The sequence below is a fragment of the Salvelinus namaycush genome, chromosome 1, assembly GCF_016432855.1.
Source record: "Salvelinus namaycush isolate Seneca chromosome 1, SaNama_1.0, whole genome shotgun sequence".
Taxonomy (NCBI): domain Eukaryota; kingdom Metazoa; phylum Chordata; class Actinopteri; order Salmoniformes; family Salmonidae; genus Salvelinus; species Salvelinus namaycush.
In genome coordinates this window covers 65416478-65478979 of record NC_052307.1, presented here as the reverse complement: position 1 = coordinate 65478979, position 62502 = coordinate 65416478, and the positions used below count along the sequence as shown (strand labels likewise).

General features: G+C 44.6%; 3 protein-coding genes and 1 non-coding gene across 4 annotated transcripts; 1 reads left to right on the top strand and 3 right to left on the bottom strand.

Annotated features, from left to right (window-relative positions):
- Positions 1 to 7840: 7840 nt before the first annotated feature.
- LOC120057392 lies at positions 7841 to 7963 on the bottom strand. The gene has a single exon (XR_005477921.1). It is a non-coding gene; the product is annotated as a small nucleolar RNA SNORA76 (small nucleolar RNA).
- A 1445-nt stretch (positions 7964 to 9408) lies between these two features.
- LOC120056261 (lysosomal protective protein-like) lies at positions 9409 to 13621 on the top strand. The gene is made up of 11 exons (XM_039004514.1): positions 9409 to 9687; positions 10339 to 10450; positions 10617 to 10754; positions 10973 to 11131; positions 11346 to 11437; positions 11622 to 11706; positions 11848 to 11997; positions 12161 to 12315; positions 12442 to 12604; positions 12734 to 12823; positions 12959 to 13621. The coding sequence occupies exons 1-11, from the start codon at positions 9521 to 9523 to the stop codon at positions 13040 to 13042; spliced, it is 1395 nt and encodes a 464-aa protein (XP_038860442.1). The 5' UTR covers positions 9409 to 9520; the 3' UTR covers positions 13043 to 13621.
- A 2653-nt stretch (positions 13622 to 16274) lies between these two features.
- Positions 16275 to 26417, bottom strand: LOC120056250 (putative sodium-coupled neutral amino acid transporter 7). Its single transcript, XM_039004503.1, has 13 exons — positions 26354 to 26417; positions 25471 to 25530; positions 24020 to 24523; positions 23841 to 23894; positions 23596 to 23740; positions 20446 to 20590; positions 20178 to 20276; positions 18617 to 18674; positions 18371 to 18485; positions 17976 to 18123; positions 17691 to 17890; positions 17542 to 17593; positions 16275 to 17444 (listed from the first exon to the last, which is right to left on the bottom strand). The coding sequence occupies exons 3-13, from the start codon at positions 24272 to 24274 to the stop codon at positions 17327 to 17329; spliced, it is 1389 nt and encodes a 462-aa protein (XP_038860431.1). The 5' UTR covers positions 24275 to 24523; positions 25471 to 25530; positions 26354 to 26417; the 3' UTR covers positions 16275 to 17326.
- Positions 26418 to 36387: 9970 nt separating this feature from the next.
- On the bottom strand, positions 36388 to 43975 carry LOC120047598 (aspartate aminotransferase, mitochondrial-like). The gene is made up of 10 exons (XM_038993139.1): positions 43797 to 43975; positions 40946 to 41102; positions 40110 to 40238; positions 39953 to 40012; positions 39533 to 39694; positions 39241 to 39345; positions 38866 to 39016; positions 38586 to 38751; positions 38250 to 38400; positions 36388 to 38087 (listed from the first exon to the last, which is right to left on the bottom strand). Exons 1-10 carry the CDS (start codon positions 43877 to 43879, stop codon positions 37965 to 37967), a joined length of 1287 nt encoding a protein of 428 aa, XP_038849067.1. The 5' UTR covers positions 43880 to 43975; the 3' UTR covers positions 36388 to 37964.
- Between the last annotated feature and the right edge of the window lie 18527 nt (positions 43976 to 62502).

Here is a 62502-nt window from a genome sequence, read left to right as displayed (position 1 = left end):
AATAACATTGAGTGGAGATTTATTTTCAACAGTGCACATTCATGGGTAAGTATACTGAACAAAAATATAAACACAACATGCAACAATTTCAAAGATTTTACTGAGTTACAGTTCATATAAGGAAATCAGTCAATTTAAATAAATTCATTAGGCCCTAATCTATGGATTTCACATGACTGGGCAGGGGTTCAGCCATGGGTGGGCCTTGGAGGGCATAGGCACACCCACTTGGCAGTCAGGCCCACCCACTGGGGAGCCAGGCCCAGTCAATCAGAATTAGTTTTTCCCACAAAAGGGCTTTATTACAGACAGAAATACTCCTCAGAACCCCCCCTCCCCCCTCAGATGATCCCGCAGGTGAAAAAGCCGGATGTGGAGGTCCTGGGCTGGCGTGGTTACACGTGGTCTGCGGTTGTGAGACCAGTTGAACGTACTGCCAAATTCTCTAAAACGACATTGGAGGCAGCTTTTGGTAGAGAAATTAACATAACATTCTCTGGCAACAGCTCAGGTGGACATTCCTGCAGTCAACTTGCCAATTACACGCTCCCTCAAAACTTGAGACATCTGTGGCATTGTGTTGTGTGACAAAACTGCACATTTTAAAGCGGCCTTTTATTGTCCCCAACACAAGGTGCGCCTGTGTAATTATCATGCTGTTTAATCAGCTTCTTGATATGCCACACCTGTCAGGTAAATTGATTATCGTGGCTAAGGAGAAATTCTCACTAACAGGGATGTAAACAAATTTGTGCACAACATTTGAGAAAAATACGCTTTTTTTGTGCGTATAGAACATTTCTGGAATCTTTTTATTTCAGCTCATGAAACATGGGACCAGCACTTTACAGGTGGTGTTTATATTTTTGTTCAGTGTAATTAGAGCCTATTGAGCACAATCTCTCAGACACCCAGCGCATCCACGAGGGGTCACAACCTTTGTGACAGTTGTTGCTGAAGCAGATGAAGCTGAGAAGGATCAAAACACAAAGTTTGTGAATTTAGTTGAAACCTGCCCATTTGTAACAAGCATGGTAACAAGCATTCATTGTTACACTTTTGTAATTACAGACCACAATTACTACCAGTTACATGTTGTTATTACACTATTGTTTTTTACAGTGTAATTACACATGTAATTACAGTGTAATAAGGACCCCTTGAAATGAAGTGTTACTGATTCAACCACAAAGATCGGGGATGTTTTCCAATGATTTGCAAAAGGCACCTATTCAGATTTTTCTTTTTCCGCAAGTCCTGACTATCTTGCCCAACCTATTTTTCTGTGCAACCTTGATATTCCCAAACCAGCAGGTCAAGCAGTAGGACAAAATGCTCTAAAATAATGATTCATAAAAGAGAACCATGATGGTTAGGTCAATATTAAAAAAGTGAAATTTCCGTAGGAAATACAGTCTCTGTTGGCCTTTCTAAAAATAGCGTCAGTACACTGATCCCAGAACAGCTTGTTGTCAAATACTACCCCAAGGTATTTGTACTCCACTATTTTGATGGGCTCATCTTTTATCAGTGATGGTGTCAAATGGTAGTGTTCCTTCGAAAGTCAATCACCATATCCTTTGTTTTTAATGTATTTTAGATGGGATGACTCACACTAGACAGTAAAATCATTCAAAGCTGGTCCGTGCTCGGTCTCATCCCCTTCGATGAGACTGGCCAAAGCAGTGTCGTCAGCATATTTGATCAGGTGGCATCTGTGGATGGAATTTATATGTTTAAATGAATGATTAGAATATTCCACCCTGAAACTATATAATTGTATGTAATTGATTAGAATCATCAATGAAATACATTAGAATCATAAAATTATAATAAATTATGTGTGTAGTTTTAGTCAGAATTAGGGTAAAACAATATAACTGTAACAATGTCTATTATAGTATCTTAACATCAGACTGTCTGAGCAAGATTCGGTGCCGACCTTGGCTGGGGGGGCCACTGAGAGTACTTCCCAGGGTCTCCCTATTTTGAGGGAGGACGGAGAGTGATTCTCATGGACTCCCCTAATCTTTGTCGGCTGGGTAGTGTAACGGATGTGAAATGGCTAGCTAGTTAGCGGGTACGCGCTAATAGCGTTTCAATCGGTTACGTCACTTGTTCTGAGACTTGAAGTTGGGTTCCTGGTTCGCGCCCGTGTCGGGGCGAGGGAACGGTCTAAAGTTATACATTGATGCTGTTGACCCGGATCACTGGTTGCTGCGGAAAAGGAGGAGGTCGAAAGGGGGGTGAGTGTAACGGATGTGAAATGGCTAGCGGGTACGCGCTAATAGCGTTTCAATCGGTTACGTCACTTGCTCTGAGACTTGAAGTAGGGTTTCCCCTTGTGCCGCGACCTTTGTGGAGCGATGGGTGACGACGCTTCGTGGGTGACTGTTATTGATGTGTAAAGAAGGTCCCTGGTTCGCGCCCGTGTCGGGGCGAGGGGACGGTCTAAAGTTATAGGATACCTACTGTTTGTGTGCAAATGTATGTGCGTATAAATTATGTTTGTGTGCGTAAGGAGCTAGTATAAAATGAATGGTTTTGTACAACTAACCAGCGCGCCCGTGAATAAACATTTTGACTATCATAGCTGGGGCCTCTGTCTGTTTCATTCAACCAGTATCTTACAAATCCTGGGTTACAGACTGAGTAGTTAATTGAAGTTCAGTTTATGAACATCGAGAACATAATTCTCATGACAGCACCCTGGAAACTGGCTCCGGCAGTCGTCTGTATACAATATGTATAGTACTGGTGAAAGAACGCTGGTCTGTGGGGTTCCAACTGAAGCAGTGCGCATTTCAGAGAGTGTGTTGCCAACTCGTACCTGCTGAGACCTATCAGTTAGGAAGTTGGTGATCCATGTGATAAGCAGAATCAAGTCCGAAGTCTCATCTAAGTCTGTCCGCGAGGATAAACGGATTGATTGTGTTAAATGCAGTGTAACGTCCTGACCAGAGTTCTTATGTGTTTTGCTTGTTTAGTGTTGGTCAGGACGTGAGCTGGGTGGGAATTCTATGTTGTGTGTCTAGTTCGTCTGTTTCTATGTTCAGCCTGATATGGTTCTCAATCAGAGACAGCTGTCAATCGTTGTCCCTGATTGAGAATCATATATAGGTGGCTTGTTTTGTGTTGGGGATTGTGGGTGGTTGTTTCCTGTCTCTGTGTTTGTGTTCTGCACCAGCTAGGACTGTGACGGTATGTTCTTTTGTTATTTTGTATAGTGTATTATTTTGTTTTGATTAAATTCATTATGGAAAATTACCACGCTGCGTATTGGTCCTCTGATCCTTCTCGCCTCTCCTCGTCTGAGGAGGAGGACGACTTAGACTGCCGTTACAGAACCACCCACCAAACAAGGATCAAGCAGCGTGGCAACGGGCAGCAGCGACAGCAGCAGCGGTACCAGGAGGAATGGTCATGGGAGCAAATATTTAACGGAGAAGGACCCTGGGCTAAGGTTGGAGAATATCGCCGCTCTCGGGAAGAGATGGAGGCAGCTAAAGCCCAGGAGCGGTGGTCTGAGGAGGCAGCACGGAAGCGGGGCTGGAAGCCCGTGAAGAAACCCCAAAAATGTCTTGGGGGGGGGGGGGGGGCTAAAGGGTAGTGTGGCGAGGGCAGGTAGGAAACCTGCGCCCACTTCCCATGCTTACCGTGGAGAGCAGGAGTACGGGCAGACACCGTGTTATGCGGAAGAGCGCACGGTGTCTCCTGTACGGGTGCATAGCCCGGTGCGGGTTATTCCACCTCCCCGCACTGGGCGGGCATTGAGTGAGCATTGAGGCAAGTGCCATGAAGCCGGCTCTACATATCTGGCCTCCAGTACGTCTCCTCGGGCCGGTGTACATGGCACCAGCCTTACGCATGGTGTCCCCGGTTCGCCAACACAGCCCAGTGCGGGTTATTCCACCTCCCCGCACTGGACGGGCTACGGGGAGCATGCAACCAGGTAAGGTTGGGCAGGCTCAGTGCTCAAGGGAGCCAGTACGCCTGCACGGTCCGGTATATCCGGCGCTACCTTCCCGCCCCAACCCAGTACCACCAGTGCCAACACCACGCACCAGGCTTCCAGTGCGTCTCCAGAGCCCTGTTCCTCCTCCACGCACTCTCCCTGTGGTGCGTGTCTCCAGCCCGGTACCACCAGTTCCGGCACCAAGCCTCCTGTGCGTCTCCAGAGCCCTGTACGCACTGTTCCTTCTCCCCGCATTCGCCCTGAGGTGCGTGCCCTCAGTCCGGTACCACCAGTTCCGGCACCACGCACCAGGCCAATAGTGCGCTTTGAGAAACCAGTGTGCCCTGTTCCTGCTCCCCGCATTCGCCCTGAGGTGCGTGTCTCCAGTCCGGTACCACCAGTTCCGACACCACGCACCAGGCCTACTGTGCGCCTCAGCAGGTCAGAGTCGGCCGCCTGCCCAGCGCCGTCTGAACTGCCTGCACTGCTCGTCTGCTCAACGCCGCCTGCACTGCTCGTCTGCCCAGCGCCGTCTGAGCTGCCTGCACTGCTCGTCTGCCCAGCACCGTCTGAGCCATCCGTCTGCCCAGCGCCGTCTGAGCCATCCGTCTGCCCAGCGCCGTCTGAGCCATCCGTCTGCCCAGCGCCGTCTGAGCCATCCGTCTGCCCAGCGCCGTCTGAGCCATCCGTCTGCCCAGCGCCGTCTGAGCCATCCGTCTGCCCAGCGCCGTCTGAGCCATCCGTCTGCCCAGCGCCGTCTGAGCCATCCGTCTGCCCAGCGCCGTCTGAGCCATCCGTCTGCCCAGCGCCATTAGAGCCGCCCGTCTGTCCCGAGCCATTAGAGCCGCCAGCCAGTCAGGAGCTGCCAGAGCCGCCAGCCAGTCAGGAGCTGCCAGAGCCGCCAGCCAGTCAGGAGCTGCCAGAGCCGCCAGCCAGTCAGGAGCTGCCAGAGCCGCCAGCCAGTCAGGAGCTGCCAGAGCCGCCAGCCAGTCAGGAGCTGCCAGAGCCGCCAGCCAGTCAGGAGCTGCCAGAGCCGCCAGCCAGTCAGGAGCTGCCCTCCAGTCAGGAGCTGCCCTCCAGTCAGGAGCTGCCCTTCAGTCATGAGCTGCCCTCCAGTCATGAGCTGCCCTCCAGTCATGAGCTGCCCTCCAGTCATGAGCTGCCATTCTGTCATGAGCTGCCTCTCTGTCCTGAGCTACCTCTCTGTCCTGAGCTACCTCTCTGTCCTGAGCTACCTCTCTGTCCTGAGCTACCTCTCTGTCCTGAGCTACCTCCTAAATCATGTGGGGGCCTTGGGGAGGATTCTTAGGCCAAGGTCGTGGGCGAGGGTCGCCACTCAAAGGACACTAAGGAGGGGGACAAAGACAGTGGTGGAGTGGTGTCCTCGTCCACTGCCGGAGCCGCCACCGCGGACAGATGCCCACCCAGACCCTCCCCTTGAGTTTTAGGGGTGCGTTCGGAGTCCGCACCTCAGGGGGGGGGGGTACTGTAACGTCCTGACCAGAGTTCTTATGTGTTTTGCTTGTTTAGTGTTGGTCAGGACGTGAGCTGGGTGGGAATTCTATGTTGTGTGTCTAGTTCGTCTGTTTCTATGTTCAGCCTGATATGGTTCTCAATCAGAGACAGCTGTCAATCGTTGTCCCTGATTGAGAATCATATATAGGTGGCTTGTTTTGTGTTGGGGATTGTGGGTGGTTGTTTCCTGTCTCTGTGTTTGTGTTCTGCACCAGCTAGGACTGTGACGGTATGTTCTTTTGTTATTTTGTATAGTGTATTATTTTGTTTTGATTAAATTCATTATGGAAAATTACCACGCTGCGTATTGGTCCTCTGATCCTTCTCGCCTCTCCTCGTCTGAGGAGGAGGACGACTTAGACTGCCGTTACATGCAGAGGGGAAATCTTCAAACATGATACGCATGTTTTTGCTGCCCTTCAAATGCATGTAAATCTTTTCCTCTCACCGACCGGAATGCAAAATGGAGGAGGTCAAAGAAGTGTTGGTAGATGAGTAAAAATAAAGCAAACATTGAATATCCCTTTGCGCATGGTGCAGTTATTAATTACACTTTGGATGGTGCATCAATATACCCAGTCACTACAAAGATTCCTAACTCAGTCGCTGGAGAGGAAGGAAACTGCTCAGGGATTTCACCAAGAGGCCAATGGTGATTTTAAAACAGTTACAGAGTTTAATGGCTGTGATAGGAGAAAACTGAGGATGGATCAACAACATTGTAGTTACTCCACAATACTAACATAAATTAAAGAATACAAATATTCCAAAACAAGCATTCTACTTTTTGGGGTTACTGTATTGTTTGTAGACATTACTGCACTGTTGGAGCTAGATACATAAGTATTTCACTGCACCTACGATAACATCTGCAAATCTGTGCACACGACCTATAAACATTGATTTGATTTTGCCTTTCCTAACCACTGTTCTTCTGCACCTGGATTGCTTGCTCTGTTGGGTTTTAGGCTGGGTTTCTGTAAAGCAGTTTGTGACAACTATTGATGTAAAAATGCTGGCCTGAGGATGGAGTTGTCCCAGATTTCAGCCTCTTCTTTGGCAGGACAGTCTCAAAAGCCATACCACTTTGCATTTGGCATGAGGAGCGAGTGAGGGTGAACTACCCATAGTCTCCACAAGGGAGCACTAGTTCTGCCAGAGCTAGGGAGATCTTATTCTGTAATTCATTCAGCTTCAGCAGTTACTAGGTCAAGTTACTAGGTCATGAAAAATATAACTACAGCAGTAGTTTAACAATATTTTACCCACCATTTAATGCCTTATCATCTGTGTTACCTTCTGTAAAGATCAGATATGGGAATGATCATTCAAGAAGTAGATGATTCAGTATGCTTTACCATGTATTTTGTCTTTATGTCCTTCAATGTGATGTCTTAGAAGTATCTCCAACATTGATTTCAGGGGACAGTCTTGGGCCTTCCAGGTGAAGAATTTGTCGCAGGTCAGATCTATTGTTGATGCTTTGTATTTCCATTTTTAAAATCATTCAATTGGTATTTATCACATAAATCATTCTATACTATTTCAAAGTGTTTGTAAGGAAAATAACAATGGTTAAAAACGTGATTTAGATTTTTTGAAATGTGACCATTGATTTTATTTCCTCGGATCCCTTAGCATCTATAACGCGTTTGAGGACAGGAGTCCCTGCACCAGACAAAACATGTATATAAACCTCAATATGAGTTTACTCAAAAGTCTTGCAGACTGACATTCAGCGTAGAGATAGGGTGCACATGCAAAAAATCCAAGTTTGTTCTTACTTAGTATCTACATTTATTACATTCAATATATTTCTGGCCTCTATTTAACAAATAGAGAAACATCAGATGCAGACACAGGTGGAATTGAAACATTTAAGAGAATGGATTGAAAGGTAATTTAACAAGAAACTCATAAACATCTCCACTCATAAAACTTTATGTGTGTCCTTATCAGAGAAGAGTGACTTGTCCTCTGACATAAGCAGCAGTAATCATGTCTGGATCTTTTCTGGATTTCAGTCCCAGCCAGCAAGAATGGCTAACCACATGGGGTAATGAAAGCTAGAGGAGGCCCTGGCTTGTCCTCTTCTGACTGTGATGATTTTACTATTATTAAAGGGTGTGTAGAAAAGAACTGAAATCCTAGTGGCAAAGACACACCCCTTTACACCTTTGCCCTTTGTATCAATGAGACACTGATCGGAGTCACCTGAGAGGGAAAAGAGAGACGCAGGGCACTATTCAATCGCATATAAGTACATGATCTGTGTTACTATTCTGTCAGATACTGATACATACACACATACTCAAACATGGACACAGTAACACACAGAGGGAAGATAGTGGGATGGGGGTCAGTAACGGTCACTGTTTCTCAGTTCTCCGCAGGCTACAGAACAAACACAGCCTGGGAGAGAGAGAGAGATTCTGTAGCACTACAGCGTAACCCCAGAGGTCACACACAGACCCAGGGGCTTAATAATAGTGCACACGCACACTTTAATAAGACCAGAAAACACACTGAGGTATAACATTCAATAGTGAATGGACCATATTTAAACTTGTTCAATTTAGCCTAAGGGCTTAGGCTATGTATTGTTAGTGCTTGACTTGGACTGAAATAGGTGCTGGTAATCATTTTGGGTACCGGTACTGTTTATATTTAGTTGCAAGAGCTCCACAATACTTTTGAGCAAATATTCTATAAGATATTCTAAAATATTATATTTCGGGGCGGCAGGTGGTTAGAGCGGTAACCCGAAAAGGTTGCTGGATCAAATCCCTGAGCTGACAAGGTAAAAATCTGTAGTTCTACCCCTGAACAAGGCAATTAACCCACTGTTCCCTGGTAGGCTGTCATTGTAAATAAGAATTTGTTCTTAACTGACTTGCCAGGTTAAATAAAATAAATAAGAGGTGCAGAAGCTCAAGCAGTGAAACGTTGAGGTGCCAGTACTCAGCTCCAGTGAGCTCCTGCCCAAGTCAAGCACTGTGTATTCAAATCAAATAAAACACAGTGAAACGCATACTTACAAGCCCTTAACCAACAATGCTGTTAAGAACATACCTAAAAAAAAAGTAAGAGATAAGAAAAACAAATGATTAAAGAGCAGCAGTAAATAACAATAGCAGGGCTATATACAGGGTACAGAGTCAATGTGCGAGGGCACCGGTGTCGAGGTAATTGAGGTAATATGTACATGTAGGTAGAGTGATTAAAGTGACTATGCATAGATAACTGACTGTATTGTCTAACTGTTGATGTAAAAGGTATAACATTCAATAGTCAAGGGGCCAATACATAGCCTTGGGCCTAGGCTATGTATTGTCTAACTCTTGATAGCCTACCATGCATACATATGCATAGTGTACATGCATAGCGTCACCTTAATCATGCATTTTCAGGGGTCTTTTGCCAGCGACCCTTATAAAAACGCATGACCGATACTCACTTGTCTTTTTTTTTTTACCCTTTTACTGGCCTATTCAAAACTCAGGTCGACTATAGGCTACCATTTTCTCTGACACTCATCCACCTAATGCACATTGCCACCTAATTATACCACCCTCATATTCTTCACTGTCATGTTACATCAAACGTTGATATGTTAAATGTTACGCCACGATGGAACAATGTTGGTAAATGTAGCCAATTCTTGGTAGACCTAGTCATATTTTCAGCGTTATACTTTTCTCAATGATTCAGAGCTCGCCATAGTTGTTTTGCTGCCCGCTGGCATTTCGATTGATTAACATATTGAGTAATTAATACATCGAAATGCCCGTCCTTGATATAACCGAGACACCGGCAGTAATTATTAAAGCACAAATGTAGCCTATCAAATGAAACGCAATCCGGTGATGAACGCCAAAACAAAAGATCGACCACGTGACCAGAGAGCTCAGTTAGTAGTCATATGACCTGTAGTGCTTCTATATGCAGGGCATGGACACGGCAATTGTTGCGTGCACAGGACTTCGAGTCAAGCGTCTGAGGCCAACATTGTTGGCGCATTAGGCTAGTTTCGTCCTCGACACGACTAGCATGTATTTTGTTAGTTTGGTGGTGTATTTCCTTGCTGTTTCGTGTCTTACATGGGCTGACTACGCCCCTGACGAGGTAACCGAACTACCGGGAATGTCGTTTAAACCAAACTACCGGCAATGGTCAGGCTATTTGAAAGCCAGCCCAGGAAAGTTTCTCCATTACTGGTGAGTATCAGTAATGCCATACGTCGCCCCCTTGACTAACTAACAATTTAGTGTTTGTTCTGGTTGGGGATGTTTTCAGGAACTCCAGCTCGTGCACAGCATTAGTTTACTACAATATGTATCAGTGGGAATCGGTTTACTCCAAATGGGTGAAATAATAAATGAATCAACGCATGGCATAAGTAACCGTATTAGAGTGGCTATTGCTCAATAGTATATTAATACATACAGTAGTTATTACAGACAACTGAAGCATGTTTTAACAAAAGAGAACTTCAAATAGAAAGTCACAGGCAGAAGAGGAAACGCATCTGAAGCTGGACTAGATGATTGTTTATACTTGTTCTTTTGCTACTTCCTCCAGCATTGGTCATGCATGGTGTTGTAGCGTGTACCTTTCATTGAGAAGTTTAAGAGCTAGACCACCCTTTGCCATAAGCTATAAGAAGTTAATGACTGACAAAATAACACATGACAAACTTTTATTCTAGTGTTCTATAGGCCACATGTACACACACATAAACATAATCAGCAGACACTATTGTACCTGGGGTCTAGAATTAAGTGTGGAGTGCACAGGGTGCACCAAGTGTGTCTTTGGGTGCTCTCTATCTCATGTTAACCTGGCCCTCTACCTCCCTGCTTCCCCAGGTTTGTGACCTCACAGAGGGACCCACTGAAGGACCCTGTTGTGCTGTGGCTGAATGGAGGGCCAGGCTGCAGCTCGCTGGATGGCTTTCTGTCAGAGAACGGCCCCTTCCATGTGAGTTCTCCCACACGTTACCTTTTCAGCATGAGCTTAGCAGGACTTGTGATTTCAGTTTGCCTGTATGTCTCAGTGTAACCTTATTGTATGCAGTGATTCCCACAGAATAACAACATAATTCTGTGAGTCCCACAGAATAACAACATAATTTTGTCTCCCTCAGGTGAATGATGATGGGGCCACTCTGTATGAAAATAAGTTCAGCTGGAACAGGATCGCCAACGTTCTGTACCTAGAGTCCCCTGCAGGTGTGGGATACTCCTACTCTGACGACCAGAAGTACAAAACCGACGACGACGAGGTGAGATCATCAGGGTCTCATTCGGGAGAGTGAAATGCATTGAATAAATCATTCACAGTTATTTACCTCTTGTCAAAGGCATGTCTGTTATACACTGTATTCCTATCTGAACGTTCCAGTGTTGTTCCACTGACAGTGGCTCAGAAATCATGCACTTCAATCTTCCTTACTGAATACTAAAGTAATAGTAACTGATATATCTCCCCATTTACTATTAGGTGGCTGATGACAACTACCTAGCTCTGCAGAGTTTCTTTGCCAAGTTTCCAAACTTCACACAGAATGAGTTCTTCATCATCGGTGAGAGTTATGGTGGGATATATGCCCCGACACTCAGCCAGCGTGTGGCCACAGGAACCGCAAAGATTAACTTCAAGGTGAGTTGATTCACACACCGACTTAATTGTTTTGAGTGGTTTCCACTCTTACGCTCCCTGAAAATCTAAAGACTAAGCATAAGTTACAAGCAATGCAATGGAATTCCAGCCTATCCAACCACCTGTCAATGATTATGTAGAGAAGGCAAGGAGAGGATGATATGAATCCAATATGTATGACAGTTATAAAGAACTCCTTTAATGTGTTTTTCAGGGCTTTGCAGTGGGTAATGGCCTCAGTAGCTATGCCCTGAATGACCAGTCTCTGATATACTTTGGTTACTACCACGGCCTCTTCGGAGAACAGTAAGAACGTGCAATGTGGGCCCACTCATGTGGGCCCTGACTGTTTTGCTATGTTTACATGACTAGGATAACTATTTTCGAAAGCCCCACAACGTATGTATAGGCCCCCAATATGAATCCAAGCTTGTCTGATGCTTCTGTTACAAGACATTGCAATGTGTTTAAGTAAACTATCCTCTTGCAGACTGTGGACAGATCTGAACACAAACTGCTGTGATAAGGGAACATGTAACTTCTTCAACAACAGCAAGGAGGCCTGCAAGACACTGGTACACATGGAAACACTTTTACAATCGGATAAGAAGTATTATACATCAAATACAAAATACAAAAATTGGGCTATGACATGCATAGGTTTAACATAGAAATCTGTACTTGTACCTTTGTTTCTCATTCATTCTTGCCCTCAGTTGAGCCAGGCCTTTAGTATTGTGTATGATTCTGGGCTGAATGAGTATGCTCTTTACATGGACTGTGAGGGTGGAGTCAGGGCCAGAGCGTATGAGAGGAGCATGAGCCAGCTCTTCAGGAACTACAGGAAGCACTGGGACAACTTCCAGGTAAGTGCCTCTCCTATGGAGGAATACAGTGTTCAAGTCCATCCTGGCATTAGATATTGGTAGTCTTGTGTTCAGAAGGGTTGTTCTGGTTATTCTCAAATTATGTTTGAAGTGGTTATGATGGAAGAAATTGGTGTTATGTAAGTACTTTGTCTTGCTGTAGCTGCTGAAGGTGCCGTCCGTCACTGGCCAAACTCCTCCTGTGGGTGAGGTCCCTCCCTGCATTAACAGCACAGCTCAGATGAACTGGCTCAACCGGGGTGATGTGAGGAAAGCCCTACACATCCCTGATACACTTCCACCCTGGGACATCTGCAGGTATATTACACTAGTACCCACACATCCCTAATACTCAGTAAGTCTAGATTCAGCAAAGGGACTTCTAAAACGTGACAACAGTAAACTACCTACAAAAGGAGATCTTTACCATAACTTTCTATGTAGTGATGTGGTGGGAGGACAGTACACCAACATCTACCCGACAGTGAAGGATGTGTATCTGAAGTTGCTGTCTCTGGGTGTCCGGGCGCTGGTCTATAACGGAGACACTGACATGGCCTGCAACTTCCTGGGAGACAAGTGGTTTGTGGAACAGCTCAACCAGAAGGTAAAGCGCTTGAAGACTGGTATTTGAGTCATGTGGCATAGAGATTTGGATGCTGGGTTGCAGGGTATTTGGCATGTTTGTAACTCACAGGGCATGCAGTGTGAAGACTTTGTTTTCTTTCATTTCCAGACAACCACCAAGTACCAGAGCTGGATATCTGATGATCAGATTGCCGGCTTCTACGAGCAGTATGGAAACATCACCCTCCTGACTGTGAAGGTAAGCACTACTTAGTTAGCATATTAGCATTGATTCACTGTCTTCAGACTCATTAGCACACCAGACATGTTCATAAAGATTAGTGGATGCAACGGGGGTGAGGCTGCTGCGTTCTAATCCCATCCTCTGTTTCAGGGCGCTGGTCACATGGTGCCGCAGTGGGCTCCAGGCCCCGCCTTAGACATGTTCCAGTCCTTCCTGTCAAACAAACCCTACTGAGCATGCTCCTGGGGCTGCTTCCAGTGTCTGTAATGGAACTTGTTAGTGGGTCAGGATGATGACCCGTTTTTCTCAGGGAGGGTTGGATGGAAAAGGGGAAACAAATGTTTTGTTTTTGTATTGGGATGAAATGTTTCTGTTGCACTCCAAGTAAGCTCAGTAGATCAAAGCTCAACTCTGGAGGAACGCAAGTGTACACACTTATCAGTGTTGGGGTGACAGGAGTGTAATTGGACTATGCCATTTCTTAATTTCAGTAAATGTATAATTGTACTTTTCTTGAAGCAAAATACATATGAATAGCCTTAGAAATGTTTTGACATGTGATGCAGCTAAACAATCTTCCTTCAGTGATGCTGTGCAATCACTCTGGTTGGCTTTCTAACTGATTAGGAGCTTATTAGTCGCATCAGAACTGTCATTTGCCTTTTGTGAATTTCCTCATGCAATTTCTGAATCAGGGGGTTTCAATTGTCACCACTTGGGGGAGCTGAAATGCCATGGTTCTCAAATAGCCAGAAGGCCAATCAGCACTTTAAAAGAATCTAACTTTCTTTCTAATAAATGCTTTTTATGAAACCATTTGTATCTCATTAATTTTAAGAGCATTTTTTATTGAACATGATTGATTAATAACAGAATGTGTTAAAACATCCAAGTAATCTTAAGGGACTGTTCCATAGACATGTAAAGATGATGGTGGTGAATTCCAGGGATGGTGATTGAGCACCAGAAATGTACTTCTCAGCCACCATGCTGAAGATTCAGTACACAACAGGCCAATCAGTGTAGCAGTTTAACTGGACATGACTAGTGATTCCTGTGTTAACTGAAATTAAGCTATTTTTAGTTGCTTCAAGATATACAGGTAGGATTTGTTGCAAAAGTTATTATACATCAATGTCACCAGTGCTTCCTACATCTTCCGACATCTGCTGACATAAGGACTTTATAAATACATTTGACTAGTCCAGGCGTTTTCCAACTGGGGTACTGCAGGGGTCTGCAATGTAAAACATTTTTGGAGAGAAAAAATATTTGTATTTTAAATATAGATTTAATGCCATGTTTGAGAACTAACAAATATAAGCCAGACAAAAAAAGAAAACAGGCAATTGGCAAACATACTTATTGATTTGTTTGAGCAGAGGAGCATAGCATTAGTCATGGCAAAATTGTCTCACTGTAGAATTGCTGGAAATTAACTTCAAAACTGCTACATTTTCTCTGAGCTCAATGGAAAAATGTGTAGAATTGCAGATTTATTTTAAATTTTCTCTACACCACCAGTGGTGACCTGTAATTTGAGCCCCACTTTTGTGCAAAAAAAATATACAGAATTATTAAAGCCACCTACAAACATGGTATTTTTGTTTGTTTTCTTAAGGCAGCTCCAAAATGTAGGTGTTTCAGCCTAGCTCAGTGCTTTCTGTGGTGGAGGGGCAAGCCAGCAGAAAATACGGAGTGTTGCGCCGTGATTGGCTCAGTGTTCTGTCACTCGTGGGGACACTACGTCACCACCAAGTCTAAGGGTAGACCCTGAAAATTCTAGTCCCTTGGGTGCTGCCATAGAATTCCATAAGTGCCAATCAAAGAAGGCTCAAGGTCATTAGCCACAGATAAAAATGACATCAAATCACATATTTACAGTAGCTTTGATTGGACTGATCATGAAGTCATCATGAATCAAGTCGACAATCTACTGGCAAATCCTTTTTAATCCTTGTCATATGAAAATAAATAAAGAGAAATTATTAGATAAAACGTATCAGTGCTCATCAGCCATTGGACATAAACATTACACAAGTTGGAAATTGCAAATTCAACAATGAGTGGTTTGGAAGGAATCAGTGACAGTGGCTGTGTGGTCCCACTTCTGGGATTAAGGGGCTCTTTTCCAAGTTTAAAATGATAAACATTCAACATTGGCTATGCTGTCAATGACGCATGATTTGTGCAGCGCTCAAAACAACCGTTAACTCGGAACTGCAAAAACTTGACTTCCGTGAGCTCAAGACAACTGGGAAGTTGGGAATAAAACGAGCTCCGATTGGGAAAGTATGTTTTGAATGGTCATTCAACTCGGAATTGTAAATCCAGCCTCTTTCTAGAGCTATGACCTGAAGATCAATGACGTCATCATGATTTGACCTTGTATTTTTCCAAGTTCCCAGTTGTTTTGAAAGCACCATAAATTCAGAGAATGCCAGACTTTGAAGACAAAATTTGCACACAAAGGACTGCCACGCCACCTTCCTGTTCAAGTGAGCACAGCACAAGTGAGTCCAAAAATGTTTTGCTGCAGCATAAATGATGTAATATGCCAGGGAGATATGTATACTGTAGCTAAGAAAGTAATACTAAGTGTATGTTATGTAGTAAGATGTTAGTAGCCCATGTGCTTCACCCTAATAATTTGGTCTATTTACCCCTTAATTTCACCTACTGTTCTAACTTGGTGGTGCACATGTAGCCTATAACCTGTTTTAGAGAAATGTAATCATTGAATATTGTAAGAGCTTTCATTGTCTGCTTACATGCCCCCGTTATTTATCCTACGGTTCTGACTTGGTGTACAGGGAGAACACTGTAAGAACGGCCCATGTTCTGAATTCTGTCGCTGTACATTTCAGAAGTGCTAAACAAATAGTTATATTGACTAATGTTCCATCCGTCCTAGCTCGCTCATGTCTTATTCGAAATTACGGATTGCCTATTATCCGCTTGTCGTCCCCTTATGCCATAGTTTGTTCATCTCAATTGTCATTAGAAACCACATTTGTTTAAGCAAGTCAGCCATATTAGCTATGTTTTTTTAAAAGGCAGTTAATGAGGCTGAATTAACTGTTTCGCTGTCAAACAAGGCTCCGCTGATAGCCAGGTGTAGCAGTGGTAAGAATGTTGGGACTCTGTGTAGGCCCTAACAGTGTGTTGGCACCGTTTGTCACCGTTATAGTGCAATTAATGCATTGTTTAGTGTTGTGGATTTGCTGGCACGCATCCCACAATTTTGGGGATTTTTGCCCTACCAAGATACCCTTCTAGCTAATAGACTGTTCGAGTTTACACTTCCTCTTCCAATGAGCTGTGTGTGTGTGTATGTGTCTACCAAAACTGTCTACCAAATCTACTCATTTTTAAATGTTGATTATTTTTTACCTGCCATAATCATTCACCTGATAAGATGTTTTCACTAACATGAGGGTTTAGGACAAAACTATGACAATCTAAATTCAATGACAAAACCGTCATGTTTATTAAATTGTAGATTGATAACAGGAGAATACATGACAATATAAGACTGCTTATTGTTCAACCAGATTACTAAATTGGTTCAGTTCAGAAAAAAACTATTTCCCTTGGCTCCAATTATGGAATACAATAAAACAATAAAAAGTAATTGAATTTCAAGCATTTCCAATCTCATTCAAGTCATTGTAAAACAGTAATTGCTGCCCTGAGGAACAATCCCTTTGAACATGATAGATTTTTGTCCCTTACCTCTGTGTCTGTAGTCTACAGCGAATCTCTCTATCAGTAAAGCACATTTAAAATATCTGTCTGTTTAAAGCTAGGCCAAATACAATCATTTAACCACAGGAATCAGCCTGAGACCCCAGACTTCTGAAATCTCAAAGGCATTCAAAATCGCTTAATACACTTGCCACGTTACACAGATTTCAGAACTGCAGTTGCAGGATACGTCTTCAAACCACTTGATCATTGGAATTGTAAAATTACTATAAAAATGGATGGAAATGTTTGGCCACATTCTTAAAACAGTATGTTCATTACTCATCAGTAACAACACCAATTAGAGATAGGTACCCTCTCCCACTGCCCAGTTTCTTGAGGGATGGGATGCCACCTGTAGTGCAGTGGTGCATGCTGGCCAGCAGGGAAAGACATAGGGAGGGGCTGAGAATGTCAAGACGGATTTGGTACTGCAGCCCACAACGGGGCGAAAATAAATTAAAATCAAAAACATAACATTTGCATAATCTTTTTGAAAAGATAGGTCCCTTGTCAGAGGTTGCTCTCAGGACTCTCATCCAATCCTAGAGCATCACTCCATAGGTGACACGAGTCGTTGCTATGGAGCGGTTTCATCATCAGGGAGACAACGAGACGTGCGGCATGCAGGAGAGGTCACAAGAGGGAGTGTGTTTGCATGTATGTGTTGGATCCTCCACATCCTGATACAAGTCAATAAAGTTCAGAATAGCAGCATAGACCTGCATCCTCCTCCTCCTCATCCAGCAAAGAGTCTTCCTGGTCAGAATTCTATTGGCTGTCCGGATAGTGGATGGCGTCTTGATAGATGGCATTGGTGGTGGTCTGGCCAAAGATGAAAGTGCCGATGGTTACCATGAGGACACCGTAGACCACCATCCCATGCCAGCTATGGAGAGAGGAAATCAGCGTTCAGTAACAGTCACATAGGAGATTTCGTCATTTACATTTGTTCAATTACGTACAGGTAGTGAGTCTAGTTTTACCTAGCAGATCGGACCTCTGTTTCTGAGAGTTTTGCTTGAATCAGACACAGACCTGCAGGGAAGAGCAGACATTATATACAGGCATTATGCTTATTGCTGATATAAACACATTGTAAACACACACACAGAATCAGACACACTGGTCGTACCTGGGAAGACAAAGATGAAGCAGGCTGCCAGTCCTCCAATGAGGGAGATGACTCGGCCAATGTCGGGGATGAAGAGTGCGAGGACGAGTGTGATCGTGAACCACACAAGCGTCTGCAACACTCTGCGTCTCCGCTCACGCCTCACACACAATTCCACCTGCTCGCCGTGGCAACGGAGCCATAGCCCCTCCAGCACCGCCCTGAAGAAACAGGTTACACAACAATGTAGTATTGAAATGGCATGGGTGGCACACAGTACTTTGTAGGGTAAGGTTAGTGTCTCACCGGCCACAGAAGTGTAGAATGGGATAGGAGGTGATAACACAGATGACGACGAAGGCCCTTGCAATCGCCACAGCGATGTCATTAGGAGGATATGACATCAGCACATCCTGACTGACGTTAGACCCAAATGACAGAAAGCCACAGACACCTGAGACATGGAGTATGCACCATTACACATCAACGAATCACACAAGAAATGGGCCATGTCATTCAAAAGAAAACTGATGCTTTCAAAACTGACTATAGAGCCACACAGTGGACAAACACACACACACACACACACACACACACACACACACACACACACACACACACACACACACACACACACACACACACACACACACACACACACACACACACACACACACACACACACACACACACACACACACCTGTGCCAGTGTAGACAAAGAGGCAGATGATCATGCCGACGGTGACCACACCTCCCCAGGGCTTGAGTTCACTCCTTCTCATGCTGTTAAACACTGGCACACTGCTCACATGACACTGAGAGATAGAGAAAGAGAGAGATTGTGTGAGGATGTAGGTAACTTCAAGCATTTTCAATCAAATAATAGAAATAGCCATATGCACACCCTTGCACATTAATACACACACTCACAAACACAGACAGATACCTGGAAGCTAAAGCATATGGTGGGCAAGGCGTTCAACACTGCACTCCAGGAGGACGGGCTGTAACAGACACACTGGCTGATCAACACAAACAAAGCATGATGGGAACTGTAGTTTGATGTAGACTGTGCTCTAATGAAAGACGAGTGGGCTGAAATGCCGTTTCTGGACTCTCTCTCCCGTCTGGCACCATGGGTGCTTTGCAAACTCTTGGCATTCTCTCAACCAGCTTCATGAGGAATGATATTCCAACAGTCTTGAAGGAGTTCCCACATATGCTGAGCACTTGTTGGCTGCTTTTTCTTCACTCTGCGGTCCAACTCATCCCAAACCATCTCAATTGGGTTGAGGTCGGGTGATTGTGGAGGCCAGGTCATCTGCTGCAGCACTCCATCACTCTCCTTGGTCAAATAGCCCTTACACAGCCTGGAGGTGTGTTTTGGGTCATTGCCCTGTTGAAAAACAAAATTATAGTCCATCTAAGCGCAAACCAAATGGAATGGCGTATCGCTGCAGAATGCTGTGGTAGCATGCTGGGTAAGTGTGCCTCAAATTCTAAATAAATCACAGACAGTGTCACCAGCAAAGCTCCCCCACACCTCCTCCTCCACGCTTCATGGTGGGAACCACACATGCGGATATCATCCGTTCACCTACTCTGCGTATCAAAGACATTGCGCTTGGAACCAAAAATCTCAAATTTGGACTCATCAGACCAAAGGATAGATTTCCACAGGTCTAATGTCCATTGCTCGTGTTTCTTTCTTGCCCAAGCAAGTCTCTTCTTCTTATTGATGTCCTTATGTACTGGTTTCTTTGCAGCAATTCGACCGTGAAGGCCTGATTCACACAGTCTCCTCTGAACAGTTGATGTAGAGATGTGTCTGTTACTTGAACTCTGTGAAGCATTTATTTGGGCTGCAATCTGAGGTGCAGTTAACTCTAATGAACTTGTCCTCTGCAGCAAAAGTAACTCTGGGTCTTCCATTTCTGTGGCGGTCCTCATAAGAGTCAGTTTCATCATAGCGCTTGATGGTTTTTGCGACTGCACTTGAAGAAAGTTCTCTAAATGTTCTGGTTTGACTGACCTTCATGTCTTAAAGTAATGATGGACTGTCATTTCTCTTTGTTTATTTGAGCTGTTCTTGCCATAATATGGATTTGGTCTTTTACCAAATAGGGATACCTTCTGTTTACAAACCCTACCTTGTCAAAACAAAATGCATTAGCTCAAACGCATTAAGGAAAGAAATTCCACAAATTAACAAGGCACACCTGTTAATTGAAATGCATTCGAGGTGACTACCTCATGAAGCTGGTTGAGAGAATGCCAAAAGTGTGCAAAGCTGTCATCAAGGCAAAGGGTGGCTATTTGAAGAATCTCAAATATAAAATATATGTTGATTTGTTTAACACTTGTTTGGTTATTACATGATTCCATATGTGTTATTTCATAGTTTTGATGTCTTCACTATTATTCTACAACGTAGAAAATAAAGAAAAACCCTGGAATGAGTAGGTGTGTCCAAACTTTTGACTGGTACAGTAGTTCAGTTAGCTTACCTGGTTGGAATGTAGCCAGGGGTCATCTCTTTATCAGGCCAGATGTATTTCAGTATTACCACAATGGTGACATACCAGGTGCCAACAACACTCAGCGCACTACAAACAGGAGAACAGCAATATCAGACGGACCTGTGTTCCTGTAGCCTACTGATACAAAGCAGGCTTCAAATTCTAATTCAATCATCAGTTGTAGACTAAAGGGTGTTGTGGAAAGAAATACTTGGTTCAATTTGTAAAGTATATTCGTTGGATGCAGGAGGCATACCTGGCGTATTTCTGGAAGCCAATCTCTTTGGGGATGGAGAGAGGCAGAATGAACAGGACGGCGGTCACACAAATGGTGAACTTACGGTCAATGTACCAGTGACCACCGACCACACCGTCTGGCAAATGAGCTATTGCAGCTATCACTACAGAAAGACAGAGATAGTGAGAGAGATAGAGGAAAGGCAGCAGAGCAAACAAAACATTCCATTGACTAACGTCTTATTTAAAGAATTGTTGTAGTGCTGGCTATCTGATAGCAGGGTCATAGTCCATCTGAGGCTGACCTAAAGTGGCTTTCCAACTGGTCAGCACTTAAAGGCTTAATGGCCATTTCATTATGACGGCACATCTAAACAGCTGAGCTAGAGGATCTCATCACAGACTCCCTTGGCTCTTATCCACAGTGATAACAACTCTTAATTTACTGACGACACTAATACAACACATCAACTAACACACAGCTAGTGTGATGGTGCAATAACAGATGAGGATTACCTTTTTTCAAGGTACAAAGGAAATGGAAAACTGGTGAAAAAGGCTAGCCAATGCTACAATCTGCAACTTTGAGTGAAATGACCTTCTGTTTCGTCAACTGTGTGTGTGTGTGTGTGTGTGTGTGTGTGTGTGTGTGTGTGTGTGTGTGTGTGTGTGTGTGTAACCTAGCACTCTGGTACCCTGCAAACTATGATCTGTATTGCATTTTACACAAGTCAAACGTAATGGAGTCTGTGGCACGTTGTTAATGGTTGCGTTCATACAAGGACTTATACATAGCTAGACATGACCGCCTAATTGACCTGATAGCTAGTGATATGAGACAGACAGTAACAGACAGACAGTAACAGCATTCACAAACAGTCTCTTGTCAGAGGAGGCTGGTTTGATGTTGATGTGTTTTCTTATATACAGAGTATGCCAGATATTGTTGTTGTGGGGGAGGAGCTCATTTTAGAAGTGGGTTACTCTTGACTCCTACATGGAGCAGACCTTTGCTGACAAGTTGCTGAAATACCAGCCCCTTGTGTGTCAGCTGTCATGGGCAGCTTAGCGGTTTGGAGAAGAAGGTGGGCAATTCTATGGTAACAAGAGTGATGCGGAGACTTCGATTTTTCACTTTAAAATGTATGTCAAACAAAAAACAATGATTCCAAAGTTAAACAACCCAGACAACTCTATGCACAATGTCTACTTTTAACTAGAGGTCGACCGATTTATCGGAATGGCAGATTAATTAGGGCCGATTTCAAGTTTTCATTAAAAAAAAATTTTTTTTATTTAATCTTTATTTAACTAGGCAAGTCAGTTAAGAACACATTCTTATTTTCAATGACAGCCTAGGAACGGTGGGTTAACTGCCTCGTTCAGTGGCAGAACGACAGATTTTTACCATGTCAGCTCGGGGGATTCAATCTTGCAACCTTACAGTTAACTATTCCAACGCTCTAACCACCTGATTACATTGCACTCCACGAGGAGCCTGCCTGTTACGCGAATGCAGTAGAAGCCAAGTTAAGTTGCTAGCTAGCATTAAACTTATCTTATAAAAAACAATCAATCATAATCACTAGTTAACTACACATGGTTGATGATATTACTAGTTTATCTAGCGTGTCCTGCGTTGCATATAATCGATGCGGTGCGTATCGTTGCTCCAATGTGTACCTAACCATAAACTTCAATGCCTTTCTTAAAATCAATACACAGAAGTATATATTTTTTAAACCTGCATATTTAGCTAAAAGAAATCCAGGTTAGCAGGCAATATTAACCAGGTGAAATTGTGTCCCTTCTCTTGCGTTAATTGCACGCAGAGTCAGGGTATATGCAACAGTTTGGGCCGCCTAATTTGCCAGAATTTTACGTAATTATGACATAATATTGAAGGTTGTGCGATGTAACAGGGATATTTAAACTTATGGATGCCACCCACCCGTTACATAAAATACGGAACGGTTCCGTATTTCACTGAAAGAATAAACCTTTTGTTTTCGAGATGATAGTTTCCGGATACGACCATATTAATGACCTAAGGCTCGTATTTCTGTGTGTTATTATGTTATAATTAAGTCTATGATTTGATAGAGCAGTCTGACTGAGCGATGGTAGGCACCAGCAGGCTCGTAAGCATTCATTCAAACAGCACTTTCCTGCGTTTTGCCAGAAGCTCTTCGCTGTGCTTCAAGCCTATCAACTCCCGAGATTAGGCTGGTGTAACCGATGTGAAATGGCTAGCTAGTTAGCGGGGTGCGCGCTAATAGCGTTTCAAACGTCACTCGCTCTGAGACTTGGAGTAGTTATTCCCCTTGCTCTGCATGGGTAACGCTGCTTCGAGGGTGGCTGTTGTCGTTGTGTTCCTGGTTCGAGCCCAGGTAGGAGCGAGGAAAGGGACGGAAGCTATACTGTGACACTGGCAATACTAAAGTGCCTATAAGAACATCCAATAGTCAAAGGTTAATGAAATACAAATGGTAGAGAGCGAAATAGTCCTATAATTCCTATAATAACTACAACCTAAAACTTCTTACCTGGGAATATTGAAGACTCATGTTAAAAGGAACCACCAGCTTTCATATGTTCTCATGTTCTGAGCAAGGAACTTAAACGTTAGCTTTCTTACATGGCACATATTGCACTTTTACTTTCTTCTCCAACACTTTGTTTTTGCATTATTTAAACCAAATTGAACATGTTTCATTATTTATTTGAGACTAAATTGATTTTATTGATGTATTATATTAAGTTAAAATAAGTGTTCATTCAGTATTGTTGTAATTGTCATTATTACAAATATTTTTTTATTTTTTTATATATATAAATCGTCCGATTAATCGGTATCGGCTTTTTTTGGTCCTCCAATAATCGGTATCGGTACCGGCGTTGAAAAATCATAATCGGCCGACCTCTACTTTGAACTATTATCAAAAACACATTCACCTGAAGAACAGCGCAGATGCAAAGTTTAGTAACCGAGTGCCGTCAAACTTTGCATCTGCACTGTCTTCAAGTAAATGCATCCATAAGTGTCCAGATATCCGTGTCCTTTTGAATTGCTTGAATTCTTCTCGACTGTAATGTGATTTGTGGATTAAAATAAAGATTTAAAAAGGTGTGCGCACACGTTCATTATCTGTGTGAGGGAAACACTCACAGCGGTCCAGCTGGTCTCCAATGACGATAAAGAAGGCGATGCAGGTGCCGAAGGTGTAGACGGCAATGGCCACCTCACAGATTACCCCGGTGACCTTCCCACACGAGGCCCGCACCACCTCCTGGTAGGTGCTCTCATTACTGACCTAGACAAACAGCACAGGGTCACTAGGATGAGTACTGCTGGATAAGAATGTCTTAAATTGAAGGGGGGGGGGGGGGGGGGTGATGTATTAACTTACTAACCTGGGAGCAGTATGCCAGGATCACCAGACCGCTGATGATGAAACTCAGCATGGACTACAACACACAAAAACAGGAAGTTTTACCAAATCCCTGTATATATATGCAGTATTTCTCACTTCTGCTCCTGGAGTGCCACAGTGTGCAGGCTTCGGTCTCAAAAGTGTGTGAGTAGCGCTCACCATCTGTAGCACCACCCCTGCAATCACGCCTCCGGCCATGTTGAAGGCGGCGGGGAAGTTGAGTAGTCCTGCCCCCAGCGCAGCGTTCACCACAATGAAGACAGCGGCTGTGGCAGACACCCCTCCCCTCCTCTCCCTGTCTGACAAAGGGGGGCGAACAGACTCCACACTGGGGCTCTGCAGTAGCCACACCCTCTCACCAGCATCTTCACTCCCAGCCTCGGCCCAGTCACCCGCCTCACTGTTAATCGCCATGGGACACCACCCGGCTGGCACAGTCCCAAAAACACTACCTAAAACACCCCCAAATTCACTCTACTCTGTTCGACACAGACTTCAACACTAAAGAGCTGAGTTGAGGGTATTCAGAGTTTGGGTTGAGGGGTAAGTCTGAAGGTTGAAAGTTTGTTGTGGCTCTTGTGACATTCAGGACACAGATGACTGCTTGTCAGTTTATCCTCAAAGTGGATGTAGTGTCACCCAGCAGTCAACCCTTTCGTCAATCTGCAACAAGACAAACACACATTACAGCTTTGGCCTTCTCGACACCTAGGTCAGCGCTCTCTAAGTGCTTACTACCTAGTAAAGCTACAACCTGCTTTCCCAGTAGCCTACACGTTCTTGTCAGTGCGTTCTCCCCCCAGTCCCATGCCTTGTGCTGTCGGCTGACCTTGCTTTACTCATCGACACCGTCCCATGCCTTGTGCTGTCAGCTGACCTTGCTTTACTCATCGACACCAGGATATGACCAAAAATAAAAATCTTAAATAAATAAAAAGACTGGTCAAAAAAAGACTAATCACCAGGAACTCACCTAAAAATGAGTTTAATTTAAGAAATCTCTTCCCAAGTATTCCCACGAATACAAAAAGAGACATGATCGTGTCTCAAAGTAATCAAGGTACGAAATTGTTATTTTCAAATACAGCCTCTTTTTGGGCCTAGTTGTGGTCAATTTGCAGTGTTCAAAATTATTATAATTATGTTCCGGCACCCCGACCATTCACTCCGACAAAAATCGCCCCTAGGCTGAATCTAGTTGCCTACCCCTGCTTTACAGCATCCATCTGAAACACATTCTAAAGAGACATGTAATCATTAGTTTTAGATAATCTCTTGGGATCAGACCTTTCACTTCATATCCCTGAGAAGGATCACAGTAAAGTGGACTTCAGTGATCAGGGTCACTGTTCTCATGATGACACAGTGTGTCACAGTAGATAACTGTTGTAAACCTCACTGTCAGGCGTGTGACCTACACACTAAACAGGCTAATTAGTGTGCTTGTCAGAGGCTATGCATTTTTGCAGGCATTCATGTAGCTAAGCTATGTCATGGACATGTTGATTTTAAGTCATACATGAGAATAGGCTATATTGAAATACAAGGTGGATAACAACTTAATCTCACTTCATTTAGTAAAAGGGAAATAGACTACATACTTCTCTTACCTCAATTATTTTGTCATTTTGTTTGTGTTCACAAGTTGCTAGGCAGAGATGGTAAGGGGCCTGTCAATAGACCATAAACACAAAATAAAAAGATGACACGTGTCTGCAACTAGTCATCCTCAACCACCTTTAGATTTTTCTTGAAGTTGCAGTGACTTGGAGAAATTAATTATCATACAATGAACATTTTCAAATCCCCTGAAGGGGAAATATATCCCCTGCAGGACTTTAAGACCTATTTTTAAAAAGGGGATAGTTTACCTACATTTAATATAATTTTTTACCAAATTCTTAAAAAGGTGCAATATGCAGAAATCGCTCCGCCATTTCCTGGTCTCAAAAATTCTAAATAGTTTGCCTAACTTCAGTTTATGTGACAACCATCTAAACCACTGTGAAATACACTACCGGTCTTAGAAGGTTTAGAACACCTACTCATTCAAGGGTTTTTCTTTATTTTGACTATTTTCTACATTGTAGAATAACACTGAAGACATCAAAACTATGAAATAACATACATTAATAACACACACAATGTCATCAAATCATAGAAACGCCACTGGAGGTACCTAAACAATAACAACGACTAGAAACATTCATAAAATACAGACATTTTGTAGCTTTACTAATAGTCAACTTTGCATATAAAGCAGTTGAATCTTAGATTCAGATCTAGCTACAGGCCTAGAAAAACACAAATCACGACAATGAACCTAATTGGTGATGTCTTTACAGCAAACTGGACACCGCATCATTGTCAACTGTTGCTAGCTGGCTGATAGTTTTCGAAAGCTGCTACCGGCCTCTTCATCTACATATCCTTTAACCTATTCAGTTGAAAATATGAAAATGCATATAATATACTCAAATACTCGATAAATACCTCTCTGTTGTCTCTCCGATGCGTGTGTTTTTCTGCAACAACCGCACGTGCAATGAAATTCCTGCTGAACAAGATCATGTGACGATGTACAATTACGTCTTTAAAAACGAAGTGCATGGTGGGAATTGTAGTTTACTGCCACGAGAACACAAAATCATACCAGGGAGGGTTTTAGCAGGGTAGATACTGCAGCACAGGAGGCTGCTAAGGGGAGGACGGCTTAAAATAATGTCCGGAATAGCGCGACTAGAATGGTTTCAAACATATGGAAACCATACAGTTGAAGTCGGAAGTTTAGATACACCTTAGCCAAATACATTTAAACTCAGTTTTTCACAATTCCTGACATTTAATCATAGTAAAAATTCCCTGTCTTAGGTAAGTTAGGATCACCACTTTATTTTAAGAATGTGAAATGTCAGATAAATAGTAGAGAGAATGATTTATTTCAGCTTTTATTTCTTTCATCACATTCCCAGTGGGTCAGAAGTTTACATACAATCCATTAGTATTTGGTAGCATTGCCTTTAAATTGTTTAACTTGATGTTACGGAGTCTAGTTGATAGGTATTCGACTACCCGGACTGTTCCCCCGGACTCCGCGTGTAGGGATTTGTACAATGCATAAACAAGGCTATTGAACTTGACATTGGTGTCTGTCTTTATTCCTTTATCCAATATATCATACTGAAACATGGTATCAGAAGTGGCTCGGAAAACACGTTTGTTATTTTTGTAGCTAAGTACAGTATAGGGCGGTGTTGCAATCTACTGCAGAGATAGCCTGCAGAGTTCTGTCCTACTATCCAGGTCTGTACCCAAACAATTTGAACTTATACTTTTAAAAATCCACCTCTCTAAAAACAAGTCTCTCACTGTTGCCGCCTGCTATAGACCACCCGCTGCCCCCAGCTGTGCTCTGGACACCATATGTGAACTGATTGCCCCCCATCTATCTTCAGAGCTCGTGCTGCTAGGTGACTTAAACTGGGACATGCTTAACACCCCAGCCATCCTACAATCTAAGCTTGATGCCCTCAATCTCACACAAATTATCAATGAACCTACCAGGTACCACCCCAAAGCCATAAACATGGGCACCCTCATAGATATCATCCTAACCAACTTGCCCTCTAAATACACCTCTGCTGTTTTCAACCAAGATCTCAGCGATCACTGCCTCATTGCCTGCATCCGTAATGGGTCAGCGGTCAAACAACCTCCACTCATCACTGTCAAACGCTTCCTGAAACACTTCAGCGAGCAGGCCTTTCTAATCGACCTGGCCCGGGTATCCTGGAAGGATATTGACCTCATCCCGTCAGTAGAGGATGCCTGGTTATTTTTTTTAAATGCCTTCCTCACCATCTTAAATAAGCATGCCCCATTCAAGAAATTTAGAACCAGGAACAGATATAGCCCTTGGTTCTCTCCAGACCTGACTGCCCTTAACCAACACAAAAACATCCTATGGCGTTCTGCATTAGCATCGAACAGCCCCCGTGATATGCAACTTTTCAGGGAAGTTAGAAACGAATATACACAGGCAGTTAGGAAAGCCAAGGCTAGCTTTTTCAAGCAGACATTTGCTTCCTGCAACACAAACTCAAAAAAGTTCTGGGAAACTGTAAAGTCCATGGAGAATAAGAACACCTCCTCCCAGCTGCCAACTGCACTGAGGATAGGAAACTCTGTCACCACAGATAAATCCACTATAATTGAGAATTTAAATAAGCATTTTTCTACGGCTGGCCATGCTTTCCACCTGGCTACCCCTACCCCGGTCAACAGCATTGCACCCCCAACAGCAACTCGCCCAATCCTTCCCCATTTCTCCTTCTCCCAAATCCAGTCAGCTGATGTTCTGAAAGAGCTGCAAAATCTGGACCCCTACAAATCAGCCGGGCTAGACAATCTGGGCCCTTTCTTTCTAAAATTATCTGCCAAAATTGTTGCAACCCCTATTACTAGCCTGTTCAACCTCTCTTTCGTGTCGTCTGAGATTCCCAAAGATTGGAAAGCAGCTGCGGTCATCTCCCTCTTCAAAGGGGGGGACACTCTTGACCCAAACTGTTACAGACCTATATCTATCCTACCCTGCCTTTCTAAGGTCTTCGAAAGCCAAGTCAACAAACAGATTACCGACCATTTCGAATCCCACCGCACCTTCTCCGCTATGCAATCTGGTTTCAGAGCTGGTCATGGGTGCACCTCAGCCACGCTCAAGGTCTTAAACGATATCTTAACCGCCATCGACAAGAAACAATACTGTGCAGCCGTATTCATTGACCTGGCCAATGCTTTCGACTCTGTCAATCACCACATCCTCATCGACAGACTCGATAGCCTTGGTTTCTCAAATGATTGCCTCGCCTGGTTCACCAACTACTTCTCTGATAGAGTTCAGTGTGTCAAATCGAAGGGCCTGTTGTCCGGGTCTCTGGCAGTCTCTATGGGGGTGCCACAGGGTTCAATTCCTGGGCCGACTCTCTTCTCTGTATACATCAATGATGTCGCTCTTGCTGCTGGTGAGTCTCTGATCCACCTCTACGCAGACGACACCATTCTGTATACCTCTGGCCCTTCTTTGGAGACTGTGTTAACAACCCTCCAGACGAGCTTCAATGCCATACAACTCTCCTTGCGTGGCCTCCAACTGCTCTTAAATACAAGTAAAACTAAATGCATGCTCTTCAACCGATCGCTGCCTGCACCTGCCCGCCCGTCCAGCATCACTACTCTGGACGGTTCTGACTTAGAATATGTGGACAACTACAAATACCTAGGTGTCTGGTTAGACTGTAAACTCTCCTTCCAGACTCACATCAAACATCTCCAATCCAAAGTTAAATCTAGAATTGGCTTCCTATTTCGCAACAAAGCATGGGTGAGGAGGAGAGGGAAGAATTGTCTCCACTGGAAGGAAGATGAGAGGAGAGCAGCTGAGGGAACGGTCTTGGAACAAAGGAAATATCCAGGAGCTAAGCCTAAAGCAACAAAGGCTTCATCCTCAACCACCAGCAGCACCAGAAGAACCAGGCAAGCACCTGGTTATCTTAAGGATTATGTGGTCGAGTTTCCGACATCAAAGGGCAAGCCCACCCGAGCTCAAAGTGGTGATGGATCAACTGTACGTTTCAGCAATCAACCATCCCCTCTGAGCCAAGAACCGGAAACTGCTTTGGAGCAGGAAAGTGGTCTACAGGAAGAACCCATGGAGGTGACTCCCACAGCACAGGTTGACCAGCTTCCTGAGGCAGGCTCAGGTCACCCCTTAACTAATGGGAAATCATCGAGGCACTCTAGACGGAGTGGTAGTTCGACCAGTGGATACCCCTTTGGAAGTGGCCATGGCAGCCGCCATTCACTAGCCCTCAGCGATTCACAGACCGCTGTCCTACAAGAGAGGATGAAACTATTAGCTTTGGAGGAAATTGAGCGTCAGATTGAGGAGGAACGACAGGCTGACGAACGATGTCACCTATTGGATGTGCAGGCCCGTAGAGCTCTACAGGAACGGGAATTCATTGCCAAGGACCTGGCACAGCAGCGACGGCACCGTCAAGCCAGAAGGGAATTGGAGGAGGCACGGATGGTCTCATCCTTCCTGGAGAGGAACGAACAGGGAGTAGACCTGACCACCCCTCCACATGGACCTGACCTGTCTGCCTTTCTTTCCCAATCTGCCCCTCTGGTACAGCATGGCACACAGTTCCCGGAGGCTCCGGGGTCAACAGCCAACACGGAGCACGGTGGACAGGCCGCTCCACCAACGCCCTCTATGCCAGTGACACAAGTTAGCATTCCTCCATCTGTACAAAGCATCACTCCTTCGCCTTTCCGCCAATTACCAACCACGGCAAATCGTTCCTCTCGTCCAGGGCCAGGCCAGTCCTCAAACATCAGGTGGGAGGGCTCTCACCCAATTCCGGCTGCCACCAATGGAGGGTCTGGGACAGTAGGGGACCGGCCCATTGAGGCCACAGTAGGCTCACAGTAGGCTCATCAGAAGTCCCGGGTTTATATTATTCACGCAACCAGAAGAGGGAGCCAACATTATGAAACTTCTAGTAGCCTCAGCCTATGGAATTCCCAGACCCAAACTGCCATACTTTGAGAGCGGAAAGGAGAGTGAATTTGTCCTTTTGGAAATGGCATTGGAGAGCCTACTGGGGATTCACAGTCATCTGTCAGAACGCTACAAATACCAAGTACTAATGGATCATTTGCGGTTTCCCAGTGCATACCAGCTGGCCCAATCCTTTATGCACTCCGCAACACCATACACTGCCGCTCTCCAGGCCCTGAAGGCGAGATATGGTGAGCCACGCCAGCTAGTCCAGAATGAACTAAACAACATCCTGAACACGTCTCCAATTAAAATGGGAGACCATGCTGCCTTCCAAGAGTTCTCCCTGGCTGTCCAATCCCTGACCTCGATACTCCAATCCGTTGAAGGAGAAGACGGGAACGAGATGAAATGTGGCTCCCACGTGGACAGGCTTCTTAGCAAACTTCCAGTGTACCTCAGAGACAGTTTCATTGAACATTGTTTGAACAAGGGCATCCTGAAAGAGGGCTCGAGAAGCACTTATGCTCTCAGAGACCTGGCCGCATGGTTGGAGGTGAAGGCAAAGGCGAAAAGCATCGCTCACCAGGCCACAATCTCAGCCATAGCCACCGGGGGAAGGAAGGAGTTTGAACGCCAGGAGGGACAGAAAAGGCCAAATACCACTACCATGTACTTAAATAGTGAAGCCGGGGAGGAACCCGGGAAGAAGACCCCTCTCAAGAGCAAGAACATCAAGTTCCAGCCTTACTGCCCATATTGCAATAGTAAGGGGCACTTCCTTGGCTCATGCCCCAAGGTAAAAAAGCTCACTCAACCTCAATTGAAGGCCTGGATCACTTCAGGCGAGCGATGCTACAAGTGTGCCCGTAGCCATAAGGCGGAGACCTGCACATTGAGGAAACCCTGCAATCGCTGTAAGGAAATTACATTTACATTTACATTTACATTTAAGTCATTTAGCAGACGCTCTTATCCAGAGCGACTTACAAATTGGAAAGTTCATACATATTCATCCTGGTCCCCCCGTGGGAAATGAACCCACAACCCTGGCGTTGCAAGCGCCATGCTCTACCAACTGAGCCACACGGGACCACAAGTAAGGTCTTGGAAGGGATGGGGGAGTTGGGGAATGGTGCTCCTCCCTGAGCACAGCTCTCAGGACCAGGTTGCCCGGGACGCTGCTGCACTGGCATGCCTGGGTAGGGGTGGCGGTGATAGCGATGGCAGATGATGCCCTGGCACTGTGGTGGTGGTGGTTGGTACTGCCGGGCCTGGGGATCTTTCCTGGTGACGTTCTGCTTAGTACCGAAAGAGAGCTCCGATAACTCTGTTTCCCAACAGATCCATCGTTCCACTAGGTCAGCCGGGTGGATCGGTTCATCCCAGTCCCTCTTGGTCTGCCACAGGTCCTGGACTTAGACTTTGGCCCCGGGTTGTGTATGGCAGGATTTACCCAAGGGGATCGTATTGACTGGCCAGGGTCCGATAGAGGGTGCGCAGAGTGGGGGTTTCGGTACTCAGGGCTGAGCGGTGCTTGTACCCAAGGGTATCCGGTATGCAGCTCCATCTCAGTCCTAGAGTAGGCTCTTGTGCCCAAAATGGCAGATTTACCCCCTGCTCGCTTGCGCCTCCTCAAACCATCCTTCTGGTCAACAGGAGTAGATTGCTTTGGCCCCTTGACAATCAAGCTAGGTCGTCGAGTGGAAAAGCGCTGGGGCATTCTATTCAAGTGTTTGACAACTAGGTGTGTCCACCTGGACCTACTGGAGAGTTTGGATACTGAAGCCTTCCTCATGGCCCTACGGCGGTTTATCTCCCGACGGGGGAAACCGTACAAGATCCTGGCAGACGCCGGTGGCGACACAGCCAGATCTTGGCTGACCATTTCTGGGCCCGATTCATTCGGGATTACCTACCAAGCCTACAGCACAGAGGGAAATGGCGGAGAGAAATGGCCAGCCTGGAAACTTGCCAAGTAGTAATGATGGTGGACCCTCAACTGCCTCGAGCCTCCTGGCCGGTGGGACGTATCACTAAGACCATGCCTGGGACCGATGGTCGCGTTAGATCAGTGGAGATCCAGGTAAAGAACCGGACATATATCCGGCCAGTTGCTTGACTAATTCCTCTCCATGAGATGACGGAGGACGGGGAGCAATGAGCCTTTTTGAGGAGTGTGGAATTTAACAAATTTCCAGGGTGGCTGTAGAAAAGACCCATGGAGTTGGTGGAATAATCCTTTAATTCATGGCCACTTACTCAGCTGGGCCAGGGGCGCTTTAATTAGGTCAGGCGGCAATGACCGACAGATCTCATCCCCATAAAAGGAGGAAAACGCCATCGCCTGATCTCGCTGCTTTCTCTTCCTTAACTCCGTCTGCTCCAGAAGTTCTGTGCGTCCATGAATCCACACTACTCAGTAAATATACCACTTTATGGTTAAAGTAATTCCTGCCTCAGTCTCATCCATTCCTCTGTCACCTGACACGTGACCACCTGTTCACCTTCACTGTCAGTCATCCTACCTGTCCAGCTACCCACACAGATTCCACTAATCTTTCAATGTCATATTGCACTTCCTAAGGCTTCCACTAGATGTCAACAGTCTTTAGAACCTTGTTTGAGGCTTCTACTGTGAAGGCGGAGAGCATGAGATCTGTTTCAACCTGATGTCTGGCAGAGTGCCATGAACTGGTCACGTGCATGGCCGTGAGAGCGACCTGCGTTCCATTGCATTTCTAAAGACAAAGGAATTCTCCGGTTGAAACATTATTGAAAAATTATGTTAAAAACATCCTAAAAATGTATTCTATACATCGTTTGACATGCTTCTATGAACTGTTATATAACTTTTTGGACTTTTCATCTGAACTTTCGCCTGGACTTGCCCGCGCCTCGTGAGTTTGGATTGTGAACTGAACGCGCGAACAAAAAGGAGGTATTTGGACATAAATGATGGACTATCGAACAAAACAAACAGTTGTTGTGGAACTGGGATTCCTGGGAGTGCATTCTGATGAAGATCATCAAAGGTAAGTAAATATTTATAATGCTATTTCTGACTTCTGTTGACTCCACAGCATGGCGGGTACCTGTATGGCTTATTTGTGTGTCTGAGCGCCGTACTCAGATTATTGCATGGTGTGCTTTTTCCGTAAAGTTTTTTATTCTGTGCATAACAGTTGTATCTTTTATCAAAGATTATGATGAGTATTTCTGTAAATTGATGTGGCTCTCTGAAAATTCGCCGGATGTTTTCGAGGCACAACATTACTGACCATAACGCACCAATGTAATCTGAGATTTTTGGATATAAATATGAACTTTATCGAACAAAACATAAATGTATTGTGTAACATGAAGTCCTATGAGTGCCATCTGATGAATATCATCAAAGGTTAGTGATTAATTTTATCTCTATTTCTGCTTTTTGTGACTCCTCTCTTTGGCTGGAAAATGGCTGTATGTGTTTTTGTGACTAGGCTCTAACCTAACATAATCATATGGTGTGCTTTCGCTGTAAAGCCTTTTTGAAATCAGACACGATGGGTAGATTAACAAGAAGTTAAGCTAGCGGAACCCCTAGCCGTAAGAAGATAACCCGCCAGCTGTATGTTCCTAATGTCGTCATTCAGCCACGACTCGGTGAAACATAAGATATTACAGTTTATAATGTCCTGTTGGAAGGATATACGTGCTTTCAGTTCGTCACATTTATTTTCCAGCAATTGAACGTTAGCTAGCAGAACAGAAGGCAAGGGCAGATTATCCAGTCATCGCCTGATCCTCACAATGCATCCTGATCTCTTTCCGCGAAACCTACATTTCCTTTTCCAGCGAATATACGGGGATCTTGGCCTGGTAGGGTGTCTGTAGTATATCCCTCGCGTCCGACTCATTGAAGAACTCCTCATCCAATTTGAGGCGAGTAATCCCTGTTCTAATGTTCAGAAGCTCTTTTCGGTCATAAGAGATGGTAGCAGCAACATTATGTTCAAAACAAGTTACGGCCAATGCGAAAAAACAAACAAAATAGCATGGTTGGTTAACTTGTTCTCTGTTAATAAAAAAAGAAAAAAGAAAAGAAAAGGAAGATGACAACTGAAATAAAAAGAAAATGTCATGCTTTTTCAATTGTTATGACTTGACTGCTAAGAACTTAATGTTATGCCGTTATGTTTGCACTTTCTATTGAAAATGATGATGTTACGGAGTCTAGTTGATAGGTATTCGACTACCCGGACTGTTCCCCGGACTTCGCGTGTAGGGATTTGTACAATGCATGAACAAGGCTATTGAACTAGACATTGGTGTCTGTCTTTATTCTTTTATCCAACATATCATACTGAAACACTTGGGTCAAACGTTTTGGGTAGCCTTCCACAAGCTTCCCACAATAAGTTGGGTGAATTTCAACCCATTCCTCCTGACAGAGCTGGTGTACTGAGTCAGGTTTGTAGGCCTCCTTGCTCGCACAAGCTTTTTCAGTTCTGCCCACAAATGTTCTATAGGATTGCCTCATGATGCCATCTATTTTGTGAAGTGCACCAGTCCCTCCTGCAGCAAAGCACCCCCACAACATGATGCTGCCACCCCCGTGCTTCACGGTTGGGATGGTGTTCTTCGGCTTGCAAGCCTCCCCCTTTTCCTCCAAACATAACGATGGTCATTATGGCCAAACAGTTCTATTTTTGTTTCATCAGACCAGAGGACATTTCTCCAAAAAGTACGATCTTTGCCCCATGTGCAGTTGCACACCGTAGTCTGACTTTTTTATGGCGGTTTTGGAGCAGTGGCTTCTTCCTTGCTGAGCGGCCTTTCAGGTTATGTCAATATAGGACTCATTTTACTGTGGATATAGATACTTTTGTACCTGTTTCCTCCAGCATCGTCACAAGGTCCTTTGCTGTTGTTCTTGGATTTATTTGCACTTTTCACACCAAAGTACGTTCAACTCTAGGAGACAGAACGCGTCTCCTTCCTGAGCGGTATGATGGCTGTGTGGTCCCATGTTGTTTATACTTGCATACTATTGTTTGTACAGATGAACGTGGTACCTTCAGGCGTTTGGAAATTGCTCCCAAGGATGAACCAGACTTGTGGAGGTCTACAATTGTTTTTCTGAGGTCTTAGCTGATTTCTTTTGATTTTCCCATGATGTCAAGCAAAGAGGCACTGGGTTTGAAGGTAGGCCTTGAAATACATCCACAGGTAAACCTCCGATTGATTCAAATGATGTCAATTAACCTATCAGAAGCTTCTAAAGCCATGACATAATTTTCTGGACTTTTCCAAGCTGTTTAAAGGCACAGTCAACTTTGTGTATGTAAACTTCTTACCCACTGGAATTGTGATACAGTGAATTATAAGTGAAATAATCTGTCTGTAAACAATTGTTGGAAAAATGACTTGTGTCATGCACAAAGTAGATGTCCTAACTGACTTGCCAAAACTATAGTTTGTTAACAAGACATTTGTGGAGTGGTTGAAAAACAAGTTTTAATGACTCCAATCTAAGTGCATGTAAACTTCCAACTTCAACTGTATGTTTGATGTATTTGATACCATTCCACTCCAGCCATTATCACGAGCCTGCCCTCCCCAATTAATTTGCCACCAACCTCCTGTGTACTGCAGATACATCTTCATAAAACGAGAGTATTTTGTGTTTAATAAAACCAATGATTTTCGTAGTAAAATCATGTCCTACACTGGTTCCCAACCAGGGGTACTTGGTCTATCCACAGGGGGTACTTGAGAAGATTCATGAGACCACCAGCCTACTGGTAAAATGCATGAGGGCTATTTCAGGGGTACTCCGGCCAGAGCAAAATTCAGTTGGCGGTACAGTAACTGAAAAAGGTTGGGTACCATTGCCATAGTCCAACGGTATCAGTTCAGTTTCTTACATTTGGTTTGACAATATTCTTGTTAGAAAGAAATACAAAATAAGCCCAGTTACTTCAATGATAGAATGTTTTTAATTGTTCAGAGAAAGACCTGACCGATGCTCCATATTGTTTTATTATTTTGCGCTAACCCGAAAATGGTGACAGAGCAGCTTAATCTTCATGAGTAGACAGCAGAAAGGTGAATTTCCCTGCACAATCTGTCTTGTTACAATCAGAAAGACACACACAGAGAAAATGTTCAAAGGCTGATCATTGGAGCAAAACAGTGTCTATACATATATTAATAGAAGTTCTATAACCTCTTGGTTCTGAAACGGAGGGGATAGGAGTCACCCAGTGATCTAAATAACACTTGTAAAATGCCTTTTCTTGTGGAAATACAAGAGCACCATCATAGGACAGTCTATCCTTTTAAAGCTGCAATTTAACTTTTTGGACCAAATTCAAATGGAATTGTTTAGTTATAGATCAGTCATTGTCATTGAAAGCAAGTCTAAGAAGCAGTAGATCTGTTCTGTGCGCTGTCTCTGCTTACCATTAAGTTTCATTTTTTGCATCTTACTTTCAGTTTTGTACACCAGCTTTGAACAGCTGAAAATACAACACTTTCGGTTATTGAAGATATATTCCACAGCGGTTTAGATGGTACAGTGATTCTCTACACATTACTTGTCAAACTGAAATTAGGCAAACTATTAGAATTTTAGCAACCAGGAAATGGCAGAGCGATTTCTGTATATTGCACCTTTAAAACTTCAAACCATTGTTTGGGGGGTGAGAGGAACATTCAGTGGGCATTTAAGACTGGCTGGCTGACTGCTCACTCATCAACACTTAGAAGAAAGACCCCCACAGTAGACCCTGCTCTTAGTGCAAAAAGCACAAAACTTGTACAGTAATATAATTATTTATAGTGAGTATCAAAGACAAGATTATGCAAGTGGAAATGCAAGAGACAGAGGCTGAGTGAAAGGACTGAATGATCATACATTATTGTCCACTTCTAAAGCATATTAAAATATCAATGACCGTATCTCATCTAAAGGTAGTGCCAGACAATCTTATAACTAATTGTTATCTGGAAATGCTGAGTTTTCTGCTACTCTACTGGTGTGGAGGAAAAGTTGAACTTTCACATCCTACAGAAATATGCAATGACAGACAAGAGTTCACAATTCTCACACACACAACAGAGCCTAAGTGTTGGTAAACTAATCTGTAGCCTAACAGTAATTTGGACCACAGCAGGCAGAGCAGGTTTAAAAGAAAATATTAACCTGTCATTATTAAGCCATTTATTAAGTTAATTAATATTAACCTTTGACATACAATAAATAAGAGTAGAAGAGAGACATCAGACATTAGTCAAATGTAGGGCAGATCATTGGACCATCACTAAACAACCTTTGACATGGTGGCCTCCCTACCGCGAGGAGGGTTGAGGTCAAAGTTGAACTTGACGATGAACAATTGACAGTCTTTAAGAATGTCCAGCTCCTCTGTAAGGGGTGGGTGGAGAGGGCAGGGAGAGTAAAATGACAAAAAATGCTATTTTTCAGGGTGTTATTTTAATTTGGATTGTGTCCAGCACCACCGTGCCCCGCTGTTTCTCCCAGCATTCTCCTTTTTACTTAGTGACGGCGTGGATTCCATGCGCTAGGTATCCCACATTGCTGGACGTGACGCCTGCCATGGAGATTCTACCATCCTTGGTCATGTACACTGAAAACTCCTTAGTCAGACGCTCAACCTGGGGTAGACACACACAAACACCTGGAGTCAACGCAATTTATCATTATACTAGAACTTAATTCCAACTGATGAATATGACCAATATGAATATAATAATGTCTTAAGGTTGTATGGTACAGGTGTGGATATAAAGAGTGGGTGTGGTCGTTTGTGTGTGTACCTGTTCAGGCTTGAGGCCTGTGAAGCAGAACATGCCGATTTGGTCGATGACATGCTGCCAGTTGTGAGTGGAGCCCTCGTTCTTCAGGTTGGCCGCCAGCTGCTCCCTCATCTTGATGATGCGGTTGGCCATGCCGTGGACCTCCTCCAACCTGTGTAGAGAGGTTAATCAGGGGGGTTGATGAGGAAACAGAATGTAAGTTGTGTGTAGAGACAGGAGACCACTCCAAAGAGAACTCCGATACCTTCCTAGGCAGTCAGCTAGATTACGAAATCACAGGATCAGTGAAATGGGCAAACAACATTTTTGGGGTCGTGTGTGTGTATGTACACTTACCAGATTTTATAAAGGTCTGGTGTGTTGAGAATAGTGGCAGCAATTCTGGCTCCATTCATTGGAGGGTTGGAGTACATTGGCCGGATCAGAATCTTCAGCTGAGACTCCACCCTCTTAGCTTCCTCGGCATCGTTACACACCACAGTGAACCCTCCCACTCGCTCACCTGTCAACACATAGACAGGTAAGATACCACACCGGTGGGAGTTTTTCCCCATTCTACTATGTCAATACCATAGTTTGTGAGTGAGATTTTGTGTGTGTGTATAATGAGACCGACCGTAGAGGCCCATGTTCTTAGCGAAGGACTGAGACAGGACAATTTTGTGGCCCTGCTCGATGAAGTGACGAACAGCCCAGGCATCACGATCAATATCTCCACTGGCAAAGCCCTGGTAGGCCATGTCAAAGAACACCAACAGGTCCCTTTTCTGAAGGAACAGCAGAACAGGGGAGGAGTTATTATTAGGACCGTGTGTGTAAATAGTTGTCTGGCACAGTAAAGATGTCAGTCTTCACACAAATCACCTGTAGGCACTGGGCAGTAAAGCTCTTCAGCAGTAGAGTCCCAATAGTGACAGAGACTTTAGCTAGTTAGGGCATTTACAGAGAAATCACCATTGAGGTCTTTCATATCTATGGTAAGCACACTCACCTTCACCAGGTCAGCGATCTCCTTCCACTGCTCAGGCTTGGGGTCCACACCGGTGGGGTTATGGGCACAGGCATGCAGCATGATCACACTCTTCTCTGGCATTTTCTGTATCAGAGGGGAAATAGTGTTACACTAACATTCAAATCAGATTCTCATGACGGAAATAGACCCCCACACCGTAACCTTATTAAGTCAACATAACAATATAAAGACAGATCTCAGAAGACATGGTAATGGTCCTCCATGTCAGTGTGGAATCATACAACCCCCCCCTTTCCCATCCCTCTCTCACAGAGATGTCGTCGAGTGCCCCGTTGAAGTCGAAGCCGCAGGTGGAGGGGTCGTAGTAGCGGTAGGCTTTCAGCTGCATGCCAGCATCTCTGAAGATGGGTGTGTGGTTCCCCCAGGAGGGCTTGGGCAGGTACACGTCACGGGACGCACTGTGGAAGCGAGACTAGAGAAAAATATAATGAATTAACTGACTGACACCATACACACTCCACAGTACTACCGGTATGAAGATAGTATTGTTTTATAGAACACAATCATTTGTAATGCATATATATTATAGAGAAGGCAGTCATTTCAGGGTATGATAAGGGTGCACTGATGAGGGTGCACTGTTCTAGGGGGCTATGGGCCCAAATGGAACCGTGGTAGTGTAGGTGCATTCATTCTCTTCCTGTTTAGCTGTTAAGAGGCAGGTCTTTACCAGGAAGTTGGCTCCAATGCACAGAGAGCCGGTTCCTGAAATGGTCTGGACAGTGATGTTCTGAAGAGAGGAGAGAGATGTTAATAGCATTTCTATCATTCACTTAACACACCGACAGCAAATGTGCTTCCAAGCTACCACCCACGCATCCACTCACCCTGCCACTCTTGAGGACCTCGCTGTCAGCCCCCAGGGCTAGCTGAGCGCAGGACTTGGTGAAGTCCCCCAGACCACCGATGGCCAGATACTCCTTATCCAACTGCTTGGAAGAAATCAGAGCCTCTGCCTAGAGAGAGAGAGCGAGAGCAAGAGCGAGAGCGAGAGTCGGGAAGGATGGTAGAGAAATAGTGAGTGTGAGGGGAAGTAGAAAGGTTTTTAATGATGACATTTCCTCAGCATCCACTTCTTGACTGATCCAAAGCCCTGCCAAATCAAAGATAGCGTAACACACACAGCTGGGGTTTAGCAGGGCTGTATGAGCTGAGCTCAGAACGACTATGCAGAAATACTGTAAATGTCTAACACATGGGTCTGCTGGAGCCTGCACCTCAAACTTACATACATAAATGTATGCAAACACACATCCACACAGTAATAGAGGTTCCATATGGTTATACATTATACGAGTTAAGCTCAGGATGACAGTGCAGAAATGCACCAATCAGAAACACACAGGCCTGCAACTCCATAAAAGCTTGTATAGTGAGAATCAGCTCAATAACATGAAAACCACCGTCTTCATGCTTCTATGTGTTTGTTAACTGATCCGGTTCTTACATAAAAGGGCTAATAGCAGTGTGACAGGATTGGCCTTTCACCAATGCTGAGCTCGGGATTACAAAACAATAAGAGCCGGCGTAGCTACTCACCTTTCCTGTGTGGAGTGAACCTCAAAATATGAATGGCTGGGTGAAACTTGGGATAGTTATCTAGTCCCTGTCTGTGCGTGTGTGGAAGCCTGGGTAGTTACACTGGTTGTCATGGTATTCCTACCTTGCGGACACAATCGAGCACAAAGGGTTTGCCGTGGTCGTCCCTGTAGGCCCCCACCCCCAGGTTCATCTTCTTCGGGCTGGTGTCCCTCTTAAAGGCCTCCGACACCCCCAGGATGGGATCAGGGGGGCCCATCTGCACTCCACCCCACCATGAGCTGCAACACAAGGGAGGGGGAGAAACAAACAGAAGCAGCTTAATTTAACATAATTTTGCAGACTTGTGTTCTTATTTGTTTCACAGTAGACACCAACGGATGAGTTTCTTTTTCTAAAATCACTCAGTGTAGGCTTATATTTCTCCAAGACACTGGACTTAAAATAAAAGACAAACTCAACAGTAAACAGTACTATACTCTGCTCAAGAAACAGTTGCCCTCAACCAACCAGAGGAGAGTAGCACCACCCACCCACAGTAGACCAACACTCTGGACTATGACCTGGTGAATGCCTGGTCATCCCCCAGTCCCTGCACAGCGAAAAGCTAGACACACACACACACAAAATCACCACTACACACAGTTAAAGTCTGTCGAGGTGAAGGGCCCGGGTTGGATGGCATTAGAGGGAGTCACTAAAAGGGAGGAGATGTACTGCACTAAATACATGAACATCTCTCTCCATCGCCACTACACTACCAGAATGACAGCTCTAAAGGGCAGGGGGAGTGGTTGAAACAAAGGCAACGATTGGTTCTTTGAAATTCAGAACAAATTCATTCATCATATCTTTGGATCTGGTCATTACAGCCTGGTCTTTTTTTCACACTGACCCCACCAAGCTGATTATCCATCCAATACTTCACACTTCCCTTTCCACACACACACACACATTAACAGCTCATGCAAAGGTCAGGCACTGCAAACATATGCTCTCACACATACAAATGCTCTCAAACACAAAACGATTCCATCCCCCTGTATGGAATGTGTCTTATGAGGAGGAAAGAACAGAAAATTAGCAGGGGCCCAGTTCAGGAACTAATAGAATTACACACACACATATGACCTTGCCCCTGACCTCTTCCACATGACCTTTGAAAGAGGGGAAAGCAGGGCCTCTAATCTTACATATTCCTCTCACTGCTGTACTGGAGGCTATAGGCCTGCTGAGGCTGAACTAGAGATATGTTTAAAACATTGCATGGGAAAAAAATGTAAGTTGACAGCAAGACTCCCAACAGAGAACCACATCTGTTTTAGACAGCCTACATTTCTATTGGAACCTTCTGTAATATTGCACTCTCTAAAACCATGTTGTGTCTGATGCTACTCACCAGTGTGTACTGCTACAGTAGTATGTTTTGATATGTCAAATGTAGTGGTGAGCCACTATGACTTGAGCAGTGATACTCCGCAGCTCATTGAGATTCACGTTCAACGGTTGTGTTCAAACACCCTGGAACTCACAGCAATACTTAGAGCCGAATGCTTCGCAAAGGGCAGCAACGCCAAGACCGCAACACAAGACTATAGACAAGAATGATGACATGACACCCACCTTGAGTTTTAGGGAACACACTGAACAGTCACCTGTCATAGAGCCTGTTTATATAGCATTATAGAACATCCTTACAGAACGTCCATTGTCCAATAACAAAAAGATCTCAGGCGACTAAAATTGAACACTCTGCTGATCAGAAACATTGGGACTGCACATTAAAATCAGATCCTCAATCAGTAAAACTGATAACAAATATGAATACTTGTTATCTGATTCTGACAAATCTGTTATCAGAGTGAGAAGAACCTGAGTATATTATCAGCCTACCCACTGCTTCATATTGCTAATACTATCAGCAGTTTGTGCGATCTACATACACACAGAACCTTTGTACATTTTAACTTGTGAGATGTCGAGCATATATAAATATGCTTGGTATACACTTCATAGGCCCAGGGAGTACACTGACAGTCCTATTTATGCCAGCACCAATGAGGGTCAATACAATGTGAAGTCACAGATTTGAATGTACCCTGCTAATGGACTAAAATGCACTTGAATACAGACCGAAATTATTTTTGAATGAGAATAATGTAACACTCGGCGCACGGTGTTCTAACAAAAACCGACAGTGATGCAGAGTGTATTTGCAGATGCTTTTCGAATACATAGCCTGTTTTCCAGATATGTGGAGCGGTATCTTATAAGCGAGCAGAGTTTGTCCTCCAAGAAAAAAGCGAAAGGACACCGGTTACTGTCGTCACATCTCCGTAGAAACCGGGACATCACTTGGCCAATCAGCGACCAGGGGCCTGCACACCATAACCAATGATCACGCTAGAATTAGGGAGCTACGGTATGCGAGGCAGATCAAACCGAGAAAATACGTCGAATCTCAAAGGCTAAATGCCTCTGCGACCCTAAAATTGAAAAATGCTTTAATAATTTACCTTTCACAGGACGAACTGAATGATCACTATGACAACATACCACATGCCACTGAAATCTGAATAATATTTTTACAGAGCCACCAAATAACAGTATCAGTATCCATAGCTGGAAAATAACCTTGCCAAGTTCGATTGTAAGTGAACTGGTTGAGCTTTGAAGTCTACAAGTATGACTTGACTAAAGCCAAAGATATGAACGGGAAATTTCAGTCACGACAGGCGGCGGATGGATGAATGCGAGTTTCAATCAGCTAGCAAACCAAATCAAATGTAATTTAAATATTAGGTAGGTAGATAGCTAGCTAAACCACAATGAGAGACGTAAATGCATGACCACTTCGGACCCCCACTCAGTAAACTTGAAGTTAGGCTACTTGAGTCATTGCGGGCATGGCTAGCTAGCTAGCTATTCATTCAATGTCAAACATGACAGTGCAGAGATTGCATGTCTGGTATTACCTGTTACGGGTAGACAAAACTCCCAGGGATGCGGAGAAAGTCCCAATACTGGAGATTGCCTTGCTGGACTTCAACAGAGCCATGGTCGAGCAGGTGGCCTGGGCGCAGAATGACAGAAAAAGCAAAGAGTGAGGATATAAATCGGAGGGACAACAGAGGCACTCAAGCTTCTTTCTTCTTCGATGAGGTTTAACGGTGGTTGGCATCTAATAAATGTTGCATTACCGCCACCTACTAGACTGGAGTATAACTCCCGTATACTTTGCTTAAAAATAAATACAAATATTCAACAAATACCTTACCATCTAACACTACACTCACAAAAAGTATAAATAAATACCATCCAATATTTAAATATATTTAGTCCTACTTCAGGCCAACAGCCTGAAAGGATGGGACACAACCACTTAACACACCCTGTAATTCTTCTGATGTCATGTCTCGCACACCCAAATACCTCTCTACAGCTGCCACCACAACCTCAATTTTTTGCGACTTACGTTCTATCCCTGCAGTACAGTTGATGACCATTACTATAAATGCCAAAAATCCAATCTTACTGAAACATATATCATTGATGGTTTATCCCCCTGTACTGGTAGACATCTACTACTCACACCAGTCCTCTCAGGATCCCTCCCCCTTGACCCCTCTTCATCTACTTTCTTCACTGCCTCAGCATATGACAACTTCTGCACTACTCTAATCCTGGAAACCTCAACCTGCCTCTCTCGCACGGGACAATTCTGATCCACAGCCCCATGGGCACCCTTACAACTAACACATACCACTACTTTCCCCAATGCTACACATTCCTTTGTCTCATGCCCTTCTGTACTATTCTCACACCTAGAACCTCCCTCCTACACACTGCTTCCACATGCCCATAAGCTTGATACCTGTAACAACGTAATGTAGTCAGCACAAAAGCTCGTACAGGATAAGTTATATATCCTAACATCACTTTGTCGGGCAAAGACTCAATATCAAAACTCAAAAGTAGAGACAATGACTCACTCACGCCACCCTGTCTGTGTCATACCAAACGACGAGCATCACATACACTGGGAATCTTTCCCTTCAGTTGGTCAGCTTCACATTTACCGCTACCCCATTAATCACTCCTTTCAATGGCGCCCTTTTCTTGAGAGCAAAACAATTCACATCTCTTTCCCCAATTCGTTTAACACGGAGTGCCTGCTCCCTCTGACCAGCAGAAACACATACAATTATTAAAATACTCTGGTTACCCTCACCGATTCCACAGCACCCAACTCTGTATTCACCTACCCTGATACCTCAAATGGATCAGCCAAAAAGCAAGGGTCCACTTTTTCCCAAAACGTCACTCCTACTGTCACAGACTCATCTTTATCCTGACCCTCGGGCTCCAAGAACTTCACCACACCTACCACCTCCAATACTGCGCCCTCATTCACTTCCATTTCTCCTACTGTCTTCAACCCACTCTGCTTACACTTTCTACCCCTCTTCTTTGACAAACCATCTCCCTTTTTTCCGCCATTCCTCCTCTGTATTCCAGGTATAACTCTCCTTATGATAATACTGCACTTCTCCTGACATACATCTTGTTATTGCCTTGTCAAGTGATGCCATTTAACCGGCTGTCACAATCTCCATACAATCAGCACGTACTCCTCAGGATGTAGCACTCAACAGTGCATTCCACTTGTAAAGCCGGGTGAGGGGCAAGCGCTCAGGTCTTCTTCTTCTATGGTATTATGGCGGTCCGCAAACAAACGTTAGAGTTGTATGCCCCCACCAACTGGACGGGGGTGAAAAACTTCAATCGCCACGGTAGAAGAGTAGTGTGTTTGAAGTGGAGGGAGTACATGGCTTACCATGTCTCTCGAGGAGGCTAAAAATAGATTTTCGCTTGAAAAAGTTTTATATTTTCAGAAGGAGTCGGGTAATTGGTTAAGGGAGGAGGACTGGAGGTAAAGAGAGAGGAGGTTGAAAAGACTGAGGGTGGAGCAGAAGATGGGCTTGAATCTGTTGAGGCTAGCAATAACAAGGGAGAGGGTATGTAGAGGAAGATAGGTGTAAAGTTCAAACAGAGTGAGCCGGACGCCAGTTCTAGCTCTGGAGGTGAAATGGTAGGGGTAGAAGGTCTTGTGAGGTGCTCGGAGCCTGCATTAATGGTTATGCTAAAGATACGTTTCGTCCAGTGGGAGTGAGATTTTTGAAGAGGGTGGAACCGGCCTTTTGGCTGATCCATGGGTGGTTTCAGGTTGGGTGGAAAAGGTGGTGGGAGCTGTTGAGCCGGTGAAGGTAACCCAAAGTTGACTTGTGATGTTTGTTTGTGTTTCATCCGAGGGAGCAAGCGCCCCGTGCGAGGCAACTTGGGTAAATACCTGTTTTTTGCTTTGCTCTTAGGAACAGGGCACCATTGACAGGAGTGATTTCTGGGGTACTGTTAAGTGTGGAGGTGGAGCAAATGAAGTTGAAGATTCCTGGTATTTGTGACACCCGCCGTTTGGTGCGACGCAGACCCAGTGGTAAGCGTGGCAAAATAGAGAAGTTACTGTCAACCTTTCAAGTTTTTTATGCAAAAAGGTCAGGAAATATCAGTTATCCTGTTAGAGCGTTTGTGCAGAAACCACTGCGCTGTTTCAGGGGCAACGTTTATGGTCATGTCACAGTAGTGTGTAGAAGGGAGAGTCCAAGATGTGGGAAGTGTGCAGGAGGGCATGGAAAATAGGATTGTGTAGTTTCGGTTGATAAAGTTGTGTGGGTCAACTGTAGGGGTGTACATGTTGCTGGGGATCAGATGTGTGCGGTTCGAGAGAGGCAGGTTGAGGTGGCTAGAGTCAGAGTAGTGCAGAAGGTGTCTTATGCTGAGGCAGTGAAGAAAGTAGAGGACGATGGGTCAAGACTGAGGGATTCTGAGAGGATTCCTGTGAATTGTAGATCTGTGCCAGCACAGAGGAATAGACCAATGAGTGATGCAGTGCCTTTCGAAAGTATTCAGACCCCTTGACTTTTTCCACACTTTGTCACGTTACAGCCTTACTCTAAAATGGATTACTTTGTTTTTTTCCCATCACCAATCTACACACAATACCCTATCATGACAAAGCAAAAACAGGTTTGTAGAATTTTTTGGGCAAATGTATTACAAATAAAAAAACTGAAATATCACATTTACATAAGTATTCAGACCCTTAGGCTAGGGTCTATTTTTCTCCACTTCCTGTCTGACTGACGTGCCCAAAGTAAACTGCCTGTTACTCAGGCCCAGAATGTCACGCCCTGGCCTTAGTATTCTTTGTTTTCTTTATGTTTTTTAGTTAGGTCAGGGTGTGACATGGGGAATGTATGTGTTTTTGTAGTGTCTAGGGGTGTTGTATGTGTATGGGGCAGTGTCTAGTGTAGTTGTCTAGTTATGTCTATGGCTGCCTAGATTGGTTCTCAATTAGAGGCAGCTGTGGTTCATTGTCTCTGAGAGCCATATTTAAGGCAGTCATAGGCATTGGGGTTTTGTGGGTAATTGTCTATGTTGAACGTTTGTTGCTTGTCTATGCACTTACGTCATTTAGCTTCACGGTCGTTTGTTGTTTTGTTTAGTTTGTATTCAGTGTTCGTTTCGTGTTTTTCCTTCTCTCAATAAAAGAGAATGTATTTTGCACACGCTGCGCCTTGGTCCTCTCTCTCACCCATAGACGATCGTGACACAGAAGCCAGGATATGCATATAATTAGTACCATTGGATAGAAAACACTTTGAAGTTTGTAGAAATGTTAAAATAATGTATGGGACTATAACACAATTGATATGGTTGGAGAAAATCCAAAGAAAAACCAACCGGAAATGTTTGGTTTTTTGAGAGCCCATGCTCTTTCAATGGAAGCTATGGGTCCTATGCAATTCCAGCTCCCAGATTGCAATTCATATGGCTTCCACTAGATGTCAACAGTCTTTGTTCAAGGTTTCGAGCTTGTTTCTTCCCAAACGAGGAAGAATTTTGAGTTTTGGTACTGGGAGTCAGAGTTGGAAATCAGTCTGTGCTCGCGCGACGAAGACGACACGCACTTGCTAATTTTACTTTTCTATTGAAAATACTTCTTTCCGTATGAAATATTATAATTTAATTACATTTTAGGGTACCTGAGGATTAAATAGAAACGTAGTTTGACTTGTTTTAACAAAGTTTAGTGGTAGCTTTTTTGGAGTCCTTTCTCTGCATGTTGAACGAGTGGATTACTCAAAACAATGACGCCAACTAAACTGACTTTTTGGGATATAAAGAAGGATTTTATCTAACAAAACGACCATGCATGTTGTAGCTGGGACCCAAGGGATTGCAAATCAGAGGAATATTTTCAAAAAGTAAGTGAATATTTAATTGCTAATTGTGATTTTACGAAGCCTGTGCTGGTTGAAAAATATTTTGATGTGGGGCGCCGTCCTCAAACAATCGCATGGCATGCTTTTGCTGTAAAGACTATTGTAAATTGGATAATGCAGTTAGATTAACAAGAATTTAAGCTTTTAACCGATATAAGGCACTTGTATGTACCTATATGTTTAATATCCATAATTTTTGGGATTATTTATTTGAATTGCGCGCCCCCCAATTTCACCGGAAGTTCCAAGAAGTTTTCAGAACCTTGTTGAAGCACCTTTGGCAGCAATTACAGCCTCAAGTCTTCTTGGGTATGATGCTACAAGCTTGGCACACCTGTATTTGGGGAATTTCTCCCCTTCTTCTATGCAGATCCTCTCAAGCTCTGTCAGGTTGGATGGGGAGTGTCGCTGCACAGCTATATTCAGGTCTCTCCAGAGATGTACGATCGGGTTCAAGTCTGGGCTCTGGCTGGGCCACTCAAGGACATTGAGACCTGTCCCGAAGCCATTCCTGCATTGTCTTGGCTGTGTGCTTAGGGTTGTTGCCCTGTTGGAAGGTGAACCTTCGCCCCAGTCTGAGGTCCTGAGCACTCTGTAGCAAGTTTTCATCAAGGATCCCTCTGTACTTTGCTTCGTTCATCTTTCTCTCGTTCCTGAATAGTCTCTCAGTCCCTGTCACTGAAAAACATTCCCGAGCATGATGCTGCCACCACCATGCTTCACTGTAGGGATGGTGCCAGGTTTCTTCCAGACGTGACACTTGACATTCAGGCCAAAAAGTTCAATCTTGGTTTCATCAGACCAGATAATCTTGTTTCTCATGGTCTGAGAGTCCTTTCGGTGCCTTTGGCAAACTCCAAGCAGGGTGTCATGTGTCTTTTACTGAGGAGTGTCTTCCGTCTGGCCACTCTACCATAAAGGACTGATTGGTGGAGTGCTGCAGAGATGGTTGTCTTCTGGAAGGTTCTCCATTCATCGCAGAGGAACTCTGGAGCTCTGGCAGACTGACCATCGAGTTCTTGGTCACCTCTCTGACCAAGGCCCTTCTACCCCGATTTCTCAGTTTGGCCGTGCGGAAGAGTCTTGGTGATTCCAAACTTCTTCCATTTAAGAATGATGGAGGCCACTTTGTTCTTGGGGACCTTCAATGCTGCAGACATTTTTTGCTACCCTTCCCCCGATCTGTGCCTCAACACAATCCTGTCTCGGAGCTCTACGGACAATTCCTTCGACCTCATGGCTTCGTTTTTGCTCTGACATGCACTGTCAACTGTGGAACCTTATATAGACAGGTGTGTGCCTTTCCAAAATCATGTCCAATCAATTGAATTTACCACAGGTGGACTCCAATCAAGTTGTAGAAACATCTCAAGGATGATCAATGGAAAAGGGATGCACTTTCAATTTCAAGTCTCATAGCAAAGGGTCAGAATACTTATGTAAATAAGTTTTTTTAGTTTTTTATTTGTAATACATTTGAAAACATTTCTAAAAACCTGTTTTCAATTGTCATTGTGTGGAGATTGATGAGGATTTTTTTTATTTAATCAATTTTAGAATAAGGCTGTAACGTAACAAAATGTGGAAAAAGGGAAGTGGTCTGAATACTTTCTGAATGCACTGTATATGCTTCAGTAAGGTTGGCTTCTTAGCGCTCATAGCACTGTTATCAACTGTACGGCAGAAATGGAATATAAATCACAGAAAATAGATGTTGTGATGGCAGCTGCAGAGAAGTACTTGAGGGTATCAGATTTCACTTCAGAAGAGTTACAGTGTGTGTTGGGTGGTCGTGTCCCATCCTCTCAGGCCGTTGGCCTGGGGTAGGATCAGAGAGGGTTAAAGTAGTGGAATAAGGTGATGAGTTTTAATGGGTATAGGGTTAGTTGGTAGAGTAATTAAAATATATGATATTTTTACATTTTATTTTTCCCGGTTCCCCTTTCCCACTTTGTATCACAAAGTATAATGGATCTATATTATAGTTCAGTTTGGGGCGACAATGGAACATTAATGGATGCCAACCGCCGTTAAACCTCACTGAATAAGAATTCACAAAAGAAAAGTAAATTCCATTACGGGAAGGGAAAAATTAACATAAATCCACAAAAACTACAAACAATATACAGTTGAAGTCGGAAGTTTACATACACTTAAGTTGGAGTCATTAAATCTAGTTTTTCAACCACTCCACAAATTTGTTGTTAACAACTATAGTTTTGGCAAGTCAGTTAGGACATCTACTTTGTGCATGACATCTAATTTTTCCAACAATTGTTTACAGACAGATTATATCACTTATAATTCACTGTATCAAATTTCCAGTAGGTCAGAAGTTTACATACACTAAGTTAACTGTGCCTTTAAACAGCTTGGAAAATTCCAGAAAATTATGTCATGGCTTTAGAAGATTCTGAAAGGCTAATTGACATCATTTGAGTCAATTGGAGGAGTACCTGTGGATGTATTTCAAGGCCTACCTTCAAACTCAGTTCCTCTTTGCTTGACATCATGGGAAAATCAAAAGAAATCAGCCAAGACTTCAGAAAACCAATTGTACACCTCCACAAGTCTGGTTCATCCTTGGGAGCAATTTCCAAACGTCTGAAGGTACCACGTTCATCTGTACAAACAATAGTGCGCAAATATAAACACCATGGGACCACGCAGCCGTCATACTGCTCAGGAAGGAGACGCGTTCTGTCTCCTAGAGATGAACGTACTTTGGTGCGAAAACTGCAAATCAATCCCAGAACAACAGCTAAAGACCTTGTGAGGATGCTGGAGGAAACAGGTACAAAAGTATCTATATCCACAGTAAAACGAGTCCTATATCGACATAACCTGAAAGGCCGCTCAGCAAGGAAGAAGCCACTGCTCCAAAACCGCCACAAAAAAGCCAGACTACGGTTTGCAACTGCACATGGTGACAAAGATCGTACTTTTTGGAGAAATGTCCTCTGGTCTGATGAAACAAAAATAGAACTGTTTGGCCATAATGACCATCGTTATGTTTGGAGGAAAAAGGGGGAGTCTTGCAAGTCAAAGATCACCATCCCAACCGTGAAGCATGGGGGTGGCAGCATCATGTTGTGGGGGTGCTTTGCTGCAGGAGGGACTGGTGCACTTCACAAAATAGAGGGCTTCATGAGGAAGGGAAATTATGTGGATATATTGAAGCAAAGCTAAAGTTAAAGCTTGATCGCAAACGGGTCTTCCAAATGGACAATGACCCCAAGCATACATCCAAAGTTGTGGCAAAATGGCTTAAGGACAACAAAGTCAAGCTATTGGAGTGGCCATCACAAAGCCCTGACCTCAATCCTATGGAAAATGTGTGGGCAGAACTGGAAAAGCGTGTGCGAGCAAGAAGGCCTACAAACCTGACTCAGTTACACCAGCTCTGCCAGGAGGAATGGGCCAAAATTCACCCAACTTATTGTGGAAAGCTTGTGGAAGGCTACCCAAAACGTTTTACCCAAGTTAAACAATTTAAAGGCAATGCTACCAAATACTTAATGAGTGTATGTAAACTTCTGACCCACTGGGAATGTGATGAAAGAAATAAAAGCTGAAATATATAAATCTCTCTACTATTATTCTGACATTTCACATTGTTAAAATATAGTGGTGACCCTAACTGACCTAAGACAGGGAATTTTTACTAGGATTAAATGTCAGGAATTGTGAAAAACTGGGTTTAAATGTATTTGGCTAAGGTGTATGTAAACTTCCGACTTCAACTGTAATTTCAACAGAAATGTTCCCACACCTTCAGTAATTTGCTGGCTCTGGGGCCTGAGAGGCTGGGACTGCTCCAGATTGTAGGGGTACTACTGTCACGATCGTCTTGACAAGAGAGTGAGGACCAAAATGCAACGTGTGGAAAGTACATCTTCTTTTATTATAGAAGAGAGAAAAAAACAAGAAACGAACAACTATACAAAAACTAACAAAATAACAAACTGACGACCGTGAAGCTATTCAAACATAAGTGCTGACACTAAACACTTAGACATAGACATACCTAGAAACATTCACTCAACACAAACTCATACACTACACCCAACACCCCCTTTACCATAACACCCTAGACAATACAAAAAACACACAAAGACAACCCACCCCAACTCACGCCCTGACCAACTAAATAAATAAAAGAAAAAGAAACAATAGGTCAGGAACGTGACATAACCCCCCCCCCTTAAGGTGCGAACTCCGGGCGCACCAGCATAAAGTCTAGGGGAGGGTCTGGGTGGGCGTCTGTCCACGGTGGCGGCTCTGGCACTGGTCGTGGTCCCCACCCCACCATAGTCACTACCCGCTTTCGTAGCCTCCTCCAAATGACCACCCTCCACATTAACCCCACTGGATTAAGGGGCAGCACCGGACTAAGGGGCAGCACCGGACTAAGGGGCAGCACCGGACTAAGGGGCAGCACCGGACTAAGGGGCAGCACCGGACTAAGGGGCAGCACCAGGATAAGGGGCAGCACCAGGATAAGGGGCAGCACCAGGATAAGGGGCAGCACCAGGATAAGGGGCAGCTCCGGACTGAGGGACGGCAGCTCCGGACTGAGGGACGGATCCTGGCTGGATGGCGGATCCTGGCTGGCTGGCTCTGGTGGATCTGGCGGATCCTGGCTGGACGGCTCATGGCTGGCTGACGGATCTGGCTGCTCATGGCTGGCTGACGGATCTGGCTGCTCATGGCTGGCTGACGGATCTGGCTGCTCATGGCTGGCTGACGGATCTGGCTGCTCATGGCTGGCTGACGGATCTGGCTGCTCATGGCTGGCTGACGGATCTGGCTGCTCATGGCTGGCTGACGGATCTGGCTGCTCATGGCTGGCTGGCGGCTCTGGCAGATCCTGTCTGGTTGGCGGCTCTGGCAGATCCTGTCTGGTTGGCGGCTCTGGCAGATCCTGTCTGGTTGGCGGCTCTGGCAGATCCTGTCTGGTTGGCGGCTCTGGCAGATCCTGTCTGGTTGGCGGCTCTGGCAGATCCTGTCTGGTTGGCGGCTCTGGCAGATCCTGACTGACGAATGGCTCTAGCGGCTCCTGACTGACTAACGGCTCTGACGGCTCGGGACAGACGGGCGGCTCTAATGGCTCGGGACAGACGGATGGCTCAGACGGCACTGGGCAGACGGATGGCTCAGATGGCGCTGGGGAGACGGATGGCTCAGATGGCGCTGGGGAGACGGATGGCTCAGATGGCGCTGGGGAGACGGATGGCTCAGATGGCGCTGGGGAGACGGATGGCTCAGATGGCACTGGGCAGACGGATGGCTCTGGCCGGATGAGGCGCACTGTAGGCCTGGTGCGTGGTGCCGGAACTGGAGGCACCGGGCTAAGGACACGCACCTTCAGGCTAGTGCGGGGAGAAGGAACAGGGCATACTGGACCCTGGGGACGCACATTAGGCCTAGTGCGTGGTGCCGGAACTGGTGGTACCGGGCTGGGGACACGCATCTCAGGGCTAGTGCGGGGAGCAGCAACAGGATGCACAGGACTCTGGAGACGCACAGGAGGCTTGGTGCGTGGTGCCGGAATTGGTGGTACCGGGCTGGAGACACGCACCATAGGGCGAGTGCGTGGAGGAGGAACAGGGCTCTGGAGACACACTGGAAGCCTGTTGCGTGGTGTAGGCACTGGTGGAACTGGACTGGGGCGGGGAGGTGGCGCCGGAAATACCTGACCGTGCAGGCGTACTGGCTCCCTTGAGCACCGAGCCTGCCCAACCTTACCTGGTTGAATGCTCCCCGTCGCCCGACCAGTGCGGGGAGGTGGAATAACCCGCACCGGGCTATGTAGGCGAACCGGGGACACCATGCGTAAGGCTGGTGCCATGTATGCCGGCCTGAGGAGACGCACTGGAGACCAGACGCGTTGAGCCGGCTTCATGGCACCTGGCTCAATGCCCAATCTAGCCCTACCAGTGCGGGGAGGTGGAATAACCCGCACCGGGCTATGAACACTTACAGGAGACACCGTGCGCTCTACTGCGTAACACGGTGTTCGCCGGTACTCCCGCTCTCCACGGTTAGCCTGGGAAGTGGGCGCAGGTCTCCTACCTGCCCTCGGCCCACTACCTCTAAGCCCCCCCCCAATAATTTTTTGGGGCTGACTCACAGGCTTCCTACCGCGTTGTCGTGCTGCCTCCATTCGCCGGTATCCCTCCTCGCACTGCGCCAGAGAATCCCAGGCGGGCTCCGGCACTCGCCCTGGGTCGATCGCCCACCTGTCGATCTCCTCCCACGTAGTGTAGTCCAGATTACGCTCCCATTGCCATTCCTCCTTGCGCTGCTCCTGTTGCCGCTTATCACGCTGCTTGATCCCGCATTGGTGGGTAATTCTGTCACGATCGTCTTGACAAGAGAGTGAGGACCAAAATGCAGCGTGTGGAAAGTACATCTTCTTTTATTATAGAAGAGAGAAAAAAACAAGAAACGAACAACTATACAAAAACTAACAAAATAACAAACTGACGACCGTGAAGCTATTCAAACATAAGTGCTGACACTAAACACTTAGACATAGACATACCTAGAAACATTCACTCAACACAAACTCATACACTACACCCAACACCCCCTTTACCATAACACCCTAGACAATACAAAAAACACACAAAGACAACCCACCCCAACTCACGCCCTGACCAACTAAATAAATAAAAGAAAAAGGAACAATAGGTCAGGAACGTGACAACTACATGTAGCTCTTCAGATGTGAAATATTTTAATCCCAGATATCGTTCAGCTGCAGAAACAATAATGTGATCTTTCGTGACGTATTTTCAACTTGAGAAGTGCCGTTTATCACCATTGTTATAAAAGAGACTAAATCCACCTTTACATGAACCATTTCTGGATCCTGTTGATTTCAGGCTGCAGTGTAGGCCTACAGGTATTCACTACCATGGGAAAGCGCTCATGTCAAATGAGATCTCGTGCTTTGAGTGTGTGCAGTAATGTATATCACCACGAGGTGAATCCTATAACTGATAAACAGTTGCTCGCATGATCCTGCAGGGTCTGTGCAATCTGGGTTCCTTGGGACATCCCTACCTTAAACCCTAATCTTAACACCTACCCTTACCCGGACCATTTTACATTTTCAACCTCAAAGGGGTAGGGACATTGAAAGTCGGTAGCTCTGCCGTTCCTGCAGTGTATTTGATCTGCACATTAGCTATCTCGAGAAGCGCAGACTCCCTCTTGGCGTAACTGAGAGTTTTCAAATGTGTATTCTCTTTGGCTAGAGTAAACTAAACATATTGGCTAAACCTCCAACTTCAAGTCACTTTTTTGCATCTTTGACAAAATTCCAGGTAAAAAGATATCGGACGAGTATACAAAATGTACATGCGTTTATTATGGTCTCTTAGCTTTGGCTTCCAGCCTGCGGCAGAGGCACGCTCTCTCCATATAGTCCCTATTCCTCTTTCTTCTTCTTTGGCATTTATTTAATCTAGCTATTTAGCCCTATTCCCCTTCGTCTTCCGTGCTTGTAAACTGTAAAGGGAGAGAGGGTGTAGATGGATATTCCTCCATTTAATTATTTGCTTAGTCCCAGTTGCTTCTTTAGAAATTGGATCTTGTTGTTGTGTTGTTTTGTAGGTTGTGGAGAGAATGGTTCTGTATCAATTCCTGAAAGAGAGTAGGCCTAACTGGAGCAGCCCTCGCAATGAGTAACCTCTGATCCATTCACAGTCCAATGTAAATGTCATTTATGTCATTGATATATTAGTAGATAGACTGTAGCCTATTTACTCAATGTGTCTTCTGTAAGTCTCTGTACACATTGATGCTTTCTGCATTTCTTTTCTGCATGTTCTGATTATACATTCATCCTATTCCCCAAGGACCAGCTGAGGAACCTCCACAGACAGAACTTGGAAGTCCATGAAACATCCCCCTTCTGGCACATGACAACAGCTTCCACTGCCACAAGAATAGAGTGTGTGTGTGTGTGTCTCTCTCTCTGTGTGTGTGTGTGTGTGTGTGTGTGTGTGTGTGTGTGTGTGTGTGTGTGTGTGTGTGTGTGTGTGTGTGTGTGTGTGTGTGTGTGTGTGTGTGTGTGTGTGTGTGTGTGTGTGTGTGTGTGTGTGTGTGTGTCATGTGGTCATGTGTACGTGCATGATTAATATTTATGCACAATTGTACTGTTCTGTTTACATTACATATGTCTCGGCTCAGACATGAGAAGTATGTGTCAGGGACTCCAGACAATCACAGATTATAAAGAGAAAACCAGCCACGTCGCTGATGCCTTGCTCCCAGACAAGCTAAACACCTTCTTCGCCCGCTTCGAGGACGACACAAGGACTGTGAGCTCTAGTTCTCAGTGGTCGACGTAAGACATTAAAGCGTGTCAAGCCTCGTAAGGCTGCCGGCCCAGACGGCATCCCTAAACGCATCCTCAGAGCATGTACAGAGCAGCTGGCTGGAATGTTTACAGACATATTCAATCTCTCCCTATCCCAGTCTATTGTCCCCACTTGCTTCAAGATGTCCACCATTGTTTCTGTGCCCAAGAAAGCGAAGGTAACTGAACTAAATGACTATCGCCCCATAGCACCCACTTCTGTCATCATGAAGTGCTTTGAGAGGCTAGTTAAGGATCATATCACCTCCACTTTACCCGACACCCTAGACCCTAGACCCACTACAATTTGCATACTGCCCCAACAGATCCACAGGTGACACAATCGCCATCGCATCTTCACTGCCCTATCCCATCTGAACAAGAGGAATACCTATGTAAGAATGCTGGTCATTGACTACAGCTCAGCCTTCAACACCATAGTGACCTCCAAGCTCATCACTAAGCTCGGGTCCCTGAGTCTGAACCACGCCCAGTATAGCAGGGTCCTGAACTTCCTGACGGGCCGAACCCAGGTGGTGAAGGTGGCAACAACACTTCCACTGATCCTCAACACAGGGGCCCCACTAGGTTGAGTGCTCAGCCCCCTCCTGTACTCCCTGTTCACCCATGAGGCTGAAGAAATCCGGATTGGCCCCTAAGACACTCTTCTACAGATGCACCATTGAGAGCATCCTATTGGGATGTATCACCACCTGGTACGGCAACTGCACCGTCCACAACCCCAGGGCTCTCCAGAGGGTGGTGTGGTCAGCCCAACGTATCACCGAGGGCACACTGCCTGCTCTCCAGGACATCTGAAGCACCGGTGTCACAGGAAGGCCAAGAAGGTTATCAAAGACCTCAGCCACCCAAGCAACAGCCTGTTCAGCTCACTACCATCCAGAAAGCAGAGACAGTACAGGTGCATCAAAGCTGGGACCGAGAGACAGAAAAACAGCTTCTACAGTGCCTTGCAAAAGTATTCATCCCCCTTGGCGTTTTTCCTATTTTGTTACATTACAACCTGTAATGTACACACCATCATATACATATATATTTATATTCCGGACTCTGGCATTGCTCGTTCTAATTTATTTAAAATATTTTGATTTGCATATACTGTTTTGTATTGTTAGGTATTACTGTGCTGTTGGAGCTAGGAACATAAGCATTTCGCTACACCCCCAATAACATCTGCTAAATATGTTTACACAACCACTACAATTTGATTTGATTTAAGCTAATTTTTGCATATTGTATTTATGCATGTAACATCAAAGACTTAGAAGCAGTGGTGGAAAAAGTACCCAATTGTCATACTTGAGTAAAAGTAAAGATACGTTAATAGAAAATGACTCAAGTAAAAGTAAAAGTCACCCTGTGTAATGTAGTCTGTGGGTAGCTGGTGTAGAGGAGTCAGGCGCAGGACAGCAGATATGCGTAAATAAACGTATTTTTCTCAAAATAGACAAATACGATACAAAATAAGCGAGCCCACATAAACGGACCGTATTACATAAAAACAATCAAACAAACATGGGGGAACAGAGGGTTAAATAATGAACAAGTAATTAGGGGATTGAAACCAGGTGTGTAAGACAAAGACAAAACAAATGGAAAATTAAAAGTGGATCGGCGATGGCTAGAAGGCCGGGGACGTCGACCGCCCAACGCCGCCCAAACAAGGAGAGGGACCGACTTCGGCGGAAGTCGTGACACCATGTAAAATTCTACTTGAGTAAAAGTCCAAAAGTATTTGGTTGTAAATATACTTAAGTATCAAAAGTAAAAGTATACATCTTTTCAAATTCCTTATATTAAGCAAACCAGACGGCACCATTTTCTAGTGTTTTTTAAATTTACGGATAGCCAGGGGCATGCGCCAACACTCAGGCATTATTTACAAACTAAGCATGTGAGTCCGACCAGATCAGAGGCAATAGGAATGACCAGTGATGTTCTGTTGATAATTGCGGGAATTGGACCATTTTCCAGTCCTGCTAAGCATTCAAATTGTAACGAGTACCTTTGGGTGTCAGGGAAAATGTATGGAGTAAAAAGTACATTCTTCTCTTTAGGAATGTAGTGAAGTAAAAGTAAAAGTAGTCAAAAATATAAATAGTAAAGTAAAATACAGATACCCCCAAAAAACGACTTAAGTAGTACTTTAAAGTATTTTTACTTAAGTACTCTACACCACTGCTTAGAAGCATGTTGTGGCTGTGTGTATTTGCTCTGGGATGAAAGACACAGTACTTACAGGAATGGAGGTCTGCTGTAGCAGTTCCTCAGGGGAGAAGCTGATGACAGGACAGGATGGAGAGAGGGAGAAGAAAGAAGAATTGAAGAGGGAGGGACAGAGAGTGACAGAGAAATAGAAGGAGGAAATGAGAGGAAGAGAGGAAGAAACAATAAATGAAGAGACAGAGGAGGAGTGACAGAGACAGAGAGAGGGGATAGAAGCAGGAGGAAATGATTAGAGAGAAGTGTTACTGACTGTAATGCTGAGTGACATTTGAAAGCCTCCCCTGATTAGAGGTTTCCTTGAGCACCATGTCAGACAGGCTTTCATAAAACCCACAGTGTGTGTGTGTGTGTGTGTGTGAGAGAGAGAGAGAGTGTGTGTGTGTGTGTGTGTGTGTGTGTGTGTGTGTGTGTGTGTGTGTGTGTGTGTGTGTGTGTGTGTGTGTGTGTGTGTGTGTGTGTGTGTGTGTGTGTGTGTGTGTGTGTGTGTGTGTGTGTGTGTGTGTGTGTCTCTGTCTGCAACCTTGCCTCATCCTCTGACTCAGCTGAAGCTGTTTTGGTGTGTTTGAGAGAGAGGAGCATCGGACGTTTTCTGTTATTAACATCTGTGTGTGTGTGCGGGTGCGTGCATGTGTGTGCTTGCGTGTAACTCTCTATGTGTGTGTGTAGCTGTGCATGTATATTTGGGGGGGATAAAGAGAAGGAGAGATGAAGATGGAGAGATTGTGTATGTCACTGTCTCACCCTCTATCTGCGTGTCTTCATTCCTCTCTCTTTCTCTGTGATGATGACCCTTGCACTGTTTTGTAGAATAGTAGTGAGAGAACATGGTGCAGAATGAACTCTAGAGCTCTATAATAGAATGTGACACTCACTTATGGGGAGTTATAAACATATTTTATAACATCTTTGAATGTCATTCATTGATGACTGAGTAAACAACAATGCAAAGCCAATTGCTTGCAGGGAATTCAGCTGTCAAAAAGGGGAAAGGTAATTATAGGGAACGATAACAGATCATGTTTTGCCCCCATCCGACAAACACACACACACCCACACACAGACAAACAGTTCCCCATTGTTCCTCCACAGCCACAGGTTGTGTTTCCCAGGGAGAGACTCAGGACAGTTTAATTACACTGTAATAAGTTGCTGTGGAAATACGCTACTGCGGGAAATAAGAAGTTGTGGCATCGCAATTAATGCTCAAAGGATAGCCATATTGCACACAAACACAGAAATGGGCCAGGGAGAGTGGGACACTCTTTTGCAGGAAGTCTTGTGTGTGACAAAGAGAGTTGATTGAGAGACTGTGGCTACAGTATATACATTTTTATGGGTGTGTTTCTGTCAGTGTATCTTTGCTAGTGGGGGATTTAAACACATACATGTATTTTCACAGAGGAATAACACAGCCAATGACAAGCATTTAAGACTCCAAAGAATAATAGATTAGTAAAGCAACAAAAGAAGACAACGTATTACTACTACTGGTACTGACAGTTGTGAAAAATCATGCATCCGAGTGTGTGTGTGTGTGTGTGTTTGTGTGTGTGCGTGTTAGTATCTTTGTCTCTCTTAGTCCCACTCCTTTTCAGAAATGATGGAGATGAATTTCTCTGCCGAATAAATGGATTAGAAACAGAAACAATGGAGGGAAAATCCAACGAGTGTTTTTTCTTTTGCCACCATTTCAGAAATCAGGGATTAGTGGCACATTGGGACTGTGCTGAGCAGGAGAGGCCGGTGTTCCAAAACCCATCAGGGATTTGACTGCATCTGTTCCCCTCTCTGCTCCGGCTATGTCCATTACTCACCGAGAAAATTCCTGAAAAGCTTTACAACTGTTTGCCTTATCCAGCCACCGCAGAGCTGTCCAACAACACTCAGTGATGTGTGTATGCATGCATGTCTGTGTCTGTGTCTGTATCTGTATCTGTACTGGACCAAAAAGACAGCAGACTTTATAAGCCCAAACTAATTTCTAAAAAGACCCAACTTTTCTACTTGGTGTGGCGATAACTCTTAAAAGTGTTTGTGCACCGAGGCTGCCACCTTGCCTCATCCTCTGACTCAGCTGAAGCTGTTTTGGTGTGTTTGAGAGAGAGGAGCATCGGACGTTTTCTGTTATTAATTTCTGTTTGTTTGTGCCTAATATTGTTTCTAGCTGCATGCAGCTCTCCACGTGTGTGTGTGTGTGTGTGTGTGTGTGTGTGTGTGTGTGTGTGTGTGTGTGTGTGTGTGTGTGTGTGTGTGTGTGTGTGTGTGTGTGTGTGTGTGTGTGTGTGTGTGTGTTTTTGTGTGCGTGTGTGTGTGTGTGTGTGTGTGTGTGTGTGTGTGTGTGTGTGTGTGTGTGTGTGTGTGTGTGTGTGTGTGTGTGTGTGTGTGTGTGTGTGTGTGTGTGTGTGTGTGTGTGTGTGTGCGCACCTATCCCTTTTGTTTGAAGCAATAGCAAATCTACTCAGGGGAGAATAGCTAAATATGGACCCCAATCTTAGCAGCTTGTCTTTTCCCCCATCTCTCGCTTCCCTCTCTTCCCTTTTTCTTTCTGAGTGAGGAACCATTATGGGGGAGGGAATCAGAGCGGACGCCATTTCTCCTGTACTGTTGTCAGCAGTTGGCTGCTTTGGGATCAAAGTAGTGTGTGTGTGTGTGTGTGTGTGTGTGTGTGTGTGTGTGTGTGTGTGTGTGTGTGTGTGTGTGTGTGTGTGTGCGTGTGCGTGTGCGTGTGCGTGTGTGTGTGTGCGTGCGTGGTTTGGTGTTTTTTTGTGCTTACTAGAGTGAGTTTAATTAAAGATGAAAGTGCGGATGATTAATTGATGGAAGTCAGACTGTTCCATTTGGTACTAAATGTGGACAGCTCCAAAAGATTATACATAAAATGAGAAGTATTACCCAAGAAACTGAAGTTTTTCACAAAAATATATATTTAAAATAAATGTGTAACAACGTAATGATTACTGTGTTGTGTGCTGTTGTTCTTTTAAACCTTTAAAGACTAAAAACAAGCCTGGTGCATGTTTGTCATTGTCTTTTAGGACTCTGGACATTCCCAAATATATATATATTACACAGGGAAATGTGTCCACCAACTGGAGTGCCCTAAATTGCTCTGTCTGCAAATTCGGGATGTGCGTGTAAGTAGTGAGGCTCAAAGGCTCAGATGGAGCTGCTGAGGCAAAAAAACATCATGAGTTTTTCTTGTAGTGATACAGTAAGTAAACTTTCAATTAATTTGTGATCTCTAAGGTGTGTTAGGCTGTTATGGTAGGACTAGTCTACTAGCAGGAGGTGCTGGAGAATGGCTGTTTAACTCCACTCATATCCCTCCCCTCGGTCACTCATCTCACTCATTGACCCACTCAGTGTTCCTAGTGTGCCATAGAGACAGCTGAGTACCTCTGAAAGTTCTCATCTATGAAAAATGGAGTGTGCAGGCTCCATCAAGCTGCCTTTCAACGAGAGATTAGAATAGCGAGAGTGGAGTGCTCAGGAAGATAACGCGCCTGCTCACAACATCTGTATTGAAACTGTAATCTTCATAGGAAACACATTATGCTGGCAAAGAAAAATAGCCCTCCCTTGCTTGGCCAAGATAAAGTCTTCATAGAAACAGACTTAACGAGGCATTTATAGAGATTTATAGGCTAATATAGAAGTTAAGCAGACTGAGATCCCATGGTTTGGATAGAGACAGTTTGGCCCTGTGGTTGTGAGTAAGGC

Coding starts and splice junctions, on each gene's coding strand:
- LOC120056261 (XM_039004514.1), top strand. CDS start 9,521: ATGTATTTTGTTAGTTTGGTGGTGTATTTCCTTGCTGTTTCGTGTCTT. Junction 9,688..10,338: donor GGAAAGTTTCTCCATTACTG/GTGAGTATCAGT, acceptor CTGCTTCCCCAG/GTTTGTGACCTCACAGAGGG. Junction 11,132..11,345: donor CCGCAAAGATTAACTTCAAG/GTGAGTTGATTC, acceptor TGTGTTTTTCAG/GGCTTTGCAGTGGGTAATGG.
- LOC120056250 (XM_039004503.1), bottom strand. CDS start 24,274: ATGGCGATTAACAGTGAGGCGGGTGACTGGGCCGAGGCTGGGAGTGAA. Junction 18,486..18,616: donor CCATATGCTTTAGCTTCCAG/GTATCTGTCTGT, acceptor TCTATCTCTCAG/TGTCATGTGAGCAGTGTGCC. Junction 18,124..18,370: donor CTTTGTCTACACTGGCACAG/GTGTGTGTGTGT, acceptor TCCATGTCTCAG/GTGTCTGTGGCTTTCTGTCA.
- LOC120047598 (XM_038993139.1), bottom strand. CDS start 43,879: ATGGCTCTGTTGAAGTCCAGCAAGGCAATCTCCAGTATTGGGACTTTC. Junction 39,017..39,240: donor AGATCGCTGACCTGGTGAAG/GTGAGTGTGCTT, acceptor CTGTTCCTTCAG/AAAAGGGACCTGTTGGTGTT. Junction 38,401..38,585: donor CCAGACCTTTATAAAATCTG/GTAAGTGTACAT, acceptor CTCTCTACACAG/GTTGGAGGAGGTCCACGGCA.